At 35.9% G+C, this 72089-nt stretch overlaps 1 protein-coding gene, 1 non-coding gene and 1 pseudogene across 3 annotated transcripts; all 3 read left to right on the top strand.

The window, feature by feature from the left end:
• Positions 1 to 32732: 32732 nt before the first annotated feature.
• On the top strand, positions 32733 to 37033 carry LOC116130121 (probable UDP-3-O-acyl-N-acetylglucosamine deacetylase 2, mitochondrial). 2 transcript variants are annotated; one of them, XM_031415883.1, is made up of 7 exons: positions 32733 to 32831; positions 33244 to 33552; positions 34239 to 34445; positions 34728 to 34829; positions 35564 to 35628; positions 36310 to 36454; positions 36820 to 37033. In XM_031415883.1, exons 1-7 carry the CDS (start codon positions 32772 to 32774, stop codon positions 36871 to 36873), a joined length of 942 nt encoding a protein of 313 aa, XP_031271743.1. In that variant the 5' UTR covers positions 32733 to 32771; the 3' UTR covers positions 36874 to 37033. The 2 variants fall into 2 exon arrangements, with proteins under 2 accessions (XP_031271743.1, XP_031271745.1); XM_031415885.1 differs by lacking the exon at positions 36310 to 36454.
• Positions 37034 to 39660: 2627 nt separating this feature from the next.
• LOC116130019 lies at positions 39661 to 52342 on the top strand (annotated as a pseudogene).
• Positions 52343 to 66889: 14547 nt separating this feature from the next.
• Positions 66890 to 66996, top strand: LOC116130139. The gene has a single exon (XR_004128007.1). It is a non-coding gene; the product is annotated as a small nucleolar RNA R71 (small nucleolar RNA).
• Positions 66997 to 72089: the final 5093 nt, after the last annotated feature.

Below are 72089 nucleotides of genomic sequence, written 5' to 3'. Positions count from 1 at the left end.
TGATTTGGAACCCGATCTGAAGTTGTGATTGCCAATGTGAGACATGCATGGCGTTGAGATTTTGGTGGGTATGGCCAGTTCCCCATATATTTTGTGTAACAGTGAAAGATAAGGAACTAGTACTCTAAAAATATTGAAAACACCAAGTTTTATTACTTATAATAGGTCTATATGGGATTTTGAGAATAGTAAAATATACACCCCTGAAAAAATTCATTTGCCCTCCTAATAGCAAAAGGAGTTTCAATTTCAAGGGTATTCAATTATTTCTCACAAGTTGAGGACTTCTGGAGATTTAGTCAAAGCAGCAAAAGGGTCAATTGTGTTTAAGAGATGATTATGTATTATGCTTTCAATTGTGTAACATTTCCTGTGGTACTGTAAATAAGTTAATAAGCTCTTGCCCTTAGTTTTGCGGGCAAAAACTAATAAGGTTACATCTTTATACAACTTAAGATTTAATTATATATAGATGATGAGTATATATTAAGAAATTAACCATCTTCTATGACAAATTTACTTTCCTGTTCAAAAAGTGTACCAACTAATTAGAGTTAGCTCAATTTTCCTTAGTTAATAACATCAGAACCGGTTTATTAATTTGATTAGTAATAGTCAAGGCTGTACAGTTTATAGAACCATCCAGGAAATGAGATGAATTGAGTTTTAAGCAGTTGCCAATTGCCATTCGGCAATGGTCCATTTTTATTAGAATTTTTTCTTTCTTTTCTTTTTTTTTTTTGGGAAACCTAGGCAAATTACCTTTGAGCTGAGCTCAAGGGGGCAACTGTAATAAACCAAATTAAAATATGAAACGAAATGCGAGCAATTTGGGTCCCAAATGTTTAGGAAAATATTAAAGCGTCCTAAAACTAGAAATGATTCAATGACACCCCTAAAATTTGAAACAGTACAATTTTTACGTGCAAAACACAGTGATGCTGATCAGGTCCAAATTAGGCTATTAGTAAAAAAAAAAAAAAATCCCCTCTCCGCTGCCAAGGTACCAAATCCCAACTCAGCTAGCACTTCTATTTCAACTTGCTCTTGTGATCTAATACAATCTAATTGCTAGTTGATTTTTTTTTAAACATAAAAAGTGAAAAACATATGATAAGAAGCCGGGCTCAGACATTGTCTATCATTTTTTCTATTAGTGTGTAATAATGAAAAAAAAAAAAAAAAAACCTATATAATATAAAAGAACATTACAAAATTTAGGGTCGACCCAAGCACGATTTTAAACTCAGGGTCAAGCTTTAAAAATGGGGGGGTTCAAGCCCAAGCACAAATGTAATAGCACGAAACTTGGCAAGATTAGGTTTTATGGGTTTGGCACTAATGAGTTTTGTGGCTTGGCACGAATTGGCTTTATGGGCTTGACTAAAATGGCTTGTGGGCTTTATTAGAATTTTTTAATTTTGTTTTTTTACAAAGAAAATAGTTACATTAAAATTTTACATATTTTTTTTTTTTATACACAGTAATTGTCCCAATTACTAATTATTGAACAATTTTATATTAAAAATTATTAGAAGAAATAAAGATAATCATAAAATTAATTTTTGAAGGAATAAATATATATAGATATATAAAATTTAGTAATTTTCATTCAATTTATTATAGATATACAAATAATTGGATGAGAGTTGCATTATACACTACAAGAAATTAACTATACCACGACGCAGCAATATCATCGGAAAACACTGTATGCTGCGTCCAAATGCACTTATACCGACTCCAAATCAAGCATAGGCGATAGTTGCATTAGCTCGTCGCACAGGTTAAATACCGATGTCGTATTTCATCATAGGTATAGGTAAGTATATACTGACACCAACAATGTAGTAATAAACGTACGAGGAAACATTGGTTCTTCACTGCACCAATGCCAAAACTACGTAGCAGTTTTTTTGTTCTTTGCTACACACTACGCCAATTTTGTGTAGCAAGTGGTTGGTTTGCCTATGTGCTACACCCACGCAGAAGAGGTTGTGACAATTATTTGGACCTAACTATAGCGAGGTAAACGATTTTTTCCACCCAAATAGGTTTAATGACTCATTACACTCACAGACTTTTAAAATGTCACCTATTACCATATTTATATTCCGTTTTCGATTCTAGCATCGTTGGCGATACATCACCACTACCATTTCCTTTTGACATCATTCACCAAAAGTTCTTAAACCCTACTCCGCCGACTCCGTGCAATCGCCAACAATTGAGTGACTAGGGTTTACGCAAACCGCTCATTTCAAGTCAAATTTCGATCAATTTCAACTACAAAATCAAACTTTCTACCATTAAAAGATTTACAGTTTTTCCTCTTTAAAAAACTACAACAACCTAAATGGGTTTACTCTTATTCGTTGGAAATATAAATTTAGGTAATAAAATTATATTTTAATATTATGAATGAAAAAATGTGATTAAACCATTATTTAGATGGAAAAAGTCTTAACTCTTGCTGTGCCTACGCCCGTTTTGCGTAGCATTGGTTACGCAAATGGGTGACCTCTGTGCTACACCTACGCCAAATAGGCATAGCAATTGACTTGGATCTTTACCCACCTACGCCCTTTTTCCAATAGCAATTGATTTCCCAAATAAGGGAATTTTCCAATACTGTATATTTGCAGCTTATCTCAACTCTTCTGCAAGCTGAAACAAAAAGAAAGAGTGACACAAGATGTTTATTTCTGATAAAAATATAATTAATATGTAAAATACTATGGCATATAATACATTACTGAACTTTCATTACAAGGAATAAATATTATACAAACGCTGAAACATTAACTATTGGCATCAGGTGTTCTTTTGTGCTGGTCCATCCGGAAATCACAGTTCTGGGAAAATGATAGTGATCAATCAAAATCATGTGGATAGAATAATGTCCATCTCCTCTGCCTTTCGTTTATCGTATCCATTACTGATCTTTTTAGCCCTAGAATCTCCAAGACATCTGCCATAGCTGACCTCATGTCTTCTTACCTTGCAGGCACTGAAATGCTAACTCGGCTACTGCATTATCTTCTTTCTCACCTTGTAGTCTGAAACGAATACCGTTGACCATCATTACTACAAAAACAAATTAATCCTATTTACATACCACAAAAGATGGTGGTTATTCTAGGGTAAAACATGATTGGAAAGTTTGATATTAGGTTATACATACAAATTATTTGAGAAATGAAATAGCAATCATAATAACTCCTTTACCAAGGTAAACAAGTTAGCATTCAGTCTTGATGCCAGAGACATCATACAGTGAATAAGAAAAAAAAAATAAAGAGAATACATAAGAATGCAGCAAAAGCTACACTTCCAAGCAATCACCATGGAATCAGCATCATGTGAAGTTCCTTGTCCTTCAAATTCAACATGGAATGATACTTATTGTTTTGTTGTAAGAACTTATCAAGAGCAGACGAGAGAAAAGGATTGAAAGAATATTTTCATTCATTGGAAAGTTTCACTTTGAAAAATGGCTTTAGCAAAATCACATGGGGTAGAAGTGATAATGGAGAGGTTTAGGGACTTATATGTAATAGGCCAAAATGAGTTAGTTTGTCCACATTGAAAAGGAATGAAAAGTGGGAAACTTTTGTGGGCCTATATATAAGGACCTAAATCAATGTTAATCGTATCCAAGTGTAATCCACTTTAATCTTCTTTTGTTTGGTTTTTTTCTTAGGACCCTTTGTTTGCAAGTTTATTTATCTCCCTTGTTTGGGTATTTTTCTATTGCCCAAATATTTGTAATATTGTTTGGGATAGTGGAGCTTTCTTTTGCAGCGCCCGAGGACGTAGGTTTTTAATACCGAACCTCGTTAATTCCTGTATCTTTATTTGCTTTAATTTTTGCAATTTATTTATGCTATATACTGTTTATTATATTCAATAAGCTAGCGTTGAGTTATGTTTCCGTTGCATAAACCATTGGTAGCCGAGCTTAGGTCGGCAGTGGTAGATATTATGTATGGTTGTCGATGTCTAGGAAATATTGTCGAAGACGATAAAAGTCTAGAGAGACTGGATTGTTGGGGACCATGTGACCCCTCCATGTTTCGGGATTTCCTGGTGCGTATTTAATCATTTCAGACTACCTATCTAGGGTATGTTGATTTGTTGGTTTGCTTGATATTAATTTTGAGAGCTTGGTATTGGGAACTTGTGTTCCAAGCTAATTGAAGGCATAAGGAAGCCAGGATTCATCGTCCGAGGCGCAGGCATCACCGTCCCGGGCACCACCATCCGCACCAGTAAAGATGATAACGGTTTCAAATGCAAAAAATGATGTTGAAAAATTTGTGGCCAAATAATTTTGCTTGTGGCAGGTGAGGTTGGATAGCTTGTTCAGCAGGATCTAGATATCGTTCTGGAGGGAGGAAAAACCAGAGATGTCTTGAGAAAACTGGGTGGGTTGAATGTAAAAGCGTGTGGGATGATTCGCTCATGTCTTTGTAGAGAGCAGAAATATCCATTCATGAAAGAGACGTCTGCAAAAGTTACGGAAGGCGCTGGAAAACAAATATATGAAAAGAAGTAATGAGAATCGACTCTATTGATGAAAAGAGTTTCGTCTTCAGTTGAGACCTGGTACGAATATCAGTAGCCATATTGTACATTTAACAGATTAATTGTGATTTGTTAAATTGGATGAAACATTCAAAGATGAGCATAAGGCTATGTTGTTAATTGGATCTCTCCAGATGAGTTGGACATCTAGTATACATTTTCATGGGAAAGAAAAATTGTCCTTTGAAGAAGTTGTTCTGCTTTGTCCAATCATGAAATTCGGAAGAAGGATCAGAGGAGGATAGAGATGAGTCAGCAGAAGCCCGTGAGCAGGAGGGTGGAGTCAGAGTCGTAAGAGATGAGAGAAGAGGAAGATCTCGTTCGAAGGGAAAACTCAATAGGGATCAATGTGCCTTTGTCGTGAGAAAGGCATTGGAAGAAATATGTCCGAAATTGCAAAAAGAAGAGGGCAAAGCTACTTCTGAGCATGCGTTATTGAGCGTGAGAGAGGATGAGTCAGATTTCTGTCTAGTTAGTGCCATCCACCTTTGGATCAAATGTGGATTATGGATTCAGGTAGTACCCTATATGTGTCCTCACCAGGACTGGTTCTTTAATTTTGAAGAACGTGATGGAGTTGTTATAGGCAATGATGATGTTGTAAACAAATGGGATAGGTTCAATTCGGTTGAAGAATCATGATGGCTCAACTAGAACTCTGACAGATGTTCGGATGTACGAAGTTGAAAAAAAATTTCCATCTTTGGGAGCCTTGGAATCTAAAGGCTTCACGGTGAATATGCGAGATGGAATCTAAAAGTTTCTTTGACGCTCTGTGGTAATGAAAGGCAGAAGGAGAAACAACTTGTATACTATAATGGTAGTACAGTATTGGAACGGCAGGCTGAGTCGTACAGGAGGATACAGATTAGAAATGCTCAAGCTGTGGCATAGTGTGTGGAGCATACTCAGCAGCAAGGTGGAGTTTGAAACAACAGTGAACCAGATAGTGTCCACAAGACAGAAAGTGTTCTGAGGTGACTTGTGGTACTATTGATGAAAGGAGATTTTACCACAGAATCTCCAGCAACAGGAATTGATTGATACAATAGGCCAGACGAGAAATTCGCAAGCCTGTTCGTTTCGGAATATGGTGGGCTTTGCACTTCCAATCGTAGATGTTGATATTCTTAACTTATAAAGAAGAGTAGTTAGGAGTTCAAATTGTGAATCATGGAAACCGGCCATGAATGATGAAATGCGATCCTACATAAGAAGGCGATTGGGTTCAAATGGGTGGATGCAAAGAAGAAGAGATTTCCTATAGAGAAGTGCTCGGACAAGGTTAGGTTGGTAGTAAAGGGATACGCTCAATGGAAGGATTTGATTACAGTGAAGTGGTTCTCCTATGGTAAAGTATTTTCCATTCTAATTTTGTAACCTTGTGGCACAGTTTGATTTTGAACTGTTCAATTGATGTGCAAATCGTGTTTTCACATGATAGTTGGGAAGAGGAAATCTAAAGACTCAGCAGTGATTATAGGGTTGCTGGAAAGAAAACTTGGGTTTGCAGATTGAAGAAATCGCTATATAGTTTGAAGCAGTCACCAAGACAGTGGTACAAGCGATTGATCAATGTTGATGGGCGCATGGGTTCACAAGGCTGATATTACAAGCAGTTAGTATGGTGAGCAGGCATATGTATGATCCTGGTAAAGGACATTTGCAAGTTGTGAAATGGTTCTACAGTATATTTTATGTACTATAGATATTGGTTTATTTTGTGTGGTTATATTGAAAAGGGGAAAGATTCTCCCGAAGATTGGCAGAAGATAATCCTACAGACATGTTGCTTCAGTAGTGACAAAGGTCAAGTCATTTATTTTTTTAACTTGATCACACTCCTGCAGGCTTGACTGTGTCTTTTGGTGCTTTGAAGGTGTTGCAAAATTTGGCAGAAGAATACAAAACTTTGAAGATTTGCTAATTCGCTAAGGTGGAGATTGTTGAAAAATGGCTTTTAGCAAATAACATGGGGTAGAAGTGTAATGGAGAAAGGTTTTAGGGACTTAAGTAATAGGCCAAAATGAGTTAGGTTGTCCCACATTGAAAAGGAATGAAAAGTGGGAAACTTTTGGGGCTTTATATAAGGGCCTAAACAATTTAATCGGATCCCAGTTGTAATTCCATTATACTTCTTTGGTGAGGGTTCTTTCTTTAAGGACCCTTTAGTTTGCAAGTTTTATTGTATCTCCCCTTTGTTTTGGGTATTTGTTCTATTGCCCAAATATTTGTAATATTGTTTGGAGATAGTGGAGCTTTCTTTTGCAGCGCCCGAGGACGTAGGTTTTAATACCGAACCTCGTTAATTCCTGGTATTCTTTATTTTTGCATTTAATTTTGGCAATTTATTTATGCTTTATTACTTGTATTATTATATTCAATAAGCTAGCGTTAGAGTTTATGTTTCCGTTGCATAACACTCACTTGTTGCAATTAAGAAGTCTAAAATGCTGTATAAAAGGCAAATTCAACAATTCATTAATGAGGTGATGTTTACAGTTTTGGAGTAACTACTCACGGGGAAGAAGGCAATTTTCTTTTATAGGCCAGAGGAGAAAAGGAACCTTGCAATGTATTTCAAATCTGCTGTTGAAGAGAATCGCTTAGCGGAAATTCTTGAAGATTGTGTAATGAATGGGGAAAATCCTAAACAGATTAATGATGTTGCTAGCCTTGCGAGGCGGTGTCTGATACTGAAGGGAGAGGAAATACCAACGACAAAGGAAGTAGCCATGGACTAAAGGGATTAATGAAAATGATGGTCCAGCATACAAGGGTTAAAGATGAATCCAACTTGGGTCTTGGAAGAGACAGAGCAATGGCTCGTCTCGGTTTTGCCGAAGACAAACACATAATTGATTCACCAAAAAGTGTTCTTTCACTCCTACAACAGATGCAATCAAGTGCCCTTTTTTTTTTACACAGGCAAAGTCTTGGTTATTCTTCAAATTGGTTGCTAAAACATGGCTTTCTGCATGAGGAATTGTAGCAAATGACACTTCATTTTTCATTTTAATTTCTCATTTAAATTTACCAAATACTTCCTTCAACGACTATTTTGTTCCAAACTTGTCTCAATAATTAATGAGAAGAATCCCTTAAAATTATCCTGAATTTTAGTTTCTATTTTTGATCATAAATTCTTTTAAAAATATTTAGTTTTATTAAATACCATTACAGAATCTTAATCGGTTAGACTGTGAAAAGCTTGCACTAATATGTGTAACACATAAAATTATACCAACATTCATGTATAAAAATACAAATATTATGATTTAATAATACAAATCCACACAATTATAACTGTTAAATTTTTAATTATTCTCAAACTGGTTAATTAATTAAACTAGATAATATTAATAAAGTATGTTTGTTGATGTGATGATGTTGAACAGAAGGTGACGAACTTTCATGGAATTTAAAAGAAATTAAATTATATTTATAAAAAAAGAATATAATTTCTCATTAACATGGGGCTCATCACTCGTGCAACTCCGAATTGAGTGCGGGAATTGGGCACTAGGAATAGCAATCTCATGCTCGTTATTTCACAGAAGCTAGATTTGAGATCGACAATGCTAACTGTTGGATTCATCGAATGCCGAATAAATTAATCATATTTAACAATTTCTTGAATCCGACTGTTGGAATTAGAGGTCTATTCTGAGGGCATAAACAGACATGCACTCAATCGATCACTTCAAAATGTTGCTGCCTTGCTGGCAACGAAAGAGGACAAGGATCCCCTCATCCTCATTTTTTCTTTTAATGTGTTGTTTGCTTGGATTTTCTATCACTCAGTGTCCGTGTCTGTGTCCGTGTTGTAAATTTATACACTCTCCTTCCTAGCAAAGAACACGTAAAACTCCCTAAGATTTAGGGAGGCTACCATTTCCCACCCAAGGTTTTGTGTAATTTTCAATCCAAAAAGTTTGAGAAAAACAATTTCCCACCCATCGTTAAGATCCATCGGTTAACTTTAACTGAGAATAAAATGATAAATTTTGTGCCTTTTAATGAAAATAAAGGTTAATACAAATTCTTATCTATATATATATATATATATATATATATATATATATATATATATATATATATATATATAATATATATATATATATATATATATATATTCCTCTCTTTTTACCCCTCCCTTCCCTCTTACCTCTCTCTCCCTCTCCTACCTTTCTCTCTACTTCTATCCCTCCCTCTCCCTCCTATTGTGAATGGTGATGGCAATAGGCCAGGTCAGAACCGGGTACCTCTTGGCCTAGGCCCAAGCCCGACCTCATGACAAAGGCCCAAACTCGGCCTGGGCCGGTCATGGGTATGACAAGTAAAGTCGAAGCCCGACCCGACGAGTTTTTTGTAACCTTAGGTCTGGCCCAAGCGCGCCCATTTTTATAATGTGAATTTTTAAGTATTAATAAATTTCAAATATTTTTTTTTTATATTTTTAATTCTAGAAACAATCTTTAAATATAAATTTATTTTTGAATCCATGTAGGGTTTGGGAAAAATGAGTATATATATGTAGGATAATCTTGTAATTAAATATATAGTATAAGGGTAATTTAGTATAATTTATACTAAAATTGTTGGGCCGGGCCAGGCTTGAAGACATACCTAGACTCAACTCATACCCGAGTTTGGGCCTTAAAATCAGGCCCAAGCCCACGAACATTGAGTAAAGCCCGACCTTTTTGGGACAGAACGGACCAGGTACTCGAAAATATCGGACTCATTGCCATCTCTAGTTGTGAAACCTTCATGAGAGATCTGTGGCGAAATGCAAGTACACCAAAGGTCGGCCATAAGTTCTGCCACCACACCCTCGCAGTTGGCCAGCGCTTTACGCACTAACGTTTAGCCACATCTTTAAGTTGTTGTAATGTAAATCTGAAAGTTCGTGTGGGTTGTCGAATATGAAGAAAATGGAAATTGAGCTTGTGGATTTGGTGGGATTCGGGAGGTTTTTTGTGGTTCTGGGTTGTTTAAATGTGAAGCAAATTGGAAATTTCATTTTAATTTGAGTTGAGGAATATTTGAAGATTTTTAAGTTGGGAGGTGAAGATATTAAAGATTATGTGTTCTTGAAACTTTTCTTTCTAGGAGGGAGGTGAAGATTTTTAAGTTGGCCGAAATCGCACCCAACGCTATTGATTCGCACTCGGCTGGGTGCAATTTTGATTGATTCGCCCCTGGCCGGAATCACTGGGTGCAATTTTGGCCAACTAATTTTTTTTCCATTTTTTTAATTTTTATATATTTTTTTAAATTCAGGTGTGGATTTGGATTTGGATTCGAACAGTAAAAGATATTTTTACCTTTTTCACTTATTATACCATGGCAGCTAACAGATTTTTCAAAGATGAGTGGGAAATTATTATTTTCAAATTTTGGGTGGTAAAATAATTACACCAAACCTTGGGTGTGGGAAATTGTCAACAAGTTGCTGGCAACGAAAGAGGACAAGGATCCGCCCATTCCCTCCCTCATTTTTTCTGGCTTTCTCTCCGTGTGTGGATATATATATACACACTCTTCCTAGCTACCAAAACATTTAAAACCCGGTAAGATTTACTCAGAGAAAATGTAGTTCTGGGTAGACTTGAGATACCTCTTCCCACCATTCTTCAACTTTATCATCTTCCTTGTGTTGCAAACTTCCCAAGCCAATATCGTTTGGATAATATTCGAGTTCGATGAATACTCATTTTTGAAAATCATGGTATTGGTTCTTGCAATTCTCATATTATATCTATTCCTCTTTACATCCATCACCATCCATCTTTGTTTCATTTTTACCGCTCATCCAGTTGCTGTTCGTTTCAGTTTTACTGCTTATCCAATAATTGTTCGAATAGGGTACTTCTTAGGTGCCTTGACTTTGTCATTGCTTGCTTCAATCTTGTTACTTCTGTCACTCTTCTGGGTCGCATACTTCATTATAATAATCTCATATCCCTGGCACGGGATGATTTGTAGTCTCCTTAAGTTCATTTTTAACTGGTTTGTCATCATCCTACGTTCCAGTTCTACTCTTGTCATTACTTGCAGTACACACTATGTAATAGGCCAAAATGAGTTAGTTTGTCCACATTGAAAAGGAAGAAAAGTGGGAAACTTTTGGGGCCTATATAAAGGACCTAAATCATGTTAACGTATCCCAAGTTGTAATTCCATTATACTTCTTTTGTTTAGGGTTCTTTCTTTAAGGACCCTTTAGTTTGCAAGTTTTATGTATCTCCCCTTGTTTTGGGTATTTGTTCATTGCCAAAATTTTGTAATATTGTTTGGAGATAGTGGAGCTTTCTTTTGCAGCGCCCGAGGACGTAGGTTTTAATACCGAACCTCGTTAATTCCTGGTATTCTATTTTTGCATTTAATTTTTGCAATTTATTTATGCTTTATTACTTGTATTATTATATTCAATAAGCTAGCGTTAGAGTTTATGTTTCCGTTGCATAACAATTGGTATCAGAGCTTAGGTTAGGACAGTGAGTAGCTTTGTATGGTAATGCATGTCTAGGAAAATTCTGTCAAAAAGACGATAAAAGTCTAAGGAGACTGGATTTAAGTGGGACCATTTGTGACCCCTCCATTGTTTCCTGGGAATTTTCCTGGTGCGTATTAATCATTTCAGCACTTACTACTATCTAGGGCTATGTGGATTTGTGGTTAGCTATTGAATATAATAATTTGTAGAGCTTGGTTTTGGGAACTTGTGTTACCAAGCTAATTGAGTAAGGCATAAATGGCATCATGTCCGAGGATTCATCGTCCGAGGCTCCACCGTCCGCGGCACCACCATCCGCACCAGTAAGATGATAACGGTTTCAAATGCAAAAATTGATGTTGAAAAATTTGAGTGGCAAAATAATTTGGCTTGTGGCAGAGTGAGGTAATGGATAGCTTGTATCAGCAGGATCTAGATATCGTTCTGGAGGAGAGGAAAACACCAAGATGTCTTTGAGAAAGACTGGGTGAGGTTGAATGTAAAAGCGTGTGGGATGATTCGCTCATGTCTTGTAGAGCAGAAATATCCATTCATGAAAGAGACGTCTGCAATAAGTTACGGAAGGCGTGGAAAACAAATATATGAAAAGAAGTAATGAGAATCGACTCTATTTGATGAAAGACTGTTTCGTCTTCAGTTGAGACCTGGTACGAATATCAGTAGCCATATTGATACATTTAACAGATTAATGCTGATTTGTTAAATTTGGATGAAACATTCAAAGATGGCATAAGGCTATGTTGTTAATGGATCTTCCCAGATGAGTTGGACTATCTTAGTATTACACTTCTCATGGGAAAGAAAAATGTCCTTTGAAGAAGTTTGTTCTGCTTTGTCCAATCATGAAATTCGGAAGAAGGATCAGAAGGAGAATAGAGATGAGTCAGCAGACCCTTGTAGCAGGAGGGTGGAGTAGAGTCGTAAGAATGAGAGAAGAGGAAGATCTCTTCGAAGGGAAAACTCAATAGGGATCAATGTGCTTTTGTCGAGAAAGGGCATGGAAGAAATATTGTCCGAAATTGAAAAGAAGAGGGCAAAGCTACTTTGATGCATGGTTATTGAGCGTGAAGGGAGAGTCAGATTTCTGTCTAGTTAGCCTGCCATCCACCTTTGATCAAAGAGTGGATTTGGATTCAGGTAGTACCTATATTGTGTCCTCACCAGGACTGGTTCTTTAATTTTGAAGAACGTGATGGAGTTGTTTATATGGGCAATGATGATGCTGTAAACAAATGGGAAGGTTCAATTCGGTTGAAGAATCATGATGGCTCAACTAGAACTCTGACAGATGTTCGGTATGTACCGAAGTTGAAAAAAAATTTCATCTCTTTGGGAGCCTGGATCTAAAGGCTTCACGGTGAATATGCGAGATGGAATTCAAAAGTTTCTTTAGACGCTCTTGTGGTAATGAAAGGCAGAAGGAGAAACAACTTGTATTACTATATGGTAGTACAGTTATTGGAACGGCAGTGCAGTCGTACAGGAGGATACAGATTCAGAAATGCTCAAGCTGTGGCATATGTGTGTGGAGCATACTCCACAGCAGGTGGAGTTTGAAACAACGTTGAACCAGATAGGTCCCCAAGACAGAAAGTGTTCTGAGGTGACAATGTGGATACTATTGATGAAAAGGAGATTTTACCCCAAGAATCTCTCAGCAACAGGAATTGATTGCATACATAGGCCAGAGAGAAATTGCAAGCCTGTTCGTTTCGCTATATGGTGGCTTATGCACTTCCAATCGAGATGTTGATATTCTTACTACTTATAAAGAGTAGTTAGGAGTTCAAATTGTGAATCATGGAAACGGCCATGAATGATGAAATGCGATCCCTACATAAGAAGGCGTTGGGTGCAAATGGGGTAGCAAGAAGAAGAGATTTCCTAATAGAGAAGATGCTCGGCACAAGGTTAGGTTGGTAGTAAAGGGATACGCTCAAATGGAAGGATTTGATTACAGTGAAGTGTTTTCTCCTATGGTAAAGTATTCTTCCATTCTAATTTGCTAACCTTGGTGGCACAGTTTGATTTTGAACTAGTTCAATGGATGTGCAAATCGTGTTTTCACATGATAGTTGGGAAGAGGAAATCTAAAGACTCAGCCAGATGATTATAGGGTTGCGGAAAGAAACTTGGGTTTGCAGATTGAAGAAATCGCATATAGTTTGAAGCAGTCACCAAGACAGTGGTACAAGCGATTTGATCAATGATGATGGGCCATGGGTTCAAAGGCCTGATATTTCACAAGCAGTTAGTATGGTGAGCAGGCATATGTATGATCCGGTAAAGGACATTTGCAAGTTGTGAAATGGTTTCTACAGTATATTATGTACTATGATATTGGTTTAGTTTTTAGTGTAGGATTATATTGAAAATGGGAAAATGATTCTCCAGAAGATTGGCACAGAAGATAATCCTACAGACATGTTGACTCTTAGTAGTGACAAAGGTCAAGTTCATTATTTGTTTAACTTGATCAACATCCTGCGAGCTTGACTGTGTCTTTGGTGCTTTTGAAGGTGTTGCAAAATTTGGCAGAAGAATACAAAACTTTGAAGATTTGCTAATTCGCTAAGGTGGGATTTGTTGAAAAATGGCTGTTTTAGCAAAATCACATGGGGTAGAAGTGATAATGGAGAAAGGTTTAGGACTTATATGTAATAGGCCAAAATGAGTGTTGTCCCACATTGAAAAGGAATGAAAAGTGGGAAAACTTTTGGGGCTTATATATAAGGACCTAAATCAATGTTAATCGTATCCCAAGTTGTAATTCCATTATACTTCTTTTGTTTAGGGTTCTTTCTTTAAGGACCCTTTAGTTTGCAAGTTTTATGTATCTCCCCTTTGTTTGGGATTTGTTCTATTGCCCAAATATTGTAATATTGTTTGGAGATAGTGGAGCTTTCTTTTGCAGCGCCCGAGGACGTAGGTTTAATACCGAACCTCGTTAATTCTGGTATTCTTTATTTGCATTTAATTTTGGCAATTTATTTATGCTTTATTACTTGTATTTTATATTCAATAAGCTAGCGTTAGGTTTATGTTCCGTTGCCTAACACTACTTGTTGCAATTAAGAAGTCTAAAATGCTGTATAAAAGGCAAATTCAACAATTCATTAATGAGGTGATGTTTACAGTTTTGGAGTAACTACTCACGGGGAAGAAGGCAATTTCTTTATAGGCGAGAGGAGAAAAGGAACCTTGCAATGTATTTCAAACTGCTGTTGAAGAGAATCGCTTAGCGGAAATTCTTGAAGATTGTGTAATGAATGGGGAAAATCCTAAACAGATTAATGATGTTGCTAGCCTTGCGAGGCGGTGTCTGATACTGAAGGGAGAGGAAATACCAACGACAAAGGAAGTAGCCATGGACTAAAGGGATTAATGAAAATGATGGTCCAGCATACAAGGGTAAAGGAATCCAACTTGGGTCTTGGAAGAGACAGAGCAATGGCTCGTCTCGTTTTGCCGAGAACAAAAACATAATTGATTCACCAAAAAGTGTTCTTTCAACTCCTACACAGATGCAATCAAGTGCCCTTTTTTTTTACACAGGCAAAGTCTTGGTTATTCTTCAAATTGGTTGCTAAAACTTGGCTTTCTGCATTAGGAATTGCAGCAAATAAACTTCATTTTTTATTTAAGTGATTTACTATTTTAATTTCTCATTTAAATTTACCAAGTACTTCCTTCAACGACTATTTTGTTCCAAACTTGTCTCAATAATTAATGAGAGAATCCCTTAAAATTATCCTGAATTTTAGTTTCTATTTGATCATAAATTCTTTTAAAAATATTTAGTTTTATTAAATACCATTACAGAATCTTAATCGGTTAGACTGTGAAAAGCTTGCACTAATATGTGTAACACATAAAATATATACCAACATTCATGTATAAAAATACAAAATATTGATGTAATAATACAAATCCACAAATTATAACTGTAAATTTTATATTATTCTCAAACTGGTTAATTAATTAAACTAGATAATATTAATAAAGTATGTTTGTTGATGGATGATTGTTTTTTTTTATACAAGTATATTGTTCTCAATTACTAATTATTGAACAATTTTTATATTAAAATTTATTAGAAGAAATAAAGATAATCATAAAATTAATTTTTGAAGGAATAAATATATATAGATATATAAAATTTAGTAATTTTTCATTCAATTTATTATAGATATACAAATAATTGGATGAGAGTTGCATCATTATACACTACAAGAAATTAACTATACCACGACGCAGCAATATCATCGGAATACACTGTATGCTGCGTCCAAATGCACTTATACCGACTCCAAATCAAGCATAGGCGATTAGTTGCATTAGCTTCGTCGCACAGGTTAAATACCGATGTCGTATTTCATCATAGGTATAGGTAAGTATATACTGACACCAACAATGTAGTAATAAACGTACGAGGAAACCATTGGTTCTTCACTGCACCAATGCCAAAACTACGTAGCAGTTTATTTGTTTCTTTGCTACACCTACGCCAATTTTGTGTAGCAAGTGGTTGGTTTGCCTATGTGCTACACCCACGCAGAAGAGGTGTGACAATTTATTTGGATCCTAACTATAGCGAGTAAACGATTTTTTCCACCCAAATAATGGTTTAATGATACTATTACACTCACAGACTTTTAAAATGTCACCTTATTACCCATATTTATATTCCGTTTTCGATTCTAGCATCGTTGCGATACATCACCACTACCATTTCCTTTTCCGATCATCATTCACCAAAAGTTCTTAAACCCTACTCCTGCCGACTCCGTCAATCGCCAACAATTGAGTGACTAGGGTTTACGCAACCGCTCATTCTAAGTCAAATTTCGATCAATTTCAACTACCAAAATCAAACTTTCTACCATTAAAAGATTTATCAGTTTTTCCTCTTTAAAAAACTACAACAACCTAAATTGGGTTTACTCTTTATTCGTTGTCGAAATATAAATTTAGGTAATAAAATTATATTTTAAAAATTTATGAATGAAAAAATGTGATTAAACCATTATTTAGATGGAAAAAGTCTTAACTCTTGCTGTGCCTACGCCCGTTTTGCGTAGCATTTGGTTACGCAAATGGTTGACCTCTGTGCTACACCTACGCCAAATAGGCATAGCAATTGACTTGGATCTTTACTCCACCTACGCCCTTTTTCCAATAGCAATTGATTTCCCAAATAAGGGAATTTTCCAATACTGTATATTTGCAGCTTTATCTCAACTCTTCTGCAAGCTGAAACAAGAAAGTTATGACACAAGACTAGTTTTATTTCTGATAAAAATATAATTAATACATGTAAAATACTATGGCATATAATACATAATACTGAACTTTCATTACAAGGAATAAATATTATACATAACGCTGAAACATTAACTATTGGCATCAGGTGTTCTTTTTGTGCTGGTCCATCCGGAAATCACAGTATCTGGGAAAACTGATAGTGATCAGATTCAAAATCATGTGGATAGAATAATGTCCATCTCCTCTGCCTTTTCGTTATCGTATCCATTACTGATCTTTTTAGCCCTTAGAATCTCCAAGACATCTGCCATAGCTGACCTCATGTCTTTCTTACCTTGCAGGCACTGAAATGCTAACTCGGCTACTGCATTTATCTTCTTTCTCACCTTGTAGTCTGAACCGAACTACCGTTGACCATCATTAACTACAAAAACAAATTAATCCTATTATACATACAACATAAAGATGGTTTATTCTATGGTAAAACATGATTGGAAAGTTTGAATTATGGTATACAATACAAATTATTTGAGAAATGAAACTAGCAATCATAATAACATCCTTTACCCAAGGTAAACAAGTTAGCATTCAGTCTTGATGCCAGAAACATATACAGTGAATAAGAAAAAAATAAAGAGAATACATAAGAATGCAGCAAAAGCTACACTTCCAAGCAATCACCATGGAATCAGCATCATGTGAAGTTCCTTGTCCTTCAAATTCAACATGGAATGATACTTATTGTTTTGTTGTAAGAACTTATCAAGAGCAGACGAGAGAAAAGGATTGAAAGAATACTTTTTCATTCATCTGGAAAGTTCTCACTGTTGAAAAATGGCTTTTAGCAAAATCACAGGTGGGATAGTTGAGAGTGATCAATGGGAGAAGGGTAGGGATCTAATGTAATAGGCCAAATGAGTTAGTTGTCCACATTGAAAAGGAATGAAAAGTGTGGAAAACTTTTTGGGCCTATATATAAGGACTAAATACATGTTATCGTATCCAAGTTGTAATTCCATTATACTTTTTTGTTTAGGGTTCTTCTTTTAAGGACCCTTTAGTTTGCAAGTTTTATGTATGCTCTTTGTTTTGGGTATTGTTTATTGCCCAAAATATTTGTATATATTGTTTGGATAGGGAGCTTTCTTTGCCGCTTGCAGCGGGGACGTAGGTTTATACCGAACCTCGTTAATTTCCTGGTATTCTATTTTTGCATTAATTTTGTTCATTTATTTATGCTTTATACTTGTATATTATATTCATAAGCTAGCGTTAGAGTTTAGTTTCGTTGATACATTGTAGTTATATCAGAGCTTGGTTTTAAGAGCGGCAGTTATGCTGAGTGTACTAGGAGTTATTTATGCATTGTCTACGGAAATTCTGTCAAAAACGACGATTAAAAGTCAAGGAGACTGGATTTAAGTGGGACCATTGTGACCCTCCATGTTTCCGGGAATTTTCCTGGTGCGTATTTAATCATTTGCACATTACTACTATCTAGGGTATGTTGTTTGTGTGTTAGCTATTGATATAATAATTTGTAGAGCTTGGTTATTGGGAACTTGTTTACCAAGCTAATGAGTAAGGCATAAATGGCATCATTGTCCGAGGATTCATCGTGAGGCATCACGTCCGCGCACGCACCCATCCGCACCAGTAAGATGATAACGGTTTCAAATGCAAAATTGTGTTGAAAAATTTGATGGCCAAAATAATTTTGGGTTGTGGCAGAGTGAGGTAATGGATAGCTTGTATCAGCAGGATCTAGATATCGTTCTGGGAGGAGGAAAAACAGAAGATGTCTTTGAGAAAGACTGGGTGAGGTTGATTTAAAAGCGTGTGGGATGATTCGCTCATGTCTTTGTAGAGAGCAGAAATATCCATTCATGAAAGAGACGTCTGCAAATAAGTTACGGAAGGCTGGAAAACAAATATATGAAAAGAAGTAATGAGAATCGACTCTATTTGATGAAAAGACTGTTTCGTCTTCAGTTGAGACCTGGTACGAATATAGTTGCCATATTGATACATTTAACAGATAATTGCTGATTTGTTAATTTGGATGAAACATTCAAAGATGGCATAAGGCTATGTTGGTAATTGGATCTCTTCCAGATGAGTTGGACTATCTGTATTACACTTCTTCATGGGAAAGAAAAATTGTCCTTTGAAGAAGTTTGTTCTGCTTTGTCCAATCATGAAATTCGGAAGAAGGATCAGAAGGAGAATAGAGATGAGTCAGCAGAAGCCCTTGTAGCAGGAGGGTGGAGTCAGGTCGTAAGAAGAGAGAAGAGGAAGATCTCGTTCGAAGGGAAAACTCAATAGGGATCAATGTGCCTTTTGTCGTGAGAAAGGGCATTGGAAGAAAATATTGGCCGAAATTGCAAAAGAAGAGGGCAAAGCATCTTGTGCATGCGTTATGAGCGTGAAGAGGATGAGTCAGTTTCTGTCTAGTTAGCCTGCCATCCACCTTTGGATCAAAGTGGATTATGGATTCAGGTAGTACCTATCATATGTGTCCTCACCAGGACTGGTTTTTTAATTTGAGAACGTGATGGAGGTTGTTATATGGGCAATGATGATGCTTGTAAACAAATGGGATAGGTTCAATTCGGTTGAAGAATCATGATGCTCACTAGAACTTGACAGATGTTCGGTATGTACGAAGTTGAAAAAAAATTTCATCTCTTTGGGAGCCTTGGAATCTAAAGGCTTCACGGTGAATAGCGAGATGGAATTCTAAAGTTTCTTTAGACGCTCTTGTGGTAATGAAAGGCAGAAGGAGACAACTTGTATACTATAATGGTAGTACAGGTATTGGAACGGCAGCTAGGTTACAGGAGTACAGATTAGAAATGCTCAAGCTGTGGCATATGGTGTGGAGCATACTCAGCAGCAGGTGGAGTTTGAAACAACAGTTGAACCAGATAGTGTCACCAAGACAGAAAGTGATTCTGAGGTGACTAATGTGGATATATGATGAAAGGAGATTTTACCCCAAGAATCTCTCAGCAAGGAATTGATTGCATACAATAGGCCAAGACGAGAAATTCGACAGCCTGTTCGTTTCGCTATATGGTGGCTATGCATTCCAATCGAGATGTGATATTCTTACTACTATAAAGAGTAGTTAGGAGTTCAAATTGTGAATCATGGAAACCGGCATGAATGATGAAATGCGATCCCTACATAAGAAGGCGATGGGTGCAAATGGGTGTATGCAAAGAAGAAGAGATTTAATAGGAAAGATGCTCGCAAAGGTTAGGTTGTAGTAAAGGGATACGCTCAAATGGAAGGATTGATTACAGTGAAGTGTTTTCTCCTATGGTAAAGTATTCTCCATTCTAATTTTGCTAACCTGGTGGCACAGTTGATTTTGAAACGTTCAATGGATGTGCAAATGTGTTTTCACATGATAGTGGGAAGAGGAAATCTAAAGACTAGCCAGATTATTATAGGTGTGGAAAGAAAACTTGGGTTTGCAGATTGAAGAAATCGCTAAAGTTTGAAGCAGTCACCAAGCAGTGGTACAAGCGATTTGTCAATGTATGATGGGCCATGGGTTCACAAGGCCTGATATTTCACAAGCAGTTAGTATGGTGAGAGGCAGTATGATCCTGGTAAAGGACATTTGCAAGTGTGAAATGGTTTCTACAGTATATTTTATGTACTATAGATTTGGTTTAGTTTTGTGTAGGATTATATTGAAAATGGGAAAATGATTCTCCAGAAGATTGGCACAGAAGATAATCCTACAGACATGTTGACTTCAGTAGTGACAAAGGTCAAGTTCATTTATTGTTTAACTGATCAACATCCTGCGAGCTTGACTGTGTCTTTTGGTGCTTTTGAAGGTGTTGACAAAATTGGCAGAAGAAACAAAACTTTGAAGATTTGCTAATTCGCTAAGGTGGAGATTTGTTGAAAAATGGCTTTAGCAAAATCACATGGGGTAGAAGTGAAATGGAGAAAGGTTTGAGGACTTAATGAAAGGCCAAAATGAGTTAGTTTGTCCCACATTGAAAAGGAATGAAAAGTGGGAACTTTGTGGGTGCTATATAAGGACCTAAATCAATGTTACGTATCCCAAGTTGTAATTCCATTATACTTCTTTTGTTTAGGGTTCTTTCTTAAGGACCCTTTAGTTGCATGTTTATTGTATCTCCCCTTGTTGGGTATTGTTCTATTGCCCAAAATTTGTATATGTTTGGAGATAGTGGAGCTTCTTTTGCAGCGCCCGAGGACGTAGGTTTTAATACCGAACCTCGTTAATTCTGGTATTCTTATTTTGCATTTAATTTTGGCAATTTATTTATGCTTTATTACTGTATTATTATATTCAATAAGCTAGCGTTAGAGTTTATGTTTCCGTTGCATAACACTCACTTGTTGCAATTAGAAGTCTAAAATGCTGTATAAAAGGCAAATTCAACAATTCATTAATGAGGTGATTTTACAGTGGGTAACTATCCCGGGGAAGAAGGCAATTTCTATTAGGCGAGAGGAGAAAAGGAACCTTGCAATGTATTTTCAATCTGCTGTTGAAGAGAATCGCTTAGCGGAAATTCTTGAAGATTGTGTAATGAATGGGGAAAATCCTAAACAGATTAATGATGTTGTAGCCTTGCGAGGCGGTGTCTGATACTGAAGGGAGAGGAAATACCAACGACAAAGGAAGTAGCCATGGATAAAGGGATTAATGAAAATGATGGTCCAGCATACAGGGTTAAAGATGAATCCAACTTGGGTCTTGGAAGAGACAGAGCATGGCTCGTCTCGGTTTTGCCGAAGACAAACACATAATTGATTCACCAAAAAGGTTCTTTCACTCACAACAGATGCAATCAAGTGCCCTTTTTTTTTTCACAGGCAAAGTCTTGGTTATTCTTCAAATTGGTTGCTAAAACTTGGCTTTCTGCATTAGGAATGCAGCAAATAAACTTCATTTTTTTAAGTGATTTAATTTTTTTTCTTTTATTTCTCATAAATTTACAAGTACTCCTTCAACGACTATTTTGTTCCAAACTGTCCAATAATAATGAGAAAATCCCTTAAAATTATCCTGAATTTTAGTTTCTATTTTTGATCATAAATTCTTTTAAAAATTTAGTTTTATTAAAATCCATTACAGAATCTAATCGGTTAGCTGTGAAAAGCTTGCACTAATATGTGTAACACATAAAATTATACCAACATTCATGTATAAAAATACAATATTATGATGTAATAATACAAATCCACACAATTATAACTGTTAAATTTTTAATTATTCTCAAACTGGTTAATTAATTAAACTAGATATATAATAAAGTATGTTTGTTGATGTGGTGTTGAACAGAAGGTGACGAACTTATGGAATTTAAAAGAAATTAAATTTTTATAAAAAAAGAATATAATTTCTCATTAACATGGGGCTCATCACTGTGCAACTCCGAATTGAGTGCGGGAATTGGGCATAGGAATAGCAATCTCATGCTCGTTATTTCACAGAACTAGATAGATTTGAGATCGACATGCTAACTGTTGGATTCATCGAATGCCGAATAATTAATCATATTTAACAATTTCTTGAATCCGACTGTTGGAATTAGAGGTCTATTCTGAGGGCATAAACAGACATGCACTCAATCGATCACTTCAAAATGTTGTGCCTTGCTGGCAACGAAAGAGGACAAGGATCCCCTCATCCTCATTTTTTCTTTTAATGTGTTGTTTGCTTGGATTTTCTATCACTCAGTGTCCGTGTCTGTGTCCGTGTTGTAAATTTATACACTCTCCTTCCTCAAAGAACACGTAAAACTCCCTAGATTAGGGAGGCTACCATTTCCCACCCAAGGTTTTGTGTAATTTTCAATCCAAAAAGTTTGAGAAAAACAATTTCCCACCACGTTAAGATCATCGGTAACTTTAACTGAAGAATAATAAAATGATAAATTTAGTGCATTTTAATTGAAGAAAAGGTTAATACAAATCTTAATTCACTCTATATATATATATATATAATATATATATAATATATATATTATTATATATAATATATATATATATATTATATATATATATATATATATTATTCCCTCTTTTTACCCTCTTCCCTCTTACCTCTCTCCCCTCTCCTACCTTTCTCTACTCTACCCTCCCTCTCCCCTATTGTGAATGGTGATGGCAATAGGCCAGGTCAGAAACGGGTACCTCTTGGCCTAGGCCCAAGCCCGACCTCATGACAAAGGCCCAAACTGGCCTGGGCCGGTCATGGGTATGACAAGTAAAGTGCGAAGCCCGACCCGACGAGTTTTTTGTAACCTTAGGCTGCCAAGCGCGCCCATATATGTGAATTTTAAGTATAATAAATTTCAAATATTTTTTTTAATTTTTAATTCTAGAACAATCTTTAAATATAAATTATTTTTGAACATGTAGGGTTTGGGAAAAAATGAGTAATATATGTAGGATAATCTTGTAATTAAATATATAGTATAAGGGTAATTTGTATAATTTATACTAAAATTGTTGGGCCGGGCACCGGCTTGAAGACATACCTAGACTCAACTCATACCCGAGTTTGGGCCTTAAAATCAGGCCCAAGCCCACGAACATTGAGTAAGCCCGACCTTTTTGGGACAGAACGGACCAGGTACTCGAAAATATCGGACTCATTGCCATCCTAGTTGTGAAACCTTCATGAGAGATCTGGGCAAATGCAAGTACACCAAAGGTCGGCCATAAGTCTTGCCACCACCACCTCGCATGTGGCCAGCGCTTTACGCACTAACGTTTAGCACATCTTTAAGGTGTGTAATGTAAATCTGAAAGTTCGTGTGGGTTGTCGAATATGAAGAAAATGGAATTGAGCTGTGGATTTGGTGGGTTCGGGAGGTTTTTTGTGTTCTGGGTTGTTTAAATGTGAAGCAAATTGAAATTTCATTTTAATTTGAGTGAGGAATATTTGAAGATTTTTAAGGGGAGGTGAGATATAAAGATTATGTGCTTGAAACTTTTTTTCTAGGGGGAGGTGAAGATTTTTAAGTTGGCCGAAATCGCACCCAACGCTATTGATTCGCACTCGGCTGGTGCATTTTGATTGATTCGCCCCTGGCCGGAATCACTGGGTGCACATTTTGGCCAACTAATTTTTTTTCATTTTTTTAATTTTTATATATTTTTTAAATTCAGGTGTGGATTTGGATTTGGATTCGAACAGAAAGATAATTTTTACCTTTTTCACTTATATACCATGGCAGCTAACAGATTTTTCAAAGATGAGTGGGAAATTATTATTTTCAAATTTTGGGTGGTAAAATAATTACACCAAACCTTGGGTGTGGGAAATTGTCAACAAGTTGCTGGCAACGAAAGAGGACAAGGATCCGCCCATTCCCTCCCATTTTTTCTGGCTTTCTCTCCGTGTGTGGATATATATATACACATCTTCCTAGCTACCAAAACATTTAAAACCCGGTAAGATTTACTCAGAGAAAATGTAGTTCTGGGTAGACTTGAGATACCTCTTCCCACCATCTTCAACTTTATCATCTTCCTTGTGGTGCAAACTTCCCAAGCCAATATCGTTTTGAATATTCGAGTTCGATGAATACTCATTTTTGAAAATCATGGTATTGGTTCTTGCAATTCTCATATTATATCTATTCTCTTTACATCCATCACATCCATCTTTGTTTCATTTTTACCGTCATCAGTTGCTGTTCGTTTCAGTTTTATGTTATCCAATAATGTTCGAAAGGGTACTTCTTAGGTGTTGACTTTGTCATTGCTTGCTTCAATCTTGTTACAACCGTCACTCTTTGGGTCGCATCTCATTATAATAATCTCATATCCCTGGACGGGGATGATTTGTAGTCTCCTTAAGTTCATTTTTAACTGGTTTGTCATCATCCTACGTTCCAGTTCTACTCTTGTCATTACTTGCAGTACACAGGCCCGACGCAAGGGGTAGGCAGGTGAGGCACCTGCTTAGGGTCCACTGAAAATAGGGGCCCAAATTTTTTATAATTTTTTTAATGTATTACAAAAATGAAAATGGTTTATGATTTTTTATCCAGGCCAAGGGGCAAAAAAAAATAAAATAAAATAAAACAAAAAGCCAAAAAGACCCAAATTTATTATAAACTTTTTACATGTATTCCCACCCAAAGTTTGATGAAATAGTAGTTTGTACCTCTAGTTTCATATATTCCAATTTACACCCCTAAATTAACAAATTGAATTTCTTTTAACATTAAAAGGCTAAAATAGTCATTTACATGTCTCAAATTACTCAACCTCAATTCCATCTCAAAATTCGACATTCACATAAATCATCTCCGCCCCTCTTTCGCCGCCAGCCATTTGGAGCGGATTCCCATCAATTTTCTCGCCAAAATTGATCGGAATCATCACTTTATCATTTTCCAAGTGTTTTTCCAGCCTTGATAGCCCTCGATTTGGCCAATTTTTTGCAAATCTCATAACCCAACTCCTCCGCGCATGACAACCATTTCCGGCATTTTCAACATGTACTCGACATTGTTGGCCTTCCCCGACGCCACCATCTTCCTCCTCTCACCAAAATCCCTATCATACCTCATCCGTTTACTCCGTCAATTGCCGACCACCGATACCTTTTGAGCTATGACTTCTCAAGCCTTTTCTAGCCAATTCGGGCATTGGAAATTACCTATTTCACCACCTATCGCTTCTCCAACATCTGCTCTCCAAAATCCCCCACGAACCTGACCCAGTTAGCCTATTGATCGCCGTCCACCTCTCCTAGTGATTTTGCATCTCAAAAGGGGAGAAAATAATTTTGAAATAATTTTTTTTTAATATATGCTTATATTATTAGAAGGTGGTGCAAACCTCCAGAGCCAACCTCACGTCGACTTCCAAGAGGAAAAAAAAAAAACAATTCAAACAGAGTCTCTCTGTCAATGGAATCTCTCCAATCTCAAATTCATCAGTCAACAAAAAAATCAGCAACTGCCTTTTTTTTCTCCATCACTACCTCTTTTAAAGGATTACAAATGATGCTATAATTCAGGAAATAAACTAGGAAAGAGTTGCCAACATAGCAACAGAATCTTACGGAAATAAATTAGGAAAGAATTAACAATCAATGCAATTTTGAATTTCATAGATAAAAATAGTAACAGCCGAATAAGTCTCCATCCTCCACGATTCAAGGAGTAGTTTCTGCCTGGACACCGTGCTCTGCATTTGCATCCATTGCCAGCCACTCAGAAGAACTTGACTTCGGCAAGTTTTGATGAACATAGGTAGTACATAAGTCTGGGTGAAGTCACTTGAGCTCTGAAGCTTGTAGCCAAATGGAATCAAACAGAGGACGATTTTTCCACTGTACTAAAAACTTGTAATATCCTCCACGCCGAGTAGTAACAAACTGGTGATCAAGTATAGACACAATTTCATCTCTTGGGGCTGTAGTTTTAAGGACACGAATAATTGCATCTTGTTGGGTAGGTAGGTCCGTGGCTGCTGGCTCTTGTTCCTCCGAACCATGAAACTTAGTAAGATCTTCAATGTTGAAAACAGAGCTGATTCCGTAGTCATCAGGTAACTCAATGACATAGGCATTAGGACCCAATCTCTTGGCCACCTTAAAAGGTCCTGCATACCGAGCATGTAGTTTGTTGAAACTCCCAGGGGGAAAATGTTAAGGCCGTAGGCAGATAAGAACCATGTCGTCAACATCAAAGTGTATGTCCTTCCGCTTAGTATTTGCAGCGGTCGTATATGCTTCCGTGCTAAGGGACAGACGCCACTTGACTTCTTCATGGATGTCCTTCATGTAACTAGAAAAATCCAGCGCAGCTTTGCTTGGTCTAGAAGGCAATGTCAGAGGATGGAGGTCCAACGGAGTGTGAGGACGAAAACCATAGACCACTTCAAATGGTGTGCAACCAGTAGAGCGATTAACAGAGTTGTTGAAAGCAAACTCTGCTTGTGGCAATACGAAGTCCCAACTTGCAGCATGGTCTACTACTAAACACCTTAATAAGTTTCCCAAACTCCGGTTGGTCACTTCGGTTTGGCCTTCAATTTGAGGATGAAACGCACTGGAGAACAGTAGTTTTGTCCCCATTTTTGCCCACAATGTCTTCCAAAAATAACTCATGAACTTAACATCTCGGTCGGACACTATGGTGGTTGGAACACCATGCAGCCGAATCACTTCTTGTAAAAATAGTGCCGTTGTTTTGAAAGCATCATAAGTCCTATGGCAAGGAATAAAATGAGCCATTTTAGAGAAGCGATCTACAATCACCATGATGGAATCATGCTGCCATATTGTCTTGGGCAACCCAAGCATAAAATCCATACTAATGTGCTGCCAAGGCCTATCCGGAATTGGAAGGGGGGTATAAAGACCCGCTCGCTGTTTGGTGCCTTTATTTATTTGACAAACCCAACAACGAGCCACCACTTTATGCACGTCGCGACATAATCGAGGCCAAAAGAACCGATCAGAGACTATAGCAAAAGTCTTATCAAAATCGAAATGTCCCGCTAAGCCTCCTCCATGAAGCTCTAAAATAACAAATTCTCTGAAGGATCCACACGGAAAGCATAGTCGAGTGCCATGGAATAAAAAGCCATCTTCAATTGAAAATGCACTCTGAGCTGCGTCTGTGCCACTTGTGAGGTTATTCCAAATACTGCTAAAGTCTTCGTCCGTAGAATATTGTTGCTTGAGGCTGTCGAACCCCACAGTATTAACTAAAGATACCACCAGCAAGTGTGGCCGCCTGCTTAAGGCGTCAGCTACCTTATTCTCAGTTCCGGACTTATGCTTGATGACGAAATCGAATTGTTGTAGGTAATCCATCCATCGGGCATGCCTTGTGTTCAGCTTACTTTGAGCATTCAAATGCTTTAGTGAATCATGATCAGTATAAAGAATGAATTCTCTATGAATCAAATACGGGGGCCAATGTTTAAGAGTTTGAATCAAAGCATAAAATTCCATATCATACGTCGAATATTGCCATCGAGCCTCATTGAATTTCTCACTATAGAAGGCGATAGGATGGCTTTCTGGGCTAAGGACTCCTCCCACACCTACATGCGATGCATCACATGCAACTTCAAACACTTTGAAAAAATCTGGTAGCTTTAGAATTGGAGCTTCTCCCATTTTTGTTTTGATCTCAGTGAATACACTCAGTAATGGGGACCATGATGGTACTGAAATGCCATATGAAACGCCGATAAAAGGTGCCAGTCCATGGAAGTTGCGCACTTCAGAAAAATTGCGAGGAACAGCCCAACTTTTAATTGCTTGAACCTTGGTAGGATCAGCTTCAACCCCTTGGTCTGAGATAATAAACCCCAGAAAATACACCCGATTCTTCATAAAGGAGCACTTGCCACGATTCACATAAAGTCGTTCTCTTTTTAAGGTCTCTAGAACCTGCATCACATGGTCTAAATGGTCCTGCAAACACTGGCTAAAAATCAAAATATCATCAAAATAGACGACTATGAATTTACCCAAGAAAGGTTTGAGTACTTGCGTCATAACACGCATGAATGTGCTTGGTGCGTTGGTTAGTCTAAAAGGCATGACCACCCACTCTAATAAGCCATCTTTAGTCTTGAATGCCGTCTTCCACTCATCCCCAGGACGGATTCGAATTTGATGATACTCGCTACGAAGATCAATTTTTGTAAAGATAGATGTGCCACTCAATAAATCTAGCATGTCGTCCAGTCGGGGGATAGGAAATCGGTACTTCACCATTATTTTGTTAATTGCTCGGCTGTCGACGCACATTCTCCAAGTATTATCCTTCTTGGGTGTAAGTAGAACTGGTACGGCATAAGGACTAAGACTTTCTCGGATGAAACCATTATCAAGCAATTGCTGAATTTGTCGGTTGAGTTCCTCATTTTCTGTAGGGCTCATACGGTTATGTGGTAGGTTGGGTAGAGAAGATCCTGGGATTAGATCAATGGCATGTTGCACCTCTCGCATTGGTGGTAGCTGCTTCGGCATCTCATCAGGCATGATTTCCTGAAACTTTTTTAGCATCTTCGCAAATTCATTGGGGATAATACCATCATCCTGTTTAGTTTCTCGGTTGACCACCAACAACACTAGTTGTTCATCTTTTAGAGCTTGAGTGAACTGCCGAATGGTTAGCACTGGAACAACTTCTTTTTTTTGTTTTGGTTGTGCTTCAAATTCAGAAAACTGCAAAAGGGTCTAAAACGAATTTCTTGCCATTAACTTTAAAGGAGTAAGAATTAGCATACCCATCATATAACACCTTTCTGTCATAGAGCCAAGGTCGACCCAATAACAAGTGACAAACGGTCATGGGAACCACATCACACCAGGCCTCATCCATATAGGTTTTTCCTAATGCAAACTTCACTAAACAGCGATGCTTTACCAAGATGGGGTTGTCTTCATTAACCCAGCTTACTTGATAAGGAGTGGGGTGTTTTTCAACTATCAAACCCAAACGCTCCACCGCATCACTAGAAATTACGTTCATTCCACTCCCGTTGTCAATGATGACATACAATGCATGACCGCTATGCTCCATACGGGTATGAAAAATGTTGGTGCGCCTCCCATTAGAATCAACTTGGACCTTTTTCTTAGTGCCAGTCAAAACTCTGTGGATCACACAACTGGACAGGTTGGTTGCTCCCAAGTGTTCTATGTCTTCGCCATCACTTTCTTCGTCTTCCTCAACTCCCTCAACTGCATCAATCACTCTAATTTCTTTTTCACACACAAATGCCAATTTTTTTTTCTCTCATAAGACACACTTCAGCAAAGTGCCCAAACCCCTTACACTTGTAGCATTGTGGTCCGTCACCCGTAAGCTTGGCCTTTCCCCTTTGGTCCCACCACAGTGTTTCTACTTTGGTCAATGGGCATAGGTGTTTTTTTGGAATAATTGGGTTGGTGCGCATTCCTGCTTAGTATCCGTAGATGCCATTTGCCTCCCACTTGAGAGCCCTAGTTGCTTTTCGACTCGTAAGGCCAATTGATAAGCTTCATTAACGTTTAGGAGTCGTGCGTTCAGCATCTCCTTTCGCAAATCATTTCGTAAACCAGTACGGTAACGAGCTAGAGTTTGTTGCTCGTTTTCCACCACCTTGCTGCAAACAGTCAATTCATGGAAGCGATCTGTATACTGGCCGATAGTCAACGTCCATTGCCTCAGTTGCAACATCTCTTCAAACATCTTTTGCTCGTAGTCAATAGGCAAATATTTCTCCTTTAGCCGTTCCTTCATCTCTTCCTAATTACTCACTGGCACACATCCTGTATGATGTAATTGTTCTTCCACACTACCCCAACCAACTTGTGCATGTCCTTTTAATTTCATACGGACATAACGAACTCTTCTATCCTCAAACACAGAAAACCAATCAAAATAATCCTCAATCCCCGTCAACCAATCTTCAAAAGCATTGGGGTCCAGCTTCCCAAAAAAATCTAGGACATCTACCTTCATCCCCTTGGTTAATTCATCAAGAGGGTGATGGTTGAATTCATGCTCTCATTGTCCCCTAGGAAAGTCGCGGACATTCCGCTCAAAGCGAGCTCCACGATCACCAAATCCCTGTTCCTTTCCCTGAATTCTTCATCCTCTTTGTCCCCTACACTACTGTTTGCTTCATCCTCCGGAGGAGGCCTAAACACCCTCCTATTGTGAGGTTCAAACTCATGTCGAGTTCGGCGTTCATCCATTGCATCCAACCTATGATTAATCTGTTCCAGGGCAGTTGCGAGTTAGGTGATCTGTGCTTGTAGTTGGGGTAGGTTAGTGTTTGGGTTTTGGCTATTCGACATGTTGTAAGAGTTCCCATTGTGGGTTACAGGCATGTAGCTCTGATACCAAAATTGGTGCAAACCTCCAAAGCCAACCTCACGTCGACTTCCAAGAGGAAAAAAAAAACAATTCAAACAGAGTCTTTCTATCAATGGAATCTCTCCAATCTCAAATTCATCAGTCAACAAAAAAATCAGCAACTGCCTTTTTTTTCTCCATCACTACCTCTTTTAAAGGATTACAAATGATGCTATAATTCAGGAAATAAACTAGGAAAGAGTTGCCAACATAGCAACAGAATCTTACGGAAATAAATTAGGAAAGAATTAACAATCAATGCAATTTTGAATTTCATAGATAAAAATAGTAACAGCCGAATAAGTCTCCATCCTCCACGATTCAAGGAGTAGTTTCCGCTTGGACACCGTGCTCTGCATTTGCATCAGAAGGTCCCCAAAGAAACTCTTGCCTAGGGTGACAAACGTTCTTGAGACGGCCCTAGTAGTACACAACAACAAGAGAACAATGTTGAAGCAAGATGAATTTGTTGACATGGAAGTTGAGGAAACCCCCTGCAATTAGTCCAACTAGGAACAAGACCTTGAAGCATTAATATTCCGTTTTAGTAGTTAATTGCATGAGCTAAGGATTAAATATGTTAGTATATGACAAAAACTTTAACGAAATAGATATAATAGGGGATATACTATTACTTTAGATAATTGAAAGAGGAAATCATTATTTAATGATTTATTAGTGAGAAATTCAACTTTAACTAGTAACTTCATGTGTTTATGTGGATTTGTATGTCAAAGGGTGAAAATATTTGTTCCTTTTAGATGTGTTTGCTATTACTTTAGATAATTGAAAGAGGAGATCATTATTTAATGATTTATCAGTGAGAAATTCAACTTTAACTAGTAACTTCATGTGTTTATGTGGATTTGTATGTCAAAGGGTGAAAATATTTGTTCCTTTTAGATGTGTTTGTTATAATATTATTATTATGTGTTGTATCTACCAACTGATATTATACAATTGTAGTTAATAAAAGGAATTTATGAAAAATAAAAAAAGGTTTCCTTTTCTGTTGGTTACTATATCCATTTTCTCGATTAAAGGAAATTATAATTGAGTAATGCTACCTTTACACCAGTTTTTTACACTATTCTCTTACTTCATGACCATTTTACTAAGAGTAAACGATATATTCCCGCCCAAGGTTTGACGAAATCCCAAGTCGGTACCCCAAGTTACATTTATTCTAAATTCTCACCCTTAAAGTGACAGAAAACCATTTGATGTAATAATAAAGGGGTAAATTGGTCATTTTACATGGGCGACGCACGTTAGTAGACCATTACCTCTAACAGTCCTTCGGTGCACATTAGCAGATGGCGTCCCCGATGTTTTTTGCTCTTTTTCCGGCGATTCTTCCACCCAAAATCACCCTTCTCACCACCATTTGAACCCCCATCTTCCCCTCTACAAAACCATACCCTTTACAACCCCTCATCACTTGCTGATCGCCAACCACTGTAGTCACGGCAGGTGACTGGTTTTTGCCGATTTTCGGCCGTTTTGAATGGTGACAACCCCAACTACCACCACCATTTGACTCCTCGCATCCTCCCCTACAAAACCCCTAACCTTTCTAGCCACGACAGCTTATAGTCTGCCGTCCACCACTTCACCAAAAAACGACCGATGAACACAAACTCTCAGCCGGTAAATGGCGACGAAACGGTTGCTAAGGACATATGGTTTTTATAGATTTGGAGACGGTGGTTGCAATGATGGTGTCCAATTGGATATTCACCGCCGGAATCAACCGAAATCCTGCAAAGAACACCAAAACTCTAAGCCTAATGGAGCTGGCGATTGGAAGGGTCAATGAGTCGAGAACCAGAGGGGTTTTGGACGGCGGACTACAGGGAAGGTGATGGAGGTGACCAAGGGGTTTGACGTCGTCGGAAACAGCCTAGATTGGGTTGTTTCCGACGAGGGTGTGTAGTGACCAAGGGTGTTTTTGACATAATTTAAAAATAAAATGATAAGTATAATTCTACTAATTTAAGGGTTAAAACATAATTTATTAATTTAGGGTTAAGGGCATTATGGTAATTGCACCCTCTAAATCCTAAAAATTGATAACACTGTTATTTTAAGGGTGGGAATCTAGAATAAATATGACTTGGTGTATTAACTTAGGATTTCATCAAACCTTGGGTGAGAATATGTCGTTTACTCTTTTACTAATAATAATTCTATTATAATATTAAAAATTCATAATAATTAAAATTTTGTTTGGTGCCACGTCATGATGTGATAAAAATAGTATAAAGAGTGGTGTGAAAGTAACATTACTCATTATAATTTACATCTGGTCTGGTCAAAAGGTTATTGAGACAAATTTGGGACAAAATAGTCATTGGAGGGAGTCTTTGTACAACTAAATTAGGGTAAAGTACAGGGACCAAATGGTAATTACTCATAGTTTCCACTAGAGCTTCAACTTTCTGTTCTCAAGCATTCAAAGCAACGAACCTTCTTGTTAACAAAAACAGTTGGAGTTACTCTCACTAATGACTGTGTTTGGCATCTTCAACGCACTCAAGTCCTCCAATCTCATCTCCTGGAAATCCGTACGCCCATTTACAAACACCCCCTCTCTTATGTATTTGTCTATCTGTTGGCTTCTGTTAAAATTTCTTATTGTGTTTTTCTGTTTGTTTGAAAAGAAAATTTTGAGGAAACGATATGATTAAACTCTTAAACCATTTCATAACTCAGTTGGGTATGCTTCGTTTTTGTGTTTCATTCAAACGCAGACGAAGAATTTTTACTAATTTTTCTCAGAATTGGAGACAGGGGATCTTGGTCATTGTAAAAGCATTCACAAAATACAAATTGTAACATAGATTGATAGTAGTTATAAGAGTATTAATCATGCCTTGAGAAGTTGTCACTGTAATTTTTGTAAGAATCTTTTAGTTACATAAAATTACTTTGTGCAGAAATTTATGATTGTCTGTACATCATTGTGTTTCATGACAGACGGGTAGGCTTCAGCAAACCATAGCTGGATGCATAGAGAGGAGTGGCAAGACTTTGCATTCGGGTGAGGTTTCAAGGGTGAAAATATGCCCGGGGTATGCTGGTGAAGGGAGGTACTTCGAATTTCAATCGAAATTGGTTTCTGCATCCATTGATTTCGCCAAAGTATCGCCCTTGTGTACCACGCTTTGTAAGGATGGAATTAGCGTCCGGACTGTTGAGCATTTGCTGTCTGCTTTGGAGGCTAAGGGTGTTGATAATTGCAAGATTGAGATTGAAAATTTGGACTGTGGCAGTCAAGAGGTTGAGGTTAGTGTTTTGAATTATTTTTCAGGCTCACAAATTTCTTGGGCTAAATGTAAGTTTGGACTGGTGGAATACGTAAAATTTGTAACCTTGTAATTTACTGTCTTGCCGGAATTGTCAACTTGGTAATCTTTGGTTTGACTTGAGAATGTGTTATTGAATTGTCGGTGTGTATGAATGGCAAGGCATGCACAATTATTTTGAACTCTTTTTCCAAATTTATGAGTCTCATCTCACACTTATTACTAAATTATGGACATGCTTTTCTGGTATATTGTTTAGAAGGGTATTAGGTTTATTAACTTTCTTCAAGATGGTGACTAGATTTTCATCTGGCACTTGAAATTTCACTTATAGTTGCTGTAGAGGACCACCAGAGTCTCTTTTGCTACCTCATTAAGTTTTTATTTTGACTTCACCTTTGAAAGAGGGTGTAATTTGTCAGTGATATGACTGCTGTGTCATTTTCAGGAGTTTACTTTGCATCAGCTTGTTATAACTTGTGCTGTCTAAACCAAGGGAGCGAATTTTATTGGAATAAATTTGAATAATCTATTAATGTTCAATAGGAACAATTTATCCTTATATTGTTCTACATTAGCAAATTTTTGGAGTTGCATGAAGGCCAAGTGTTTTTATTCTTGAACATTGCATAGGAAGATTGATGATTTCCAACAAAACTGACACAGGTTCCTATTTTTGATGGGTCAGCACGTGCATGGGTGGAGGCAATAGAACAAGTTGGTCTAAAGGAGGCCTTGGATCAGCATGGAGTCAATGGTGAAAAAGTTGCTCCGTATTTGAATGAACCGGTACATGTATGGAGGAATGATTCTTTTATAGTTGCTTTCCCTTCCACGAAGGTTCACATCACTTGTGGAATTGACTTTCCCCAGGTATGCAGCTATATTGACTGACTTGGTAGTGTACAACATTAAATATAATTGTGTAAAGTGGGTTTGAAGGTTTTGTTGAACTGCGTTGCTTATTTGAATTACATATTTTTGTTTCTGGATTTTCTGTTTGATATATTGTTTTGCCTGTAATTGCTAAAATTGTTTGCTGCTGGTAACACAATAGGTTTATGCTGACATTGAAATCTTCAAATGGTAGCACTTAACATCATATCTTAGGTAACAAGACTTGTTTTTATACAATTTTCCTTTCTGTTGTTTTAGGTGCCTGCTATTGGCTGCCAATGGTTTTCCTCAGCACCATTGGATGACTCTTTCTATGCAATGCAGATTGCATCTTCAAGAACCTTTTGCATTTATGAGGAGGTATTTTTCCATTCTCTCTAGCAGTAGCATTGTTATTGTTCCATATCAATAGTGTTTTGCTCATTATCTGGTTTGACATTTGCTCTTTTCTTTTTATATGCTATGAGTTATACTTTGTTGCTAATTGATGTACTGTCAAGCTTTATGTGACCGAAAAGCTGAGATGTTAATTTTTATTCGATTATTTTCTAGAATTGGTAGTTCTTGTAAATCACATAAGGACCCTTTTATCAGAGATGTTAGGTGTTTCCAGATGACTTGAACTGATGTGTTGGCAAGGTGGCATATAAACTTAAATTTGATAACTATTTTTTTACATTTTTGTGGTCTGAAAATACTTTGTTTCTCTTCTCAAGTATTGGAGGAGGCATGTTAAAGTTTAAACACCATGGCTTGGTATTTTGCTGATTTTTCCGATTAGCTTAAGCTTTTGATATAAATGATAGTTTAACAGAACTGGGTACATAGTAATGAAGTATTCACCAGAATTATGGCTATCTGATGTACTATGATGAAGGCAGATCTTATAGCTATTTTCATTTTTCCCCAGTACAACTAGCTGCTACTTGTATGAATTTGGAAGAAAGTTATTACTATTTCTAATTGAGCTATAAAATTCACTGAGATTTAAGCTGTAGAATATTTGTCACTAAATTTGATGAAGGTATTTTTAACTGTCCCTATACTATTTATTTACACTGCTGATACTTAATCTCTGGGGAATATTCTTTCAGGTGGAGTCTATGCGTGCTGCAGGACTAATAAAAGGGGGTTCATTAGAAAATGCCCTGGTTTGTAGGTGAGATTCTTCATTTATCTATGAATTATGAGGCTTTATGGATGAAAAATCAGTTGGATTGAAGTATGATAGTTTCCAAAATAATCATGGGATCGGCCACCTATGGCACTAAAGAATGCACATTTTTAGTGATGAACAGTAACGTCTAGGTCTCCCATAAAATTGTGAGAAACACAGAATATACCATCATGTTGACGTTAACACTAGTGACTTGGAAATAAAACAGTGATTTGGAAAATCTTTCATTTTGCCACGAACAAGATAATTGCGTCTGTATTAATGGGCAGACTTTGAAATTGCAAACTTGCAGTGGATTTAAATCTAATTGATCTATTTAATATAAGTAACAACATTAATGCATATGATGTTTAAAATGTAGATAGTGGCAGGCTGGAGTGACGCTGAAACTTGGATTCAGTTTATGCATATACATCTGATGAGAGCTAACATAACATGATTCTTAAAGCATGTTGAATCTCTATCTGTTTCTCGTCTTTCTATTTTGATCAAAGGAGCATCGTGTTTCTACTAGTTTCAATATAAACATAAGAAAATTGTATGGAATTGTGCTAACTTCAATAGAATTCATCTTCTTGAAATGAACTTACATTACATTGTCAAAATCATATTAGTTGTCTTTCTCGTGCTCCTGGTGATATGCTTGTTCATCTTTTTCTGTAGTTCCAGTGAAGGTTGGTTAAATCCACCATTGCGATTCCCAAATGAACCTTGTCGGCATAAGGTCTTAGATCTTGTAGGTGACCTATCCCTATTTGCACGGAATGGTAGTCAAGGGCTTCCTATGGCTCACATAGTAGCTTTCAAGGCAAGTGTCTTTGCTTTCCCAATTGTCCACAATTTTAGTCATTAAGGCTGCTTAATTGTTCATACAGTTCTTCTAGCAGATTGAGTATGTAGATGATCTATCATGTGTGAACTTGATCATAATCATTTTGCTATTATTATGAATCGGGCAGTTTGACATTAGTTTATGATTGTCCAAATCCAGAGATGGTTCTTGACCAATCTCCATCGTGACTTAAAAGATGACGCGAAAGAAATAAAAACTTGATTATAGTTGTATGATATTGCATGATCTTGAAGATTGTGTGATTGTCAAAGGCACTCTAGTTATTTCAATTATGGGGCTTCCAGTCAAGTTGCTGATTCTAATTTGTACTTGCAATTCAGGGAGGGCATGCACTGCATGCTGATTTTGCTCGTTGCTTATCGGGAATTATTTAGGAGGAAACGTTCTACTGTTGAGTTCTGTTCCTGGAGACTATAGGTGTACATATGATTCAATGTGGCTCAATCCTAGTAAGCATCTTGTAACTCAATGAAAACCGATATAAGAGGTGGGTACATCATCTGACATCTGTAACATTTTATGCTTCAAATTTTGAATAAGCATTAATATTAAAATCATGTTGCGCATGACTATTTCCCATTTGCCTACCCCTTTATAAACATCAAATAGAATCTACAGTTATGGGAGTTTTGCATTATCAGATGCTGCGCTTTTGTGTCTTGGAAAGACTATTTCCAGTTTGTTTCCAAAGGGTGTTCTACTAAGGTACTGGGGAGTAACCACTTGAGGGGTAGATCCAATGAAACATATAGATGGTAACATTATCCAATGTACCGTACTTAGTGTTACCGTATGAACAGATAAGTACCCACTTCAGCTTTCTTAAATGACCAGAGAGTAGATACTAAAAGTCAGTTTAGCTCAAGGCATTCCGAAATTCCTGGCAACAAATTAAATACACCACAGCTTGTTTTCCTGCTCTATATGCAGTCGGAGTTCCTCAATACATTGTCAGTACATATCTCTAGCAATCAGATTCAGAATACAATGCAAAGAAAAGCGAAGTTGCTGTTCATACCATACAACTACAAAACCAAAAAAGAAATAGAGAATAAACAAAGGCATAAAATAAAATCTGCAAATCAATGGCTTCAGGTTTTGCACAGGTGCCTGAAATAATTCATATACAGTCAAGAAGGAAATACAACTCCACAAGGCCAGTGAAGTGAATACTGAATATAAAACGAAGCGCAAACGCCAATTGTATTTGTGGTAACTAATTCTTATAAAAAACAAAAAAAAAAAAAAAAAAAAAAAAAAAAACCTAACCTGACAAACGCGTCTCAATAACTTTCTCCCCACACGTGGTAGCTGAGTTGGCAACTTCTATTAAAACGGTTGTAAAATGATTTTGATTAGACCTAAGAAATGGTCATTCCTTAGATGAGGAACAATCATTCCTTGGATGAGGAATGGTCGTTCCTTTGATGGAACGGATGTTCCATGAGATGGAACCGGTGTTCCATCTTATGGAACACCCATTCCATCAATATGGAATAGAACCGAATGACCCGTTCCATATAAGGAACAAACATTCCTCATCCAAGGAACGGTCGTTTCTTATGAATGAACAGTTTTTCCTCTCTAAGGAACATCCATTCGTATTTAATAAAAGTCATGATTTCACATGGTAAAGTTAACTTAGTGTCACGTCTGCGTTTATAAGAGAAAGTTGTAAGATTTGTTTGTCTGCTTAGTATTACTCAAAGTTTTATCTGTTTACGGTTCTGAAAATTACGCTTTGGTCTAATATTCTCGGCCTAATCAAAGGCAAAATAACTATTTATTTGTTTCCTTATTATAATTTCGGAAATTATTACATTCATCAATATTCTCAAATTTCACTCAATAATTGCCCAATTAATTTTTTTTTTTAACAAATAAAGATTAGCCAACTGTATAATTATAAAAAACATTTGCAACCTGACCTACCCGGGGGTTGCTGGCGGGTTGAACCCTCTTCATTACGGGCCAGGTTAGGGTTGACCCGCCTAACCCGGCCCATTTGTTCCACCTCTAGGGAAGGTGGATTTACAATATTTTCCTCGAGATTTGAAGAACTAACAAATACAACAAAGGGTTTCGGATAGTAATAAATGCACCCAAAAAAATTGACTGATTACTTTACTATAATATTCTTTGTTTAATAATATATTGTTTTTAGTTTTTATTTTTTCAATTTTTATTTTAACTATATAGATAATAATATTTATTAATCAATTTTATATAACAAATTATAATTAAAATAAATATATGAATAGTGAAATGATTATTTAATTATATATAATAAACTAAAAATAACAAACCTTAAGTTCAATTAAATTACATACCAAAAAATGAATAAAATAAATAATAATATTACTTGTAAATATAAAATGATGTGAGAAATTGAAAATGTGAAGTCAACTCATTAAATAAAGAAAAATAATGTCAATTATGCAATAGTGTCATGTCATTTTGTATATTTAACCTCACAAACAAATTTTGTAATAAATTAATTAAAATTGAGTATAGTATGCTTCTATCTGTTATTAGTTCAACTTCATTTTTTAATTAAACAATAAATTTACTGCAAAAAGTTTAATTTAATGTTGCCTAACATGTATAACTCAATTAATTAAATTACTAATGTTAATTGTATGGATAATACTTTATACACAGACTTGCTCATATAAATTGATGTATTTTAAGATAATTAGATAACTTTAAAATTAAAAATAAATTAAATAATTAAAAAAATTACATAAATTATCATATCAATTTATAGAAAATAATTTGTGCATATATAATCACTCTAATTACATTTACAAAAATGTTATATCCACCGACAGATTGGTACCGAACAATTGCACCAAAATACGTGGATGTTGCCACGTTGGACGATAGAACATTGACTCAAATGGACGGTCGTCCAACGGTTTTGGATGGCCGTTCATACTCCTGGACGACCGTTCATAGTGGAATGGACGAGGGTCCATAAAAAGTAATTTTAAAAAAAAAATTACAAACGATGGACGGTCGTCCATCACATGCGGACGGCCGTCCCTATAAGGGAAGTCAAACTGAGACTGCATTCAATTTCCTCTCAGATTAAACTGAGAGTTATGAACTCTTTTTGCACTCTGTTTTGGGTAGTGCACGGTCACCCTGCTCAGCCATAAATGGCTGAATCTTACTCTTCTTCAAACCCTCCGGAAACAAAAGTGAACACAGACAGTTTAGTAGCAATAGAGGCTACTGTGGCTGTGATAGCACGAGACGTTTTCGGCCATCCTCTTTGGGCTTTCCGGAAGACGGTTGAGTGGAGAGAGATTTGGAAGGTGAAACTTTATGCAATCTGCCATACGGTGGAGATGGCTTCGCGAATGGGCATTCGGAACCTTTGGGTAGAGTCTGACTCATTATATGCAGCCAAGATGATTAACTCCCAATGCAAGCCCTACCAACCTCATTTGAAACAACATCAAGCTTCTTTTGGTCCTCCCCCTGAACGTTGACAGCACCTTGAATGCCACCTCATTTGAAACAACATCAAGCTTCTTCTGGTCCTCCCCCTGAACGTTGACAGCACCTTGAACGCCAGTCAAGTTGGAAATGCTGACTCTCTGAACCAAAGAAGCTATCTGCTTACAAGCCGTAGAGATGCTTGAAAGCACAATAGTGAGCTCCTACAATCACCCAGCTCCAGCGAGATGCTACATAAAAGGAGTTGTTATTGAGCTTGAGAATCGCGAGGTTTGAAAGCTTCCCAAGCCACCAAGGATTCTCACAACTCAGTTGGTTATTCGACAATGAGATCCAAGTCAAATTGGTGCAGTTGCTTAAACCAGAAGGCATTGGTCCCGACAACTGGTTGAAGTCAAGAATCAATGTCTGCAATGTTTGAATGCTACCAAGCTCCTGTGGGATCTCCCCATAGAGATTATTCAACCACAGCTTCAAATCCTGAAGCTTAGACAGAGCCCCCAAGCTTGAAGGGATAGTTCCAAAGAGAAAATTGAAGCTTTAAGTGGAGTGAAACAAGCTGTGAACAGTTACTAAGAGTTGGAGGAATGGAACCAGTAACATTGTCTTCTCTTGACATTAATGTTGTTGCAGTTACTAGGACATGAGACAAGTGTTTTGGTATCAAACCCACACAGTTGATAAGGAGAGAGACGAGATAGAGAACGAGAGCTTGATAAAAGAAGTTGTGACGAAGATGTAGCTGAAGTTGAAATTTAAAAATTTTTACAACCATATGGACGCCAATCTATCTTATGTGGACGGCCGTTCCATTTAAAATGGACGGTTGTCCACATAAGATGGACTGGCGTCCATCTTCTTTTTTGTTTTTATTTAAAAAAAAAAATTTGTATTGCTTATGGACACCAGTCCATCTATTATGGATGGTGGTCCATTGAGGTGGACGACCGTTTGAAAATGTTGGACGGCCGTCCATTTACGAGAGTCTTTTATCGTGTCTTACGTGATGACGTCCGAATCAGAGGCCACGTATTTCGGTTTCGGTACCCATTTTCGGTGTCTGTAGCATCGCTGTTACATTTATCGACGTAACTCATTTAAGCTTAAGACAAAACTTCATTTAATGAATGACCCAAATATTCCATTTACCGACCCCACCCGTTGAAACTTTATAAAGGTAGTTGCTCCACCACCACCACCAACTGTACAACTCCAAAACCCATTTTAAACTACTCTTGGCTAGGGCTGCAAACAAACCGAACAGTTCACGAACAACTCGTTGTTCTTTCGATTACTGTTCGATAACGTTCGCGAAAATTTGTTCCCGAACAATTCGATATTCGTTTGATAATATGTTCGATCGAGTTCGAACAGGGGTTGTTCATTCGATTATGTTCGCGAACATTATACGTTCGACTAATCCATCCGTTCGCGAACAATCGTTCGATTGTTCGTTCTTTTATGTTCGAAAAACATGTTATGCAATATTATAATTTAATTTTTTTTCATTTTTATATTATGTTTGATTTAGTTTGGATGAATTTTTTTTAATGGTAATCAATAATAAAATATTATGATACTTTTGTTTTTCTTATACATATAATATGTTTGGATTTTTTTTTTTTTTTTCCAAATGTCATCAATAATTAAATATATAAGTATATAGCATTTTAATTAAAAAGTAATAAATTATTATGATACATAGCATGACAAATTTAGTAATATAATAGATTGTATAATCAAGTGATAAATAATATAGTAAATCCAATAACATAATAGCTTTATATTTTTTCCAAATGTAATCAATAATTAAATATTATAAGATAGCATTTCAATTAATAAATAATAAATATAGTATGATAAATTGATAAACATAAAATATTGTATAATCAAGTGATGTATAGCATAACAAATTTAATAATATAATAGTTTAATTAAACCTAAATTAATCACATATTTGTATTGATCATATATTACAATAAACCCTCATACCACTATGAATTTATAGGTGTTGATATAAAATATATATGTAGACAGTAACAAATTAATCACACATATGTATTGATCATATATTATAATAGACTTTCATTCCACTATAAATTTATGGGTGTTGATACAAAATATATATGTAAACATTTAAAATATTTAGGTATTTACAAATTAATCACACGTATGTATTAATTATATATTACAATAGACTTTCATTCCACTATAAATTTATGGGTGTTGATACAAAATATATATGTAAACATTTAAAATATTTATGATAATTTATGTAATGATAATAAATATATGATAACCTATAATTTTGGTAATTTCATAACATATTTAACATATTTAACCTATGATTAATATATGTATGATAATAATTTTGTATATACACAATTACACATTAAATATAATAAATTAATCATACATATATGTTGATCATCTATTATAATAGACCCTCATTTCACTATGAATTTATTGGTGTTGATACAAAATATATATGTAAAAATTTAAAATATTTATGATAATTTATGTAATGATAATAAATATATGATAACCTATAATTTTAATAATTTCATAACATATTAAACATATTTAATTTATGATTAATCTATATATGATATAATTGTTGTGTGTGGTCTATATATATATATATATATATATATATATATATAGACAGGAGCGATAAGACTTTGAATTCGGGTGAGGTTTCAAGGGTGAAAATATGCCCGGGTTTTACTGGTGAAGGGAGGTACTTTGAGGTTCGATCAAAATTGATTCCTGCATCCATTGATTTCGCCGAAGAATCACCTTTGTGTACCACGCTCTGTAAAGATGGAATTAGAGTCCGGACTGTTGATCATTTAGTTGTCTGCTTTGGAGGCTAAGGGAGTTGATAATTGCGACATTGAGATTGAAAATTTGGACTGCGCCAGTCTAGGGGTTGAGGTTAGTGCTTTGGATTAGTTTTCACGCTCAAAGTTTGATGGGCTAAATTTAAGTTTGGACTGGTGGAATACATGAGTGTTATCTCACGCTCACCAAAGAGGAGACATGTTTTTCTAGTATATTGTTTAGTTGGGGATTAAGCTGATTTGCTTTCTTCAACTTGCCAATAGATTTTCTTCTGGCACTTGAAATTTCAATTGTAGAGGACGGGCAGAATTTGTTTTGCTACCTATTCAAGTTTTCGCTTTGGCTTCAGCTTCATAAGAGGGTGTATTTTGTCAGCCATTTTCATGAATCTACTTTGGATCAGCTTGGTATAAACATTGGGAGCGAATTTATTGGAATAAATAAATATTTTTAGTACAAGATAGGAACAAGTTATCACCACTCTGTTTTGCTGCTTTTGCATTAGGAATTCTTTGGAGTGGGAGAAGGCAACTAATTGAATATTCTTGAACAGTCATAGAAAGATTGATGATTGCCTACGATTAACTGACACAGGTTCCTAATTTTGATTAAAATAAAAATTCCCTCCAATCGTAGTTATTAAAATAAAAATTTTTAATTAGAAGAATAAGTTGGTTCTCAATGTTTGTCCTTAAACTTTATTAACTTCAATCCGATGAACGCTCAAGCGAGAGAATATTGGTTTACAATATTTTCCAGACTTTTGAAGAAACTAACAAAGGGTTTCAAATTTTCAGATAGTAATAAATGCAACCAAAAAAATTGATTACTTTACTATAATACTCTTTGTTTAATAATACATTATTTTTAGTTTTTATTTCTTCAATTTTTATTTTAATTATATAGATAATAATATTTACTAATCAATTTTATATAACAAATTATAATTAAAATAAATGTATGAATAGTTAAATAATTATTTAATTCAATATAATAAACAAAAATAAAAAAAAACCTAAGTTCAATTAAATTACATACTAAGACATCAATAAAATAAATAATAACATTACTTTAAGCCTATATACAAAGTGATGTGAGAGAGTAAAAATATAAGGTCAACCTATCAAGTAAAGAAAAAAGATCAATACTATTCTTACAATTGAGTTATACAATTAAGTTATACAAACAAACAAAAAACAAAGGATAAAATAGTTATTTTATATGAATTTTATCTATTTTTTGTCTGTTTGTATAACTAATCAATATTAAAAGAAAAATGATATGTCAATTATTCAATAATACTACGTCATTTTGTATACTTAACTTTTGTAAATAAATTTTGTAAGATTAATATTACTCTTAAGTAAGATGAGAGATGAAAGTATAATAAAATAAAAGGAAACTAAATTATTTTCAAAACAAAATTTCAGATTCTTTTCAATTTTTATTTCTTTAATTTTATATAATTAAACAAAGAGTATTATAATTTGTATTGGTAAACTAATTTAACCTCTCTCCCTAAGAGAACCCTTACAAGCTGGCCTGTATGATACGTAGCCGCCCACCAACACATTCAAGAGAAAATACTGTTCCTAGATACACTTTAATNAATTGAATAAGCATTTATAAACTCATAATAGTGTATGTTTTAATAACTCATTAATGGTTTATTAATAATAAAATAATTTTTGATTTTATGAAATCTCAAAGAGATTTATGTGTTATATCAAACCTCAAGATATATATATATATATATATAAACCAAATTTCATATTTTCCCTTACCAGGCTCAGCCCAAATTTTAAAACAAAAATCCAAAGTCTAAACCCAATTCCACATTTTCCCTTATCCGGCCTAAAATCCAAATCCAATTCCATCTTTTTCCTTTTGCATATTGCGACAGCCTCACTCACATCACAGTTCACAACCCCAATTTTTTCTGCAATTTTGAGCTTGCTCAACGTGACAGCCCCTGCGCCTCAACACTCAGCAATTAGGCGGGAATAAGATAATCAAACAAACAGAGACATAGTATAAAGGACTAAAAGAGAGAGATTTCAGTTTTAATTTTCAAACTCAGATTCAAGGAAGCTGCAGTTGATTCTCGTAAGTTATTTCCCTTTCTGTTTTCATGAATCACTGTTTGGCTCTTGAGAAAAGTCCAGATTCGTTTAATTTCGCTCATTTTACTCTGGAACAAACAGATCCTGAATTCAGTTAGTTGAACGATCACGAACTGGCATTTTGTTAATCGAACGAACACAAACAATCATCTTGTGTTCGTTCGAGTTCAAACACGAAATCAAACAGTCCTTTATGCTTGTCGAACGAGTTTCGAACGGGGCTGTTTGTTCGTGTTCGATTCAATTGCAAGCCTACCCTAAACCGCCCTGTTGCCATCCCTATCTATTAATGATTTTGACACAAAATATCTATTATACCCTCATTTGCCTTATTTGGTTGAAATTGAAGAAATCTAAAATAAATAAATAAATAAAAAAAGATAATAAGCTTTTGGAGACTAAAATATTAATTTTATAATTTTTAATGAAAATTTCTGAAAATTTTGTACCTAATTAATAATACCCTTTAAAAGCTAATAAACAAGAGTAGTACAAAAGTCAAATTTATTCAAGACAATAATTTTATTATTAGGGTATGTTTGACATGTAAGATAGTATAGCATTAAGCAAATTGCATAGTATTTTCCTGCAAAGAACCCAGTTGGCAACTCTCTTGTTTTCATATTTTTGTTTAGTTGAACAAAAAAAAAGGTTTTCAGTGAATCTTACTAGGAGGTCGTGATCAATTGGAGGAGGCGAGAGATCGAAAGGCAATGCCGCAATTGGCTGAAAACTTGTGCTTTTTAATGAGAGCGTAGTAGTGTTCTTGGTCTTGTTCTTGCTCTCCTGATGATGAGTGAAACCGGTGCCATTTAGGAAATTGCGAGATGATAGTGAGTGGAGATGAGTTGACAATGGTGAGCTGATACTAAACTTCTCAGTATTATGACTTATGAGTAAGCAAAAATAACCAAATTACCCTCTCACAGATTATTTCTAACATTTAAAACTTAGTAGTAGATTATTTTCAAAACTTCCAAGGGATTTTATTATTTTATCATACATCAGGGAATTGGTGTATTAACTCTTTTAATTATCACAAATATGAAAAGAAAGAAAAAATAAAAATCTGATTATTGTCGCGTTTTAGTTTAGGGTATTGACTCCAAAAATTAAGTATTGTATTTGTATATGATGTTTTTGTTTTCAAAAATACCAATAAAAAGTTTTAATGTGAATGAATCTTTTTATAATTACTAAAATTTATATCTATACATCTATATAATCCTAAAACACTTGCTATTTGAAAGCCACATAGGATTATATAATTGTTGCAAGTATCAGACCTGCAATCGAACCGAATACAAACGAACAGCTCCGTTCGAAACTCGTTTGATAAGCATGAAGGGGTGTTCGATTTCGTGTTCAAACTCGAACGAATACAAGATGATTGTTCACGTTTGTTCGATTAACAAAAGGTCAGTTTGTGATCGTTCGACTAACTCGTAAATACCTATTCGAATAACTCATTCAATAACTTATAAATACCTGTTCAAATAACTCGTTCGATAACTTGTAAATACCTGCTCGAATAAAAAATATACACCAACTTTCCAATTCATACTCTAAAACTGAAATATACAACAATTTATAATTCATACCCATTTAATTCAATATTTGAAAATAAACCAATTCTCTATCTATATTTATATTTTAAATAAATCAATAAAGACTCAGTAAATTAAAATAACTAGCCATCATAAATAATAAAACTTCAAAATAAATTTAACAGAATAATAAATTGTTCAAAACAAATTTGGTTCCATATCAAACATGACACAAACAAAAGGAATTTGCATTTTGCATATAGAATATATATATATATATATGTGTGTGTGTGTGTGTGTGTGTGTGTGTGTGTGTGTGTGTGTGTGTGTGTATAATCATAGGTTAAATATGTTATGAAATTACCAAAATTATAGGTTATCATATATTTAGTATCATTATATAAATTATCATAAATTTTTTAAATGTTTACATATATATTTTGTATCAACACCCATAAATTGATAGTGGAATGAGGGTTTATTATAATAGATGATCAATATATATGTGTGATTAATTTGTTATATATATATATAATGTGTAATTGTGTATATACAAAATTATTATCATACATATATTAATCATAGGTTAAATATATTATTAAATTATCAAAATTATAGGTAATTATATATATGTTGTCATTACTGTCTATATATATATATATATATTTTATATCAAACCTATAAATCCATAATGGTATGAAAGTTTATTGTAATATATGATCAATACAAATGTGTGATTAATTTATGTTTAATTAAGCTATTATGTTATTAAATTTGTTATGCTATATTTCACTTGGTTATACAATAAGTATGTTCATAAATTTGTCATATTATATTTAATTAAGCTATTATATTATTAAATTTGTCATGATATATATCATTTAATTATACAATATGTTATGTTAATCAATTTACCATACTATATTTAACGAAGTTATTATATTATTAAATTTGTTATATTATACATCACTTGATTATATAATATGTTATGTTCATCAATTTAACATACTATATTTATTATTTATTAATTGAAATGTTATCTTATAATATTTAATTATGATTACATTTGGAAAAATGTGAAGCTATTATGTTATTGGATTTACTATATTATATATCACTTGATTATACAATCTATTATGTTATTAAATTTGTCATGATATGTATCATAATAATTTATTACTTTTTAATTAAAATGCTATATACTTATATATTTAATTATTGATGACATTTGGGGAAAAAAATTCCAAACATATTATATATATAAGAAAAAAAAAAGTATCATAATATTTTATTATTGATTACCATTAAAAAAAAAAAATTCATCCAAACTAAACCAAACATAATATAAAAGTAAAAAAAAAATGAAAAAAAAAATATAAAATATAATAATGCATACCATTTTTTTCAAATATATACGAACGAACAATCGAACAGATTTTTCACGAACGAATAGATCAGTGGAACGTATAATGTTCTCAAACATAATCGAACGAACAGCCTATGTTCGAACTCGATCGAACATATTATCGAACAAATTTCGAACTATTCGCGAATAGTGTCGAACAGTTATCGAACGAATATTGAGTTGTTCGCGAACTATTCGGTTCGTTTGCAACCCTAGACTATCAGCATGTTATTAATTTAGATTATAATTGTTATATGTGTCAGGATGTTATTGGTCTAGGCTATTTGGTATAACTACAAGCATTCAAGGTTTTGTAGAAACACTTCACATTTATATTTATTGTTTTATGTTTCATTATTTTTTATGAATTTTGTTTGATTGTTGATTTTGGCTAATTGAATGTGAAGGCGCACATTTATGTTATTTGTGAAAGGGTATAGATACATGAATAAATGTAAATATTAATGGATTGATAAGGTGTATTATTGATTTTTGTGAATGTGTAAAGATACATTGTACCAGTCACAATATTCATTACTTTAAATCCCATTTATATATGTCGATATATTAACAGTTTGTTACATGATTTCTCTAGTCACTTTTTAATTCTTATTTGTGATTATTTTCTTTTGGTTTTTCCAGCTTATTGTTAAACTTTTTATTTTGATTTCATGTAGTTATATACTTTTGGTTGGAACATAATATTTGTTGTCATAGTTGGGAATTACGTGCTATTGAAGGTAATGTATTCATTTGACTATGCTTCTTTAATTGCTAGGAATTTATTTGCTATTCTATTGTTATATTCCCATTCAATTGCTTATCATGTTTGCTATATGGTTTTTTTTTGAAAGGGTATGTAAGTTATTGTATGGTTTTAACTATTTCATTGTTTTAGTCTAGATGGTGAATCGTACATCCTCCTACAAAATTGTTAGACCAATTTGTCAAACTAGCAATTTTATTATTCAATTATAACAAGTTATAAGAAGACATATGCGGACCATTCCAAACAATTTATTTGTCAACTGCTATATTGAAAAAATCTATGTGGCGAGCAATTATGATCAACGGTTTTGTTGTTATTTGCTGATGCTTGTGCCGAACCATTTTTATCATAATGTTGTTGACGATTGTACTCTATAATTGTAGTCAATTGTCGAACCATTATGTTTAATTATAAGAGTCAAGATGCAAAACTATTTAGATTGTACAGTACAATTACAATAGACCATTTGTCGAACATTATCCATTTAACAATTGTAATATTGTAGTGTCCCTTTTAGTTAATACTATATGAAAAGTTTATTTCATGTTGTTCATCATAATTGTTGCAAGCAAGTTGCCTACCAAAATACAATCAATAAACATATCAAATGAAGATTATACTATAGAATTACAAGACACCAGATGCTGAACCATTATTTATTGTATTATATAATTGTAACAATCAGTAGTAAATTTGTTATAACTTGCTTAATGAATATTCAATTAACAAGCAGTTTGAACATTTGGAAACTGGATAGATAGGGCTTTAATTTGATATATTATATGTTGAATTTGGATAACTGTAAATCCATTGCCGAGCCATTCATTTTATCATTACACATATTTTGTTTTCCTCTATTTCTCGGTTTCCACTGAACAGTTAGTAGTAAATTCACTATAACTTACTCAACACAAATCCAATTGACGAGAGGTTTGACTTTCTAGAAACTAGACAGAAAGTATTTAATTTAATATATTAAAAGATGAATTTGGATAATTGTAGACACACTACTGAACCATTCATTTTATCATTACACACATTTCAGTTTCCCCTGTTTCTCGGTTTCCACTAAATAGTCAGTAGTAAATTGGTCATAACTTGCTAAATAAAAATCCAATTGACAAGCGGTTTAAATATTTGGAAACTAGATAGACAGTAATTTGATATGTTATATGCTAAATTTTAATAGCTATAGACCTACTGCCGTACCATTAATTTTATCATCACACACATTTCAGCTCCCTCTATTTCTCAGTTTCCACTTAACAGTCAGTAGTAAATTTACCATAACTTGCTCAATAAAAATCTAATTGACAAATGGTTTAAATATTTGGAAACTAGACTGACAGACCTTTAATTTGATATATTATACACTAAATTTAGATAATTATAGTCCCATTGTTGAACTATTCATTTTATCATCACACACATTTTGATTTCTCCTATTTCTTGGTTTCCACTGAACAGTTAGTAGTAAATTGACCATAACTTAATAAAATTCCAATTGACAAACGGTTTGAATATTTAAAACTAGATAGACAGGGATTTAATTTAATATATGCTAAATTTGGGTAACTATAGACCCACAGTCAAACCATTCATTTTATTATCGCACACATTTTGGTTTCCTCCGTTTCTCTATTTTCACTAAATAGTTAGTAGTAAATTGACCATAACTTGCTCAATAAAAATCTAACTGACGAACGGTTTGAATATTTGGAATCTAAACAGACATAGCTTTAATTAGATATATTATATACTAAATTTGGATAACTGTAGACCCACAACCGAACCATTTATTTTATCATTACACACATTTCAGTTTCTCCAATTTCTCAGTTTCCACTAAATAATCAGTAGTAAATTGACCATAGCTTACTCAATAAAAATCCAATTGACGAGAAGTTTGAATATTTGGAAACTAGATAAACAATACTTTAATTTGATATATTATATGCTAAATTTCAACAACTATAGACCCACTTTCGAACCATTCATTTTATCATCACACATTGTGGTTTTCTCATTTTCTTAGTTTTCAATGAATAGTCAGTAGTAAATTGGCCATAACTTATTTAATAAAAATCTAATTGATGAATGATTTGAATATTTGGAAACTAGACAAACATGCCTTTAATTTGATATATGATATCTTGAATTTGGATAACTGTAGACCCACAGCCGAACCATTCATTTTATCATTACACATATTTCGGTTTCCCCTGTTTCTCGGTTTCCACTAAACAGTCGGTAGTAATTGGCCATAACTTGCTCAATAAAAATCCAATTGATGAACAGTTTCTAGTCACAAAGTGTTTGATAGATTAGCCCAACCAGATGTGAAAACTTTTAGTGCTCTGTTTGCCGGTTATGCACATCAAGGGTGCATAGATGTAGCAAAAAACCTCTTCAATGAGATGGGTTGTTTGAGAGTGGAACCTAATGTGTTGTCTTGGAATGGTATGATTGCAGGGTTTAATCATAGTGGACATTATGAAGAGGTAGTTCTTTTTTTCAAAGGATGCATTTTGAAGGATTTACACCTGAGGAGCATAGTGTTTCTAGTTTTCTTCCGCTATGGGCGACTTGGAGATTCCCAAACTTGGGATTTAGATTCATGATTTTGTGATTAAAGAGGGTCTATTGGAGAATAAGTGCATCAGTAGTTCACTAATTGATATGTACGAAAAGTGTACATGCACCTGTAATATGTCCAAAGTGTTCCATGAAATGGAAAATTTGGATGTAAGTGCTTGCAATACTTTTATTACGGGTTTCTGTAGGAATGGTCTTATTGACAATGCATTAGAGGTCTTTAGGCAATTCCAGAGCCAAGGAGTGGAATTAGATGTTGTGTCTTGGACATCAATGATTGCTGGTTGCTCACAAAATGGGAAAGGTATTGAGGCATTGGAACTTTTAGAGAGATGCAGATAGTGGGGATGAAGCCAGACAATGTTACAATACCTTGCTTGCTATCAGCCTGTGGAAGTGTTGCAGCATTGATGCTCGGGAAGGAAGCTCATTGCTTTTCTATCAGGAGAGGTATTTCTGATGATAGTAACGTTTATGGGGCACTAATTGATATGTATGCAAAGTGTGGAAGGATTCAAATGTCATGACTTTGTTTTGATATAATGTCATCTAAAAACTTGGGTTGATTGGAACGCTATAATGGGTGGATATGCTATGCATGGAAAGCCTGAAGAAGCTATAGAGATTTTTCATTTGATGCAAAAGAGTGGACAAAAGCCTTGTTCTATTAGCTTCACTTGTGTATTATCTGCCTACAGCCAAGCTGACCTAGCTGATGAAGACTGTAATTTTTTTGACAGCATGTGTAAAGAGCATGGTATTGAAACAAAGGTAGAGCATTATGGTTGTATGGCGACCCTTCTAGGTTGTGTTGGAAGGCTAGAAGAGGCATATAACATGATTGAACGAATGCCTTTCGAGCTAGACGCTTGTGTTTGGAGAGCTTTGCATAGTTCTTGTAGAGTTCACAGTCATGTGAGTATAGGTGAGGCTGCTGCTAAATATCCCTTTGAATTGGAACCTACAAATTCTCAAAACCACATCTTTCTATCCTATATATATGCTTCCAAAGGCAAGTGGATTGAGGTTGATGCAGTGAGAGATACGGATGGACAACAATTCATTTACCAGGACAGTCGATTTGAATTTGACTAACTTTCCAAATATCAGTATAATGTAAATGAAATATGCAGAGAAGTTTGCAACTTAAACTTCTATTCTCAATTATTAGTTGATTACTATTTCTTATGAAAATTATTGGTAACTTATTTCCAGACATTTTTCCAACAATCAATTGACTGGCCTTATGCCTAACCTTACTGGCTTGAGCAACCTGCACTATGTGTAAGTAAACAGAACTTTAAAAATGCTTGCCATCTTTGACATCTTTGTACATCTCTCACTCTCTCTTTTACTATTTCACATAACAATTAACAATTAAGGTTAGCAGGAAACAACTTATCCAGCATTCAGACTTGGAATGCTTGAAAACCATTATATCTCTCTCTTGTTCTTCATTTCAATGTCAAACTATAAATGTCTCTTGTTCTAGCACAATCTTTCTGCTTGAATTGCTTACCATAAGTATGTCTATAATGGTTATTGCCCAACACTGGCAGAATGATGGAGCACACACAACTTCAGGGATCAATACTTGTTGAACTCTTTAGTCTCCCTCGGTTGGAGTGATTGTTAGTATCAACTTATTCTCAACGACCACCACATTGAAATTTATCATAAACAAACATGAACTGCTAGCCTAATCAGATGGAATGATGTTATAATCTAATCAATTTGATTATGGTTGCAGGGTACTAAAAAACAACCAGCTCAATGGAACCTTAGATATTGGTTCAAGCTATGGAAGTGAGTTGGAATTCATTGATTTCCAGAACAATTCCATAGATTTTATTGAAGCAACAGGATACAATAAGACATTATAGTAAGTTAAACTCTTCAACATCGTTCTTCCCTTGCTTGTTTTGTAACTTTATGTTACTTGAAGGTGTAACCTTTTCTTATCTATTTTTTCCAATCTTCATAATAATCCAATTTGTGAGAACTCAGAAGAAAACAACTGCTCAGCTCTGCAAGTTCCACATTCCTTACCAACAAACAGTATGTTGTGAGACCTGTTCATCTCCACCAATCGTTGGAGCCTTAAGTAGTTATACTTTAGATCCTTGACCTTCTCAAATTGGAAAAACACTAGTTACTACAGTATTGTCAGAGACAGGTTCATGAACTCTTTTAAAGCATCCTCAATTATGGTTTCCTTTTTCATCTATAAACAAGAAAAACACCATACTTAGAATATGAAATTAAATTTATTTACTTATTATTAAGTTTTGGGCATGGGTTGCGATTCCATACGTTTGTAATTCTTGGGACTAATGCTCATAGAGTCAAGAGTCTATCACCGAGCTTCTTCCGTCGCTTCCTCTTTGCCATGAGATTCTTGGATTTGTAGTCATGATCTCTGGAATCATCATACTTATGTTTCCCCTTCACCATTCGTGAATTACTGCTATTGAAATTACCATCTTCTTTGACAGATAATCCTTTGAACGCGCAATCTTCATATTGATATTCCATTTCTAGAGATAATATGGTGGCTAAAGCTGATATTCAGTTCAAGAAAGCCCTTGAAATGATTGGTTATATAACTTCTTCTGACAGTGACAATATTCAAGTCAGAGATAGAGATTAATCCCTACTGTCTACATCTCTATAAAAAGTTCCTGTTAGAGTAGATGCCCTAGAGCCAATCAATTATTGTAGAATTGACTCTTTGTAATAATGTTCATTAATCAATAATAAAAGGCATTTTATTCTATATCGTGTAAATCATTATTATTGCAATATGTATTGATATATGTCCTTAGAATGGTAGAACTGTGACGAGGGTATCAAGTGTTTCAAATCTTGATAGTGAGAACCCTTTGAGCACATATGGTGGCCATTCTAGAAACGTTCATAGCCCCAGTATTATTCTGAAGAAAGGGCACAGATAATACGATAAGGCTATCATAGTTTTAAATGACCCTATCGAAAGGCAGTGACTTATCTCACTTGTCAAGGTTGTTTGGTGACAACTTGGTGCAACACATGGGTGCTTGCTATAGGCAAATACACCGCAGCAAGTTCATTGGACTGACCCACCAGAGGATTCCATATGGATGGTAACCCCAGTGTCTATGGAACAAATCTTCTAACAAATGATGGTGCATGTGATCATTAGACTTGAGATCACCGGAGCGCCTTGTGCACCGATTGGTGCAGTTTGACACTAGCCTAATGCAGTTCTATTCAAAGCAATCAATACGGTGGTGATTGGCTACATCAAGGAGTGTGTCAAGACTATGGTGGATAGACAGAGGATTCATCATTCCAGGGTATGGAAGAAGTTATCTCACAGCACAATTCAATAAATGGCAATGACACTAAAACTGTGGCCACAATGGGATTGAGTTGTTGCTCTATCTAGTTTATAATACAAGTCATTGGTCCAGAAACTGAATACATAATATCGAGAGTAACCGAAGGTTGACACTATTTTTATGCCTTCGTCTCGTCGAGATAACGTATGATGAAATGATCAAATTGTACAGTAACCATATTGTTGACAAGTAGCTACTTTGCTGAATCCGAATCTATTAGGTGGCCATGATGCCTTGTAAGGGGCCAATCTTGGTCTGTGTATTAGTGAGACAATTAATTGGTGTTAATCACGATACTATACATTACCGGCATGATGAGGAACCTATGGGTCACACACATAGAAGATAATTTAAGACTCAGGAAGAAAGAAGGGTGTTTTTGTCTTTTTAGGCGAAAGGGTATTTTGGTAATTTCACAGTGCAATTAAATTTGCTGAGGTCGTAGCCTTTATTTAATTTGTTAAAAAAATTAAATAAGTGAAATTACGTTTAAATATGTATTCGCATATATTTAAATAAATTATCATTATTGTTAAATGTTAATATATATATTAAATATATATTAATTGATTTTAATTGAGATAATGATGAAATTAAAATAAATATCTAATTGAGAGTGTTTGGAAACATGGGGTGTTTGGGTTGTAGTCGAAGCCTATTCCATATGGGAATAGGGCAATTAAAATAACACTATAAAATTAAAGTGTTAATTAAAAATTGGTAGGGGTTTTTTCATTCATTCACTTTGATTGAAAAAGAGAAATACACACAGCCCCAAACTCTCTCCCACGTCAGATTTGGTTTTGCTTTGAAATCAAATCTTTTTTACTTTCTTCTTGGTTCTTAAGGCTAAGGAGGATCTAGCAAATCCCTCCTTAGTTCCTTGCGATTGTCTTTGTGTGGACTTCATCGGTTCGATCTTACACTTGGGTCGGTAGCAAAATACGTTCAGAGACAACTTGGAGGAGCCTGCAAACGTACGTATGATTTCTTAAACTCTAGATTAATTTTCTACAGATTCTTGTTTTGCATAAACTGTAATTTTTGTGCCCTGATTTTTGGATTCTATGGAATGATCCGAGTTGTTATTAATTTTGTTTTCCGCTGCCTCAATGGATCATTTCTTAACAATTCTAATGCCTTGTTGTTGTTTGCACCATAGAATACAAAGAAAAGAAAAAGAGTAACTTGTAAAATGAAGAGTGTTATCTTTTCTGCATTACCAACTGAGATTACAACAAAACTAATAAAGCAAAAATTTACTGTTTACACCAACGTTGCAGACATATTTTATCCTACATTAATCTAAAGCCATACAATAATACCAACTAACAACAACCATTATAGACACATCCCACATAACCTGGCAATACAAATCTAAGTATTACAAAATGAATTAAACTAGGCTACCTCACTAAATGACAGACGACAGATTGCATTTCTATTTGGAGCCAAAGCATGTTCAAAAACCAAGTTGACAAACTACTGCATTTCCAGCCAATTATCAGAATTTAACACTCCTCCTTGATAGTTGGCTAGAAATACCAAGTCTGAATCTGAATTCTTCAAACTTGGCTTTGGAGACAGCTTTAGTCATAATGTCAGCCACTTGTTATTCACCCCTGCAGTGCATTAGTTCCACTTCACTATTTTGTTCAACCTCTCTCACTGCATGGAACTTTATTTTGATATGCTTTGTACGTCCATGATGCATTGGATTTTTGGCCATAGCTACCATAGATTGGTTGTCACACATGATGGCAGTAGGTTTGATATGCTTCAGCTTTAAGTCTTTAAGAATTTTCCTAAGCCAAATGGCTTGATTCACAGCAGTAGCAACATATATGTACTCAACTTCAGCTATGGATTGAGCCATGGTTTCTTGCTTCTTGGAAAGCCAACAGATAGCACCATGATTTAGGAAAAATGCATATCCAAAAATGCTCCTCATATCATCTGTTGAACCAGCCCAATCACTGTCTGAAAAACCAACCAACTTGAAGTCTTCTATTCTCCTAAACCACACCCCAAAATCAGTGTTGCCCTTCACATATCTCAACACCCTTTTAGCAGTCTGGAAATGCGTCTCGGTTGGTTGACTGCCAAAAACTTGATGCGTTGTTATTATAACATGCAATATAGCAAGTGCACTAGTCTAATGAAGTAATAAAGTGATAAGAAAAGTATCGTTCCCACGAGGATTGGTTGCTAAACACTAAGTTTTCTACTGTTTTCAAGTTGGAGCAATCGAAAATGTTTAGATTAATGGGAGAAAATTGAACCTAAAACTAAAGCAAAATTTCTAAGTATTGAAATTAAATTACGAAAGAACGATTTAACACAACGATAAAATTCAATTTAGATAAAAGGGTAGGGTTTTGACTTCATTCAACTCTATGGATTAAGTTACGGATTATGCCATTTCCATCTTCACATGCAATTGGTTGCAAACTGAATTCTCTAAATTGTTAGTCATACCTTCTTAGGCTATGACTTCCTACTTTTCTCTATTACACTTCCACACCTAACAATTTGAAGAATAATAGATTCAAGTTCATTATGCTCATAGAATCCTAGATTGATTTCATTGGTTCTTAAATATATCTCTAGCATTTAATACTACAATGGTGATTACCAAAGAAGCTTAATATGAATCATTTCTCAATCTCATCACATTCATCAAATAAATTCAATAAAATAGGACAAACACACAACCTATGCAATAGAAGATGGAAATAAACAATAATCAATTCATTAATCCATAAAAGTTGAAGTTCATCAAAACCCTAACCCACAAAAGAGTTAGTTCATACTTAAATCACGAAAACAGACAATAAAAATAGTAAACTCGGAGTTCAACATTATAAGATTAAGAGAAAAGATAAGAGATCTCCCCTAGTTGATGAATCCACCAGATTTAATCCCAAGTCCTCTCACTTTTCAATCCAAATCCGTCAAAACTAAGCTAAGAAAAATGGAAAAAGCTGCTCTAGACTAAGGAAAACGCGATCCTTCTCAAAATGGCAAGGTTTTTCTTATATACCTCGCCCCAAAACCTAAAACTTAGCCTAAAAACGAAACTGTGTGTTTTACAAAAACTGGAAAATGCAGACTTCTCCGCGACAAAGAAGACTTCTCGCCGCGGCGACAAAGTAAACTGAAATCTGGTGCGCAACTCATTTCGCAGGGGCAAAGCTTCATGAAAATTATGAATTTACAGAATTGCCCTCTGCTTGCTTCTTTGCTTGAATCTTCGATCTTCGGTGCTCTCCCTTGGGAACAAGCGTCATAGTGCTTTACTCTATTTTAGAACTCTCCCAACTTCTGAGATCCGCTTACTTCTGAGTCCAGAAACTCCAATTCAGTCTTTATTCGCTCAAAATGTCCATTTTAGCCTGAAACACGAAATGTAAAGAATTAAGTAGCAATTCAGGCATGAATGAACTAAGAAGTATCTAAAATCTGGCCTAAAAGCTTAAATAAAATAGTATAATCCTCGGATTATCAAATACCCCCAAACTAGAGACATGCTCGTCCTCGAGCATCAGGTACAAAACAAAATGAAAGAAAGACACAAACGCTCAAACAATACAAAACAGCAAAATAAACAAATCATTGACAAGAAAAACAAGAGACTCGACTCATAAAACAACTGCCTAGAATTTATACCAATCTCAAAGGTTGTTGCAAAATTATTGTTATAAAAATGTTTAACACTCTAAGAAGTTATAAGTTGCATCGACTTTCTTTCTCAATTGGTTCCCCCAAGTAGGTAATCCCCACTTCAATCCACCTTCCGACTTCCCGGATTATTTTATGCAGAAATACAAAGTTTATCAAATGGTGGTAGGCTCCATAAGCCTAAATATCGAACTACTCTCCACTAATGAGGATTAGACATCGCTAAGAATCAAAAGGTCTTTGCAAGCTTGTAGCGTTAGGCTCGGGTAGTGGGCTCCAAGGAAAAGGATAGGATAAGCAAATAAGAGAATTTGGTTACCTTAAAGCAAACACTGAGACTAAATCAAACTCCCACTTCCTTTCTCAACCATCACTCAAGATGTCAACCCGATTAACAACCCTCAATCATTCACAATTCTTATTTTTGCTTCTACAATGCAGTTCTTGAGAGAAAAAAAATTGAAACTTCTTTTTTTTTTTTTTTTTTTTTCGAAGATGGAAATAAACAATAATAAAAAATCAAAACCATTCACATTGAGGTCAACTACCTCTTCTTATTCTTTCTGCCCTTCTCACAACCCCCAAACTATTCTTTTGGTTCATTCACACGACTCCTTAGGTTCTTTGTGTTTGCATTAGGTCCAAAAATTTCTCCTAAAGGGTATGATAAAGTGTTTAGGGTAATTGGATTTGACAATTTTTGAATTGCAAGAAAAATACGGCAATGAAAATCTCATAAGGCTCAAATGGGTGACTAGGGAAAAATTATTTCATGGGTCAGCTAGAAAGGCTCAAACGTTTTTTAAAAAAAATTGGCTAAATCATTTCTTCAACAATGTCTTATTCCTAAAATTTCGCCTCAAACACTTCTCTACTAGGTTCTAGAGTCCACCAACATTATCAAAGCTTTACCTAATCACATAAAATGAATCTAAGCATGCCGAAATAGATGAAAATGGTGGTTGAACAACTCAACAAACCTCAATCAAAATTCAGTCAATAAACATAAACTTGAAGCAATGCTTAACATTTTTCAACAATAAAATCGCAATAACCCTATTCTCATCATTGATTTATACAATTCATCATCGGCAAAAACAATCAAACCAAAGTAAAATAAACAAAAGTTCAAAAATTTCTAATTTTTCCTTCCCCCAAACAAAAGATGACATTGTCCCCAATGTCCAATTATGCAAAAATTAGGAATAGAAAATCAAAAAGAAAAACAAAAATGACAAAGGTACGAGATAGTTCCCTGATTAATCTGTGAAGTTGAAGTTTCACTCAATAGTGTGCACACCCGGTCCTTGACTTTTTGTATAACCAAAATCTATAAAAACAATTGAAACTGTGGTGTCTACTGTGTTAGAATAATTCACTGACTAAATTGAAAATATTACAACCTAATGTCGTCCTTGCAACAACTACAAAATAAGAAACAAAACTGAAACAATCCAAAACAAAAATTATCAACTGAGTTTGATGTTTGAAATGAAAAACATAATCAATTAAAACAAGGAAAAATAAAAGTAAATAGAAACAGGTGCTCCGGTGCTCATTCTTCGGCATCCTCGTCTTCCTCGTCGTCGTCCTCTTCTGACTCAGAGCCCATCCACTCTTCTGAATCCTAGTCAGCCCATTGGAATTCTGCCGTGTCAACATTGAGCTTGTTGAAGCTACTCTTCTGCATGTCATACGTCATCTAGGTCTGCTCAGCCAACCAATCCTGACGTTTTTCCATACGTATCATCTGACCCATCATCTGCTGTATCATCTCCTTCATAGTAGCTGTGGAGTTGGAGGATGTGGCAGGGCCTTATATGGTTCTCTGTCATTTTGTCCCTGCTCTTGGTTGCTCAGCTTCTGGACATTCAAGATGCTTTTGATAATAGTCTGAGTTGAGGGTTAGGGCAGCATGAATATGTTGCTCATCATCATACACCTCAGCTCCAGCTTGAATGCTCAAAGCTGTAATGAGATGTGGGAAAGAGTAACTTGATCGCCCTCGTTTGGCGGCATGCTGAATGTTGTTCAGGATAATTTGTCCCACATCTATACTCTTTCCTGTGGCAATAGAATAGAGTAATAATGCCTTCTTATAAGTTACCGTACTATAGTGTGTTTCCGGCATCATCCTCGCACTAACAAAGTATTGCCATAGCCGAGCCATCGGTGTCAAATTAGTTCCCTTGAGGGTTTTCTTTCTTTTCTTCGACACTGCCCAAGGTGCATCCGGTTTTGCAATTATTGGAAGAATGATATCATCCTTAAACGTTGACATCCTAAACCTCGCATATTCATCCCGATCAATCCTTGGCAGGTTATAAAACTCATTGATCACCTTTGCCGTAAACGGCACATCAACCCCTCTTACAAATGCCGACCCTCCTCACACTCCGAGAGGTTGGCATAAAACTCCCTTACTAACGGCTCTACAGCTGCTTGTGCAGGTGCACTCATAAAAAGTTCCTAATGTCTCCCTCGACTCCAGCCCAAGGCCTGACTCACGGTTAATCCATGCTCTAGAATAAAGCCCTTATCTTTTCTTTTGATTGCCCCTTCATATCATTTCCGGGCCTTCTTACTCACGAATCGGTTGTCCACTTTCTTTCCTTTTCCCTTTCCCTTGGATGGAACCTTGACTTTGAGCGGCATTTTCTCCAAAATTACACTTCAACTCAACAATGCAACCCAAAAATTCAAACCTAAGTGTCCTACGACAACCAATTCAATCCTGCAAAAATTGACAACACTTCCAAAAATTCGCACTTAGACCCCCAGACTACGATTTCTCCAAATTCAACCAAACACTCCAAAACTCAAAACCCACACTTCTCAATATCACACCATGCACAATCAACCCTTCCTCAAACAAAATCAAGCTCACAAGACCAAAAATTTCACACTCAACCAACAATCAAAATTTTTCAGATCCACAAATCAAAACTCGAAATTGTACGATAAAAAGCTTAGGGAACTTGAAATCTTACCAATACTAAGGATTATTCGCCACCAATTTAGCAAAAATCAGCCCAGATTGGAAAACTTTAAATTTCTTGAACTCAAAAGTTTCGTGAATTTTTCACAAAGATTGTTGTTGAAATGCGTTGTTTTGGCTTTTAGGAGGGTTAAAGAGTGAGAAACGTCGCTTGGAAATCACTGGGAAAGCTTTGAATTGAATGTTGGAAAATTTTTCTCTGAAAGGCGTTTGAGAAGTTTTGTGAAAATGAAGCGTTCAAGAAGAATTTATACACAGCAGCTTTCGCCGTGGCGAAGATTGTTCTTTGCCGCGGCAAAGTTCTTCATGTTTGAAACCCTAAAAACCAACCCATTCAATCTTGCGGCAAAGTTAAATTCTTCGCCGTGGCGAAACATTACAGTAGCTACTCGCCCCAGCGAAGAAAAATCTTTGCCGTGGCGAACTTGACTTAGAAAAATTTCGTCCAACCTTCTTTGCCATAGTGAAGACAAATTCTTCGCCGGGGCGAAAACATACAAGAGCTGCATCATTTTTCAGGTTACATCGCCCCAATGAAGAACAATCTTTGCCACGGTGAAGTCTAGGACTTTTCAACTTCATTTTCATACGATGTACTTCTTCGCCCCGGCGAAGTCTGGAGCATTTTCTTTCCTTCGCCTTAGCTTAAAACTTCACCTGAAACACTAAAAAACACACAAATTAAAATTCATTCAAACTCATAAGAAAACCAAACAAATTCAAACACAATGAAATGAAACATAAATAATTAAAAACACTTAGGTTGCCTCCCAAGAAGCGCTTGTTTATAGTCGGAAAGCTCGACTCTCTCGATCTTTCAAGTCGGAATGTCAAGTTGGATTGGGATGGACTTGTAACTCAACATCCCATCTATGTATGGCTTCAGTCTCTGTCCATTGACTGTAAATGTGCCCTTTTCTTCATGTGACACTTCCATCGCTCCATATGGGAAAACCTTTGTAACTATGAATGGTCCGAACCATCTAGACTTAAGTTTTCCGGGGAAAAGCCTAAGCCTAGAATTAAATAATAAAACGTTCTAACCCACTTCAAAGTTTTTCTTCCTAATATGCTTATCATGCCACTTCCTGGTCTTCTCCTTATACATCCGAGCATTCTCATATGCTTCAAGACGGAACTCATCGAGTTCGTTCAAAGTCAACATTTGTTCTTCCCCAGTAGCTCGTAAGTCTATGTTGAGTTGCTTGACTGCCCAGTAAGCTTTATGCTCGAGTTCTATCGGCAAGTGACATGCCTTCCCATAGACCATCCTGAAGGAGACATACCAATCGGAGTCTTAAATGTAGTTCGGTAGGCCCATAATGCATCATCCAATTTTTGTGACCAATCTTTCCTAGATGCATTAACTGTCTTTTCTAGAATCCCCTTAAGTTCTCTATTCGACAGTTCACTTGCCTGCTCATCTGTGGATGGTAAGGTGTTGCAACTCTATGCATCATTCCATACTTTCCCAACAGGGCATTGAATTGCCTATTGCAAAAGTGTTATCCTTCATCACTAATGATTGCTCATGGTACTCCAAATCTTGAGAAAATATTTTTCCTCACAAAATTAATCACAACCCTAGCATCATTAGATGGTAATGCAACTGCTTCCACCCACTTTGATACATAATCCACTACTACCAAAATGTATGTGTTTCCAAAGGAATTTGGGAAGGGACCCATGAAGTCAATTCCCCAAACATCAAACAGCTCAACAACAAGAATGTTGTTCAATGGCATCTCATCCCTCTTTGAAATACTACCACTTCGTTGACATTGGTCGCGTTCCTGAACCATATGGAAAGAATCCTTAAAAATGGTCAGCCAATAAAACCCAGATTAAAGAACCTTGGTTGCTGTCCTTGCTCCTCCAAAATGGCCACCAACTTTCCTGTCATGACAATGTCTTAGAATACTTTCCATCTCCTCTTCCGGAACACACCTACGGATCACCCTATCAGCACAGTGTCTATAAAGGAATGGCTTTTCCCATAAGTAGTATTTCAAATCTGAGAAAAACTTTCTCTTTTGTTGGAAGGTCATGCCAAAAGGGAGCACTCTCGCTAACAAGTAATTTGCAAAATCTACAAACCATGGTGCTTCCTCCACTCTCATCAACCCCTCATCCGGGAAAGTCTCTCTGATTTGGTTTTCTTCTTCATTTCCCTGAATTGGATGTTTGATCCTTGACAAATGGTCTGCCACCACATTTTCTGACCCTTTCTTATCTCGTATCTCTAATTCAAACTCTTGAAGCAATAGGATCCATCTTATCAGCCTTGGTTTCACTTCCTGCTTTGCCAAAAGGTGCTTGAGTGCTGAATGGTCCGTGTAGACAATCACCTTGGCACCTAGCAAATATGAACAAAACTTGTCAAAAGAAAAAACCACAGCCAACAATTCTTTTTCAGTGGTGGTGTAATTCAATTGTGCATCAATGAGCGTTTTACTAGCATATTGAATTACATGCAACACTTTGTTTTTCCTTTGTCCTAACACCGCTCCTAATGCAAAATCACTAGCATCACACATCAATTCAAATGGTAGTCCCTAATTGGGAACTGCAATAATAGGTGCCGACACTAATAATTTTTTTACAGTTTGAAAGGCATGCATGCATTCATAATTAAAATCAAAAGCAACATATTTAATCAATAAATTGCAAAAGGGTTTAGAGATCTTAGAAAAATCCTTGATGAACCGTCTGTAAAACCCCGCATGCCCCAAGAAACTTCGAAGTGCTTTAACATTGGAGGGTGGTGGGAGCTTCTCGATCACATCCGTCTTTTGAGATTCGATGTCCCAACACTATTCCTTCTTGGACCATGAAGTGGCACTTTTCCCAATTGAGCACCAAGTTCGTCTCCTGACATCTCTGCAAAACAAATGACAGATTAGATAAACAATGATCAAAAGATGAGCCAAAAACAGAGAAGTCATCCATGAAGACTTCTATAAACCTCTCCACCATATCACCAAAGATCGACATCATGCATCTCTAAAAAGTTGTTGGCGCATTGCATAACCCAAAAGGCATCCTTCGGTAAGCAAAAGTGACATAGGGACAAGTGAAGGTCATCTTCTCTTGATCTTCAGGAGCTATGGCAATCTGGTTATACCCTGAATAACCATCTAGGAAATAGTAGCAAGCATGCCCTGCTAATCTCTCCAACATATGATCAATGAAAGGAAGTGGAAAATGATCCTTCCTTGTCGCTTCATTCAATTTTCGATAGTCAATGCACACACGCCATCCCGTGACCGTCCTGGTTGGTATCAATTCATTGCTCTCATTCTTAATTACTGTGATACCTCCCTTCTTCGGAACCACTTGAACCGGGCTCACCCAAGGACTATCAGAAATCGAGTAAATTATGCCCGCATCTAGAAGTTTCACCACCTCCTTTCTCACCACCTCCTTCATCGAAGGATTCAATCTTTCTTGTGGTTGAACTCTAGGCTTGATATCTTCTTCCATGAGTATCTTATGCATGCAAAAAGATGGAGAGATGCCTCTAATATCTGAAATAGTCCATCCAATTGCCATCGATGTTCTCTCGAAACCCGAATCAATCATTCTTCTTCTAAATTGCTCAATTGTGAACTGATGATTACTGGGAAGGTCTTTGAATCCCTAAGATACACATATTTGAGGTGGGAAGGTAAAGGTTTCAATTCAAGCTTAGGGGGTTCTTCCTTTCTTTCCTTTTCCTTGTCTTTCTCAAAATCAAACTTCTCAAACTCTAGATCTTAGTTCTCATCAATTGGTTGAAATGCTTCCAACAATCTAGCACATTCATTCTTTGCTGATTCCTCTACCTCTACTATTCTTGATTGTGCAATACACGCTTCTAGAGGTAGTTATGGAGAATTCTCTTCAATGGTTTCTGCTACTAGTTTATCCACCACATCAACACTGAAGCAGAATCCATTTCAGATGGAAACTTCATAGCTTCAAACACATTGAACGTTACTGTTTCATCCTAAACCCTCAATAGTAACTTTCCTTCTTGCACATCTGTAAGTGCTCTTCCTGTGGCCAAAAATGGTCGGCCCAAAATAAGAGGAATTTCCTTATCCTCTTCCATGTCCAAAACCACAAAATCTACCGGGAAGATGATCTTGTCAACCTTTACCAACACATCTTCCACAATCCCCCTCGGATGTTTTATGGACCTATCTGCAAGTTGCAACGACATGGTCGTTGGCTTTACTTCACCAATGCCTAATCTCCTAAAAACAGAATAAGGCATTAAGTTAATGCTAGCACCTAAGTCACACAAAACTCGATCAAAAGTAATATCTCCTCGAATGCAAGGAATAGTAAAACTCCCAAGATCTTTGAGTTTCGAAGGTAGCTTCTTCTGAAGAATGGCGTTGCACTCCTCCGTGAGCATCACTGTTCCCTCATCTTCCAATTTCCTTTTGTTTGATAAAATCTCCTTGAGGAATTTCGCATAGCTCGGCACCTATTGCAATGCATCTGCAAAAGGAATGTTAATATGCAATTTTCTAAAAATTTCAATGAATTTGGAAAACTATTATCTTGATTCTTTTTCTTTAGTCTTTGAGGAAACGGCACAGGAGGAGTGTGGTGTGCTAGTTCTAGTGGTATCTCAGGAAATGGTAATTTTTCCTTCCTTTTTCTTTGCCTGTCTTCTCGTTTACATTCTTCTTCCCCTTGATTAAGTGGTTTTTCTTCAACTATTTCTTCATCAACTTCCTCATCAGATTCTTCATTTTTCTTTGATGAGCTTTCTTCTCTTCCTGCTTGCTCCACCTTATCCAAAACTGTCCCACTCCTCAAAATTATTGCATTTGCTTGCTCACGTGGGTTAGTCACCGTGTTGCTTGGTAAAGACCCTTATGGTCTCTTATTTAGCTTTTCAGCCAATCGCCCCATCTGCTCAAGATTTCAAATGGACGCCCCTTGATTTCCAAAATTCGTCTCTTCTCATTCATAAATCCCGTGGTCTCTTGCATAAACTTCCCAAACATGTCCTCCAACTTTGTCACTCTTAGGTCTCCTGGTTGATTATTCACCCCTGTTTAGTTAGTCGGCACTGCTCTTTGATTCCATATATTGTTTTGCTGGTTTTGATTGCCCTAAGACAGGTTTGGGTGATTCCTCCAACCAGGGTTATATGTATTGGAGTATGGATTGTTTGGCTACCTTTGATTTCCAGCCAACTCGTTAACTTGCTCCGAAGATGACGATGATGAAGCAAATGTGTTCCCCACTTGACACTCATTGCTCACATGACTACCTGCACAAAAATCACAAGTTAGTTGAGGAGCTTGAATAAAGTTTACCTGTATAGTTCCCAACTATTTCTAAAGTGCTGTGAGTTGGGCTGAGATGGTCATGAATGCATCAACTTCATAAAGACCCAGAGATTTTCTTGGTGTTGCTCTATCATTAGGTCTTTAATAGTTGTTGCTTGCCAAAACCTCAAGCAACTCATAGGCCTTTTTCGGTGTTTTGTTTTGCAAAGCTCCCCTCGATGCCACATCTACCATAGTTTGCACATTCCCCATCAATCCATTATAGAATGTTTGGACTTGTAGCCAAACTAGCAACCCATGGTGCGGACTTTTCCTCATAAGTTCCTTGTATCTCTCCCAAGCCTCATATAATGACTCAGATTCTTCTTGTAGAAATGATGTAATGTCATTTCTCATCTTGGCCGATTTAGCTGGAGGAAAGAACTTGGTAAGGAACTTTTGTGCTAACTTGTTCCATGTTGTGATAGTTCCTAATGGTAATGCCATTAACCATCCCTTAGCTTTATCCCCCAGTGAGAATGGGAATAATATCAACCTGATGGCATCATCTGACACTCCATTCTATTTGAAGGTGTCACAAATCTCTAGAAAATTTGCAATGTGCTGATTTGGATCTTCCTTCAAATCTCCATTAAACCGTACCGACTGCTGGATCATCTGGATGATTGCCGTTTTAATCTCAAACTTGTTGGATTGCAACACAGGTCTAGTAATACTCGACCCACTACCTTCAACTGTGGGAACTGAAAATTCCCATAGTGTTCTATTTTCTGCCATCTCCACTCCGATAACCTCTGGTTCAACCACTATAGCCTCTCGTTCTCTACTCTGTCTGTTAATTCTTCTGGCGGTTCTTTCAATCTCAAGGTCAACAGGAACCACTGGTTGACGTCTTGCTCTTCGTATAAACTAACAAACAAAGAGAAAGAAAAAGTGAGATCCCAAACCAAGTAAAAAAAAAAAAAAAAAAAAAAAAAACAAAAAACAAAAAAAAAAAACTCCAATCCAGCTAACGAAAGAAAAACTCAATGTTAACAAAAAAAAAAAATAATCCCCGGCAACGGTGCTAAAAACTTGATGCGTTGTTACTACAACATGCAATATAGCAAGTGCACTAGTCGTATAAAGTAATAAAGTGATAAGAAAAGTATCGTTCCCACGAGGATTGGTTGCTAAACACTAAGTTTTCTACTGTTTTCAAGTTGGAGCAATCGAAAATTTTTGGATTAATGGGAGAAAATTGAACCTAAAACTAAAGCAAAATTTCTAAGTATTGAAATTAAATTATGAAAGCATGATTTAACACAATGATAAAATTCAATTTAGATAAAAGGGTAGGGTTTTGACTTCATTCAACTCTATGGATTAAGTTACGGATTATGCCATTTCCATCTTCACATGCAATTGGTTGCAAACCGAATTCTCTAAATTGTTAGTCATACCTTCTCAGGCTATGACTTCCTACTTTTCTCTATTACACTTCCACACCCAACAATTTGAAGAATAATAGATTCAAGTTCATTATGCTCATAGAATCCTAGATTGATTTCATTGGTTCTTAAATATATCTCTAGCATTTAATACTACAATGCTGATTACCCAAGAAGCTTAATATGAATCATTTCTCAATCTCATTACATTCATCAAATAAATTCAATAAAAATAGGACAAAAACACAACCTATGCAATAGAAGATGGAAATAAACAATAATCAATTCATTAATCCATAAAAGTTGAAGTTCATCAAAACCCTAACCCACAAAAGAGTTAGTTCATACTTAAATCATGAAAACAAACAATAAAAACAATAAACTCGAGGTTCAACATTATAAGATTAAGAGAAAAGATAAGAGATCTCCCCTAGTTGATGAATCCACCAGATTCAATCCCAAGTCCTCTCACTTTTCAATCCAAATCCGTTAAAACTAAGCTAAGAAAAATGGAAAAAGCTGCTCTAGACTAAGGAAAACGCAATCCTTCTCAAAATGGCAAGGTTTTTCTTTTATACCTCGCCCCAAAACCTAAAACTTAGCCTAAAAAAGAAACTGTGCGTTTTACAAAAACTGGAAAATGCAGACTTCGGCGCGGCGAAGAAGACTTCTCGACTCGGCGACAAAGTAAACTGAAATCTGGTGTGCAACTCATTTCACCGCGGCGAAGCTTCATGAAAATTTTGAATTTACATAATTGCCCTCTGCTTGCTTCTTTGCTTGAATCTTCGATCTTCGGTGCTCTCCCCTTGAAACAAGCGTCATAGTGCTTTACTCTACTTCAAAACTCTCCCAACTTCTGAGATCCACTTACTTCTGAGTCTAGAAACTCCAATTCAGTCTTTATTTGCTCAAAATGTCCATTTTAGCTTGAAACACGAAATGTAAAGAATTAAGTAGCAATTCAGGCATGAATGAACTAAGAAGTATCTAAAATCTGCCCTAAAAGCTTAAATGAAACTATATAATTCTCGGATTATCACTCATAAATCTGGACAGTAAGCTAGTGGCATACATTAAGTCTGGTCTAGTTGCTGTCAAGTATAACAAGCAACCTATTAAGCTTCTGTACAATCCTTCATCAACCTTCTTAGCATCATCACTTTTTGACAACTTCAGATTAGGGATCAATGGCAGGTCCACTAGTTTACAATTCTCCAAGCAGAATTTCTTTAGGACTTCACTTGCATACTTTCTTTGGTTCCCAAAGATACCATCTACATCTTGATCAATCTCCATCCCAAGAAAATATGATATTTCACCCAAGTCTGTCATTTCAAACTCACAGTGCATGGATTTTTTGAACTCCTCCACTTGAGTTTGATTACTTCCAACCACAAGAAGATCATCCACATACAGAGAGATGATCATTACTTCATCTTCAGCTTCTCTAATGTATAAAGTGTGCTCATTTGGACTTCTTACAAAGTCAAGACTGAGTAGGTGGTCATTAATCTTGCTATACCAGGCCCTTGGTGCCTGTTTTAGGCCATATCCATATAAGGCCTTCTTCAGCAAGTAGACATTCCCCTCTTCTCCTTGAATCTAATACCCTTCAGGTTGTTCAATGTAAATTTCCTCATTCAACCAGCCATTCAAGAAGGCAGATTTTACATCCAATTGATGAACTTTCCAAGAAAATTAAGCTGCCACAGCAAGTAGCAATCTGATGGTGTCATGCCGAGCAATTAAAGCAAATGTTTCTAGGAAATCCACTCCATATTGCTGAGCAAATCCCTTGACAACCCTTATGCTTCAGAACTGAACCATCCGAATTTACCTTATTTCTAAAAATCCATTTTACTTGGATCATCTTTCTATTTTCTGGTCTGTCCACAAGCTTCCAAGTCTGATTTTTTTCAATCAAGGCTAGCTCTTCCTTCATGGCAATCCTCCAAGGTTCTGACTTTATTGCCTCTGAGTAGCTTGAAGGTTCCATTTGTGCCACATTACATCTATCATATACATCAGCCAAAGACCTTGTTCCTCTCATGGATCTTCTTCAAACTGATTAGCTGAAGCTTCATTCACTTGAGGTTTTGTTTCTACATCAGCCTTGCATTTCTCCCAATTCCAAACTCCACTCTCATCAACTATAACATCTTTGGACAAAAGTATTTTCTTTGAGTCAGGAATGTAAATTCTATAGGCTTTAGATTGGCTGTTGTACCCAATAAAAATTCATGTTAATGCCTTGTCCTCCAACTTTGTTCTGTTTGCAGGTGGCACCAAAACATAACATATACTGACAAAAATCTTCAGATCATCCACTACTGGCTTGACTCCAGTCCAGGCTTCAAATGGTGTTTGACTGATTAATGCTCTAGTAGGAAGTCTGTTGAGCAAATACACACTTGTATTGACAGCCTCTACCTAGAAGAATTTTGGAAGTCTTTTCTCAGCCATCAAACATCTTGCCATTTCCATAACTATCCTGTTTCTCCTCTCACTAACTTCATTCTGCTATGGAGTATAGGGGCTGTTGAATTGAAGCCTGATTCTAGCCTCTCTACAGATCATTTCAAACTCTTGAGAAGTTTATTCAGTACCATTATCACTTCTCAAGGTTTTGATGGTCTTTCCTGTTTGATTTTCCACCTCCTATTTGAACCTTTTGAATACTCCAGCCACCTCATTTTTCTGCCTTAGAAAGTAAACTCAGCACATCCTAGACCAATCACCTATGAACAATACAAAGTATTTACTTCCATTTAGTGATGAGGTTTGCATGGGGCCACACACATCCGAGTGAACAAGCCGAAGTTTTTCAGAGGCCTTCCATGCTTGATTCACTAGAAAAGGTTTTCTACTCATCTTGCCTAATTGACATACTTGGTAGACTCCTCTCGGTTGTTCAACAATGGGCAGATTCTGGACTAAGTTCTTTGACTGAATCTCACTTAGACTTCTATAATGTACATGGCTTAATCTCTTATGCCATTTCTCAGTTTCATCTTCTCTAGCATTACATGCTTTATGTAGAGTGATTCTCCATATGATTGGAAAGCTTTTCCCTACCATTCTTATTCTTATAATCTCACTTCCCTCACTGTCCTAGATTATGCAAGATTGGTTTTGAAAATGCAATGCATAATCCTTTTCCAGCATCTGTCCCACACTAAGGAGACTTTGACTTATATTAGGTGCATAAAGTACATTTGAGATTAGTTTTGTACCTTTTGGTGTTTGGATTGCAACATCTCCTTTCCCTATTGCTTCCACAAATTCTCTATTTCCCACTTTGATCCTTGACCTATGTGATTGATCTAGGTTCACAAAACTCTTCAAATTTGGTGTCATGTGATGTGTACAACCACTATCAATCAACTAGGTATCATCACATGCTTGGATCAAACTGGATCAGGCCATAAATAGCGGCTCTGTCTCCTACCCCGGGTGTTGTTCATCAGCTATCTGAGTTTGCTGTTGGGGCTGCTTTCCCTAGCTTTTGCAGACTCTTTCCATGCGGCCAAATTGTTTGCTGGCCCTACACTGTATTCCAGGCCTTAACCAACATTTATGCTCTGCATGTCCCTTTCTTTTATAGTGAGAAAAAGCTGGAAAATTCTTTATTCCACCAGCTTTGTTCCACTGACTATTGGACCTTTCTTTTCCTCTCTTTTCTTCAGCAAACCTTCTGTTATTTCCTTGCGTAGACTTGCGCTTGTGAGCTGCTAACATTGCCCCTTCATCGCATCCTCTAACCTTAGGAGCCTTCTCTGCTCTTATGCCTGCAGAGCATGGATCAGCTCAGTCAATGTGATATGAGTCAGGTCTTTTGAGTCCTCAAAGGATGAGATCTTTGCTTCAAACCTTTCCGACAAGCTTACTATCACCTTCTTCACAACTTTTCTATTTGACATCACCACTCTAAGCAACTTGATTTTGTTGACTATATTTATCAACCTATCAACATATTCCTTCACCTTCTCAGCCTCTTGCATTCTCAATGTCTCAAATTCCCTTTTCAAGTTGAGAACTTGCATGTTTCTTATAGTATCA

The sequence above is a fragment of the Pistacia vera genome, unplaced genomic scaffold (assembly GCF_008641045.1).
Source record: "Pistacia vera cultivar Batoury unplaced genomic scaffold, PisVer_v2 Contig217, whole genome shotgun sequence".
NCBI classification, from domain to species: Eukaryota; Viridiplantae; Streptophyta; class Magnoliopsida; order Sapindales; family Anacardiaceae; genus Pistacia; species Pistacia vera.
Note: the sequence above shows the minus strand (reverse complement) of the source record. Positions and strands in the feature narration are given on the sequence as shown.

Excerpts from the sequence above, each read along its gene's own strand:
- LOC116130121 (XM_031415883.1), top strand. The coding sequence starts at position 32,772 with ATGACTGTGTTTGGCATCTTCAACGCACTCAAGTCCTCCAATCTCATC. Across the intron at positions 33,553-34,238 it reads GTGGCAGTCAAGAGGTTGAG|GTTCCTATTTTTGATGGGTC; the intron begins GTTAGTGTTTTG and ends AAACTGACACAG. Across the intron at positions 34,446-34,727 it reads GTGGAATTGACTTTCCCCAG|GTGCCTGCTATTGGCTGCCA; the intron begins GTATGCAGCTAT and ends CTGTTGTTTTAG.